A 72,089-nucleotide genomic window follows, 5' to 3' on the forward strand; every position below is an offset into this window, starting at 1 on the left:
ATGTTGGTGGAGGGGGAGTAAAAACTTTACCTTTCTGCGTGGGAACTTCCTATAATGTATGTAGTATGGAAGATATTGTGAACTCTTGGTCGTTATGTTGACAATGAAAGCATACCTCTCCAAATTATTTTCATCTCTGTTTTTGCTTCGAGCTCTGGCACCTCTGCAAAGCCCTGCTTCCCTCTGCGAAGGGCCTATCTTTTACTTTTATGCAAGAGTCAGTAGTATTCCTTCTCATTCCAACCCACTCTTTAGTTGGCAAGCATCATGTGATGGAAAGATCAAAGCATATATGGCCATTCAAATATATTTGATCATGAATTATTATTGTTGACATTACCCTTGAGGTAAAAGGTTGGGAGGCGAAACATTAAGCCCCTATCCTTCTTTGTGTTCGATGAATACTATTTGTTCTAAAAATGTGCTTTGAGTGGTAGCAATCATGGAAGACTAAATGATAGTTGAGTATGTGAATTTTGCGAAATCAGAGCTTTCACATATACTCTTCCTGAAAATAAGATGAATTGTAATTGTTTGATGACTAATAACACGGCTTGTTAGTTTTCAAGAAAGTTTATGATCTATACTTTAACATGCGCATAGTTTTTTACTTGATCATGCAAAGTTCTATGAGTTGAGCTACTGTTATGACATATAATGATGCTAGAAAAGGTGATTGAAATTATCATTGATCAAACTTATGCACCTGCTAGCATTCACACTTCATAAATTATTTCTTTTATTATTTACCTACTCGAGGACGAGCAGCAATTAAGCTTGGGGATGCTGATACGTCTCCAACGAATCTATAATTTATGAAGTATTCATGCTATTATATTATCCATCTTGGATGTTTAATGGGCTTTACTATGCACTTTTACATTACTTTTGGGACTGACTTATTAACCCAGAGCAGAGTGCCAGTTTTGGTTTTTTCCCCTTGTTTCAGTGTTTCGCAGAAAAGGAATATCAAACGGAGTCCAAACGGAATGAAACCTTCGGGAGAGTTATTTTTGGAACAAAAGCAATCTAGAAGACTTGGAGTGTACGTAATGGAAGCAACGAGGAAGGCACGAGGCAGGGGGCGCGCCCACCCCCCTGGGCGGGTCCCCCACCCTCGTGGGCCCCTCGTGCCTCCCCTGACTGACTTCTTTCGCCTATATATATTCATATACCCTAAAACCATCGGGGAATAGAATAGATCGGGAGTTCCGCGGCCGCAAGCCTCTATAGCCACCAAAAACCAATCGGGACCCTGTTCCGGCACCCTGCCGGAGGGGGATCCCTCACCGGTGGCCATCTTCATCATCCTGGCACTCTCCATGACAAGGAGGGAGTAGTTCACCCTCCGGGATGAGGGTATGTACCAGTAGCTATGTGTTTGATTTCTCTCTCTCTCTCTCTCGTGTTCTTGAGGTGGTACGATCTTGATGTATCGTGAGCTTTGCTATTATAGTTGGATCTTATGATGTTTCTCCCCCTCTACTCTGTTGTACTGGATTGAGTTTTCCCTTTGAAGTTATCTTATCGGATTGAGTCTTTAAGGATTTGAGAACACTTGATGTATGTCTTGTCGTGCTTATCTGTTGTGACAATGGGATATCACGTTATCCACTTGATGTATGTTTTGGTGATCAACTTGCGGGTTCCGCCCATGAACCTATGCATAGGGGTTGGCACACGTTTTCGTCTTGACTCTCCGGTAGAAATTTTGGGGCACTCTTTGAAGTACTTTGTGTTGGTTTGAATAGATGAATCTGAGATTGTGTGTTGCATATCGTATAATCATATCCACGGATACTTGAGGTGACATTGGAGTATCTAGGTGACATTAGGGTTTTGGTTGATTTGTGTGTTAAGGTGTTATTCTAGTACGAACTCTATGATAGATCAAACGGAAAGAATAGCTTCATGTTATTTTACTACGGACTCTTGAATAGATCGATCAGAAAGGATAACTTTGAGGTGGTTTCGTACCCTACAATAATCTCTTCGTTTGTTCTCCGCTATTAGTGACTTTGGAGTGACTCTTTGTTGCATGTTGAGGGATAGTTATATGATCCAATTATGTTATTATTGTTGAGAGAACTTGCACTAGTGAAAGTATGAACCCTAGGCCTTGTTTCCTAGCATTGCAATACCGTTTTTGCTCACTTTTATCATTCGTTACCTTGCTGTTTTTATATTTTTAGATGACAAAAACCTATATCTACCATCCATATTGCACATGTATCACCATATGTTCGCCAAACTAGTGCACCTATACAATTTACCATTGTATTGGGTGTATTGGGGACACAAGAGACTCTTTGTTATTTGGTTGCAGGGTTGTTTGAGAGAGACCATCTTCATCCTACACCTCCCACGGATTGATAAACCTTAGGTCATCCACTTGTGGGAAATTTGCTAGTGTCCTACAAACCTCTGCACTTGGAGGCCCAACAACGTCTACAAGAAGAAGGTTGCGTAGTAGACATCAAGGCTGCCCCGGCAAGGGTCTTACCGGGGGAACCTGCTTCGCCCCTCTGCTCTTTGGGTTCTTGGTCTTGGCGTTGTCTTCTTTGTCTTGGGCTTCGGCTTCTCTCCGGCTTCCCTCCTCTGCCCTGCTCAGTGTGGCTGTGGCGCGCGGCTCTGACTGCCCGTGGACAAGTAAAGGGGTCAAAAGAAGAGCCCCTACTTTTGTACACTGACAGGAGCCCCCGGGCCTGGGCCACACATAAGCGCGCCGCGTTGTTGGACCAGGCCCAGAACGGTGCGCGGGCAAGTGGGGCGGATTTTAACCGCAGTAACTGTTTCGTCCGCTGCGCTTCCCCACGACCCGCGTTGAACGCGCGACATGGAGGGGCGTGCGTGACGTGGGGGTCATGCGTGGGGCGGTTTCCGCACGCATGCGTCACATCATGGCAAAGATGCGGCTCGTGCCTTCCCCATAAAAAGAGGGAGGCGTGGAGGCACGGCTCATTTACTGAATGGACTCAGGTCGCGGTCTTCAAGGCACCCATGCCCCACGATCACGGGGCGGGGAATGGTCACCTCACCCATCCTTTCGATCCTGCTTGTTCACCACGCGTCCTCCATGCAGGTGGCAGGCGGTGGAGGCGGGAAACCGGGTCGTCGCTGATTGGGGCAGCGGGTCGGTCCTGATTCCCTGCGCCTCCGATGGCTGGACAGGTCGAGTGGGGCGGCCGAGCCGCGACCCCGCCCCTTTATAAGGAGGGGGGATGTCGTCCCACGTTCTCCCAGCATCCATCTTCTTCCACTTCCGCCCCTTCCTTCCACCCGTCATGGCGAGAGGGGGTGCAAACCCTTCAACGGTGGGGGCGAGGGTCGCCGCTCGACAGCACGTCCCTCCTTCCCGCGAGCCCGCGGCTGCAGAGCCGGCCACGAGAGGAAGGGGGAGGGAGCGAGGCCGAGGTCGCTACGGCGGTCGAGGGAGAGAGGGATGAGGCGGCGTGATGGCCGTGCCTCCGCCAGCGATGCCTCCCGTGATGGAGGGCCACGTCGGGGACCAGCCCCGCGAGTTCTTCATCAGGCTGCGCCGACCACCACGTCGTCGCCTCCGCCTCCCCACCCCATTTGCTCGGGAAATGGAGCTCGATCCGCCCCAGACCCTTAGGCTGCACATGAGGGGCTGCGGGAACGGCGGCACGCGGGTCGACGTCGACTTCCCCGCACCTCACGTCATGTACTTGTGCCACAGATGGAAGACGTTTGCTCGCATCCACAGCCTGACGGCGGGGCTCGTCCTCTACTTCAAGTTAATGGAGGGTGGCCTGCTCTCCGTCAAGGTATTTGGAGATCTTGGAACTCGCCTAAAGTGCTGCATGGAGAGCTCCTCTGACGATGAAGATTCCTCCTCGAGCGGGAGTGACGAGGAGGACAGCGACGACGACAACGAGGGAGTCGAGCGGCAGGATGCCGACCCCGACTCTGATTGACCGTCCCGCCCCTCCCTCGGCCACGCACCCTGCCGAGGGCCTTCCTCGTCAAGCTCTCCATCGGGGCGCTCCCCGTCGTCTCCTTGGGCGGCTGGCGTAGGAGGGTCAGAGAAGGTGAAGAAGGCGGGTGGTAGCCGTCAAATCGTAGTACGCGGGCACTGACGCCTTCGTCGCGTATTGCCGGCCCGCTGCCTCGTCTTCTAGATCCTTTCCCGGCACCAAGATGTTCTCTTGGTGCCTTCTGCTCCTTGTACCTTGCCTAGGCGCTCTTTTTGCCTCCTCCTGTCTTGTTCCACCTTCTGAGGAGAGGGAGAAGAAAGGGATTACGGGCATCTCATCTCTTTTTAGTTTGTAAGCCTGCGGGCACTTGTTAGATTTAAAACTTGTAATCCCCTTGCTCATGTTTTTTATTCCGTATGAACTGTACCTGTATGGGACGTTTTTAATGAAAAAGGGTGCTTGCCGGGTTCTTTGTGCATGAGTGAGGCCCATGCCAAGGAACGAGTCCTTGTTATTTCTAAGATAAACATTGTCGCCCGGCAACAGGCCTTGCCGTCCCCCCACTTCAGTCGACCATTCTCGCGCTCTTGGCGGAGGCAGGGCGAAGTAGAGTTAGGCCCCTCGTGTATTTCCTGGCCACCGCGTCTACGACCCAGTTCTGTCCTAGTGGCTTGGGTACAAGAAGAAGGGGGAGCACGGTGGTTTCGGAGTGAAACGAGGTCTCGTTTGTCCCAGTTCGATACGGAAATTCATAACAGGGGATGAAAGAATTATCTGAATCCGCAGACCCTGGCAACCTTGGCTTGCCGTGGTTGGATCCTTGTGTCTTCAGCCCCCGGTAGTCTTGGCTTGCGGGGGCCGGAGCGCCGGTCCGTTCTCTTTCTCCCAAGCGGCTTAGCAGAAGTGTCCACGTGCCCTGCGAACCAAAGAGGACAGAAAGACGCACACTCGACCTCTAGGCTACGGGTTAGTCGCCGCTAAGCACTATCAACCCTAATCGAGGGAGAGACTCAACCTAGCATGCATGCTATAACTTAGGGCGCCAGCGCTTCATTTATTTATGCTCAAGGTATGCGCCTGGCTTTGTACAGGGGGTTACATGCCTTGCCGGCAAGGCTTGTACAAAAGGTGGTTTGCCGGGAGGCCCGGCAACTATGCCTTATGGGTAAAACTTGCAAAGATGTTCAATGTTCCAGGAATTGCTCACTGGGACAGCATCTTCGATCTCCAGGCGGACTGCGCCGGGCCTGGTGACTCGTATTACCCAATAAGGGCCTTCCCACTTTGGCGTCAACTTGTTCGAATTCTTGGCCGACTAAACGCGCCGAAGAACAAGGTTGCCTTCCTCAAAGCTTTGGGCATGAACCTTGCGGCTATGGTAGCGGCGCAAGGCTTGCTGGTAGCATGCTGCTCTCACAGCCGCCCGAAGATGATCTTCCTCAAGAAGCGTTGCGTCATCTTGCTGCAACTGCTCTTGCTCAAGCTCGTCGTAAGCGAGCACTTGAGGTGACCCGTATATGAGTTCCGTGGGGAGAATTGCTTCTGCCCCATATACTAGCGCAAAGGGTCTTTGGCCGGTGGCTCAATTTGGCGTCATCTTGATCGACCAGAGAACCGCCGACAACTCATCAATCCAGCGCCTTCGGCTCTTATGTAGCCTGTCAAAAGTCTTTGTCCTTAAGCCTCGCAACACTTTAGCATTTGCCCTCTCCGCCTGGCCGTTGCTCCATGGATGTGCCACGGAAGCGAAAAAGACCTTGCTGCCGAGGTCTTGGATGTATTGCATGAAGGTGTGGCTTGTGAACTGCGTGTCGTTGTCGGTGATGACTCTGTTTGGCACACCAAAACGGCAGACTAGCCCTTTGAAGAATTTGACGGCTGACTGTGAAGTAACCTTCCTCACTGCCTCCACCTCCGACCACTTTGTGAACTTGTCGACGGCAACGTACAAGTACTCAAAGCCCCCGACAGCGCGAGGGAAATGGCCCAGTATGTCGAGCCCCCAGACCGAAAACGGCCAGGAAAGAGGAATTGTTTGAAGGGCTTGAGCTGGTTGATGAAGCTTCTTCGAATGGAATAGGGACGCTTCACACTTGGTTACTAGTGCCGTTGCATCCTGGAGGGCAATGGGCTAGAAGAAACCCTGCCGGAACGCCTTGCCGGCAAGGGCCCTCAACCCTATGTGGGAGCCACATACGCCTTCGTGTATCTCTGCCAACAGCTCCAGTCCTTCCTCCTAGGGGATGCACTTCAATTTCACACCATTCGGCCTCTTCCTGTACAGGACGTCATCGATGAACTGATACATAGCAGACCGACGGGCTACTTTCTCCGCTTCTTCCTGCCCCTAAGGGAGCTCCCTTGTTTGGAGGAATCGGACGGTATGTTGTGCCCATGTCGGAGCCTGGGGCTCGACGGCAAGGACCAAAGGCATCTCTTCTGCCATGGGGGCGGCCGTCTCTACGGCCAGGGCTTGGCGCCCTGCCGGAGCCAGCTGCTCCTCGGTAGGCTCAGAATCCGCGACAACACCCTAATGGCGGCCCCGGGGGGCTCGGCGGGAAAGTACTTGCCGGGGCCTGATTTCCTTCGTTTGTTCTGCTCCGTTGATGGTTCGACGGATGGCTGAGTTAACCGAAGCAAAAAGGTACCTAGTTCCACAGGTAGCTTAAATGCAGCGCGCTTTGACAGATAATCGGCGATGTCGTTCTCCGCTCGGGGAACGTGCTTCGCTTGTATACCGTCAAAGCGCTCCTCCAGCTTCCTCACCTCATCTACGTAGGCCTCCATCAACGGGCTCTATTAAACTTTGTTAACTTGTCTAACGACAAGCTATGAATCACCCCTGACGATGAGTTTCTTAACTCCAAGGTCTGCCGCGATCCTGAGATTGGCAAGCAACCCCTCATACTCAGCAGTGTTGTTGGTGGACATCTCCCTGGGAAAGTGCATCTAGATTACATACTTGAGGTGCTCGCCGGTGGGTGCGACAAGCAGCACACCGGCACTGGCGCCTTGAAGCGAGAAAGCCCCATCAAAGTACATAATCCAGTCGCGACTTGCCTCCTTGTCGAGGAGAGCGGTTTCCTGGATTTCCTCGTCGGGCGTTGAGGTCCACTCAGCAATGAATTCCGCCAAGGATCTGCTCTGGATTGTCGAAGTACTTTCAAACTTCAACCCAAAGCTTGACAACTCTAAGGCCCACTCCACAATCCGTCCGGTTGCGTCTGGGTTGTGCAGTATCCGTTGCAACGGGAGGCGGGTGACGACAGTGATCTCGTGGGCTTGGAAGTAATGACGCATCTTCCTCGAGGCCATAAGGAGGCCGAAGAGCAATTTCCGCACACCAAAGTACCTTGAGCTAGCCCCCTGCAAGAGAGAGCTGACAAAGTAAATCGGGTGCTGCATCATCTTCTTCTTCTGCACCTCTTCACTTGACTGCGCGGGCCCTGTCCCGACGGCGTCAGACTCTGCCGGGGGCCTTGCCTTCCCGGCGCCAGGCCCTGTCGGGGAATCTCTGACTTGCCATCCGTCGGTCCTGCCATTGCCGCTGCCTCTTCGTCGACCTCCCTCTACGCCACCAGCGCGACGCTAACCACTTGATTCGTCGCCGCCAGATACAACAGTAAAGGCTCTTGTGGTTTGGGCGCCACCAGCACCGGTCTAGAAGAGAGGTATTTCTTCAGATCCTGTAGTGCTGCTTCGGCCTCCGGGGTCCACTCCATTGGGCCCGCCTTTTTCAAAATCTTGAAAAAGGGAAGGGCGTGCTCGGCAGACTTGGAGATGAATCGGCTCATGGCGGCAACACAGCCGATGAGCCGACGCACATCCTTGATCCGCTTGGGCGCCTCAATCTGCTCAATAGCCTTGATCTTATCTGGGTTTGCCTCGATCCCACGCTGCGACACAAAGAACCCGAGAAGTTTGCCGGACGGAACGCCGAACACACACTTCTCAGGGTTCATCTTGAGGTTGATCTTGCGTAGGTTGGCAAACGTCTCTTCTAAGTCTTGTACAAGAGTTGCCTTGTCCTTTGTTTTGACCACTATGTCATCCATATAAGCTTCCATATTTCTATGTAGCTGGGGCTGAAAACCAATTTGGACCGCCCTTGCGAACGTCGAGCCAGCACTCTTCAACCCGAAAGGCATCCGTAAAAAGCAATACGTACCACATGGGGTGATGAATGTCGTCTTCTCTTCGTCTTCTCTTGTCATCAAGATCTGGTGGTAGCCCGAGTAGGCGTCAAGGAATGATAACAGATCACACCCGGCCGTGGAGTCAACAATCTGGTCGATGCGCGGCCACAGGAAGGGGTCCTTACGACAAGTCTTATTGATATATGTGTTGTCAATACACAGCCTCCACTTCCCGTTTGCCTTGCGCACCACCACTGGATTGGCCAACCACGTCGGATGGAGCACTCCCCTCACCAAGCCTGACGCTTCCAACTTTCTGATCTCTTCCGTGATAAACTCTTGCCATTCCATAGCCTGCTTCCTGACCTTCTGCTTGACGGGCGCGCATGAGGACAGACAGCTAGGTGGTGCTCAATCACCTCCCTGGGAACACCGGGGATGTCGGATGTTTTCCATGCAAACACATCGACGTTCGCCCGCAGGAAGGTGACGAGCGCGCCTTCCTATTTGCTGTCGAGGGTGGAGCTTATCGTGAAAGCCCCTCCCGTGCCATCCTCCCTAACGGACACCTTCTTGGTCTGTGGTGGCGCAGCTCTGGATTTCTTGCTCTTGCCGGTGGAGCTCTCTGGCACGTCCTCGACGGTAGCACAACACTCCGAAGAGGTGCGCTTGCCGGAGTGGGTGCGAGCGGTCTTGCCAGGATTCTTCTTCCCTCCCGGAGCTTCAGCGGCAGGAGCAAGTGCCTTGGCAGCAGCTGCTGCAACTGCTTCCCGGTAGAGTTGGTCGGTGCAAATCAGCGCATCCTTCTTGTCGCTGGGGATGGTGATGATGGTCATCGGCCCGGGCATCTTCAGGGTGTTGTAGGCGTAATGCGACGCCGCCATGAACTTGGCTAGTGCCAGGCGGCCGAGGATCCCGTTGTAGGGCAAGGGGATCTCGGCTACATCGAAGACAATCCTCTCCATCCTGTGGTTCAACTCGCCTCCAAACGTCACAGGCAACGTGACCTTCCCCTTCGGCTGGCTTCTTCCCGGGTTGACCCCTTGAAACGTGCCGGTCTCCTCGAGGTCTCCCTCGGGGATTTGTAGCCTCTTGGTCACAACGGGCGAGATTAAGTTCAGAATGGCCCCGCTGTCAACTAGCATCTTGTTCACCTTGAGGTTGCGAATCGTTGGTGAGACCAACAACGGTAAACACCCGACCGCAGTGGTGCGATTAGGGTGGTCCTCGGCGTCAAAGATGATGGGCGTGCTGGACCACTTCAACGGCTTCTGAGCGTCGAGATCACATCAGTGGAGCCATCGTTCGATTCGCCGGCCCTTCTTTGTTGGGGCGCCGGAGTCTTCATCAGTAGAGTCGGTTTCCACGCCGGCGTCCTCGCCGGGGTACTTCCTTCCCTCTTCATCCTGGGCGCACCTATCAGCCAGAACATAAAGCTCGGCCACATCCTTAACGTTGTTCATCGCCAGCTCTTCGCGCATCTTGCGGTTGCGCACGTTCTGATGGAACGCGCTAATCACGGTGGCGGGATGAACATGGGGGATGTTGTACTGCACCCGGCTGAACCTCTGGATGTACTTGCGCAGGGTTTCCCCTTCCTTCTGGGGAATGATATGCAAATCACTGGCCTGGCCATGAGCTTGGTGGCTGAGGGAGTCCTGGATTAAGGGGTCCTCGGGCGTCCGGCCTGTTATCCATGGGCCGGACAGATGGGCTATGAAGACATGAAGGCCGAAGACTGTACCCGTGTCCGGATTGGACTCTCCTTGGCGTGGAAGGCAAGCTTGGCAGCCAACTATGAAGATTCCTTCTTATGTAACCGACTCTATGTAACCCTAGATCCCCCCGGTGTCTACATAAACCGGAGGGTGTAGTCCGGAAAGGATATACTCATTACCATTGTCATACAGGCTAGGCTTCTAGGGTTTAGCCATTACGATCTCGTGGTAGAACAACTCTTGTAATACTCATATTTATCAAGATCAATCAAGCAGGAAGTAGGGTATTACCTCCATAGAGAGGGCCAGAACCTAGGTAAACATCGTGTCCCCCATCTCCTGTAACCATCGACCTTAGACGCACAGTTCGGGACCCCCTACCCGAGATCCGCCGGTTTTGACACCGGCATTGGTGCTTTCATTGAGAGTTCCACTGTGATGTCGATGAAAGGTTCGATGGCTTGCCTTGTCCTTAAAGACAACAGCACCTCCGAGGGAGTTCTGGCCCCAGGCCAAACCCTCTGGCTGGGCGGCTTTACCATGATCGCCCGTTCGGCCGTTGAGCCGACGATGACCTCTCGGGCCATCGAAAACCCCCTTCGCATCAACTCCGAACACTCCAAGCAGATGGATCCGGCAGAGTTTTCGTCCTTGAATGAGCTCCTAGATCGCATCGCCGCTTTGGGAATCGCCACAGATTACGATCGAATCGGGCCTAAAACCGATTAAGGAGAAATCAAAACTCCACCGGTCACCCACCAGATAGCGGTAGTCGAGGAGCAGGACGGCGAGTCTTCTTCTATATCAAAGACGGACTAAGTTCGGATCGCTGATCAGGGAGAACCGGATACCCACCAGCGAAAGGATGCGACCAGCCCTCCGAACATAGAATCGGACGGCGGTCCTAAACCATCAGAAGATACTCCGGAGCCTAGACTGTTGAGTCTGGAAGGTCTTCAGACTCCGGATAATCGGCCAGGTCAGGGTTCGGATTTAATTCATTGAGAGTTCCGGGCTCCACGCTGGTCTCGGCGGACACCACGCCGCAGCTCGGGCCCTCGTTAGCAAGGCCTTCCGTACTGGGTTTTATTGGCCGACAGCCCGAGCAGACGCGCAGGACCATGTCCAACGCTGCGTCGGATGCCAACTCTTCGCCAACCAAAGCCACATGCCCCCAATTGCCTTACAAACTATCCCCACTACATGGCCTTTCACGGTCTGGGGACTAGATATGGTTGGACCCCTTAAAGGGGGAAGCCATAAGAAAAAATATCTGCTGGTTATGGTGGACAAATTCACTAAGTGGATAGAGGCTAAACCGGTCAAAACGGCTGAGTCCGGCCCGGTGATAGAATTCATATCCGGTGTTGTGCACCGTTATGGTGTCCAACACAGCATCATCACCGACAACGGCTCTAATTTCATAGCCGACGAGGTAAAAACCTGGTGTACTAATCTTGGCATTAAACTCGATTACGCCTCCGTCTACCACCCGCAAACCAACGGTCAAGTCGAACGAGCCAATGGTCTTATTATGAGCAGCATCAAGCCCAGACTAGTGCGGTCTTTGAGAGAATCAGACATGCACTGGGTTGAGGAGCTCGACTCCGTACTCCGGGGGCTGCGGACCACGCCCAACCGTACTACCGGATACACACCTTTCTTCATGGTGTATGGCATGGAGGTTGTATTGCCCTGCGATATTATCCACGACTCACCTCGAGTGCGTATGTACGAAGAGAGAGAAGCCGAGCTTGATCGGCAGGACAACCTAGATGCCCTGGAAGAGGAGCGCGATGTCGCAAAAGCCCGTTCAGCATTTTACCAACAGCAGGCTCGAAGATATCAAAGCAGAGAAGTACGGGCCAAGACCTACAACATTGGCGAACTCGTTCTACGCCTGCCGGAGAAGAAAAAGGACAAACTCAAGCCCATATGGGAGGGTCCCTTCATAATTGACAAAGTTCTCACCGGAGGGGTGTACCATCTTCGCGATGCATCAGACAATCGCCTCGAACCGAACCCCTGGAACGCGACCAGACTCCGAAGATTCTATGCCTAGCGCCGAACTCCTTGTTCATCTACTTCTCCCATGTACTTTCCATTATTTTTTCTCTCTTTTCTGATTACTTTTTTTCTTTCTCGCTTTAAAGCTTTCGTACGGCTAGACCGCACACCCCTGACGCATACATCTTTAAATATGTACGTCCATTATACCTGGGGGCTTCTTGGACAGAAGCTTTTTATTATTATTCCTTGAGTATCAAGCTCTTCACATATGAGTTTTTCCATATGTACCTTTTCTTCGCCACTATATGCATCGATATGACTTAAGTTTTGGCCAAGCTGGGTTGCCTGGCTCCTGTGCTTATGCCCTACGTTCCCATTAGTTCGGCTAGGTCATAAAGGGAGCACCTCTGCGATTGTTACTGCCGGGTCATCCGGATGTGTACCTCAGACTGGGTGAAGCCGAAAGCTAGCGTTCTTAAGGGAATATTCGGTCAGTGAATTAAAGATGTTTTTTGCACTCACTCCATTGTGAACCCCCAGAAGCTATACACACTGTGATTTTCACATCACAATTCGGACATGTACACTAATGCATGCACACCCAGGGAAAGGAACCCTTAACGGAACTATTCTCTCTAGAAGATGTTTCTTACAATCTCAATGTAATATAACATAGCTAGCCGGATACAACTTGTCTGTTCAAGCAACTATGACCCCTACGCCTAGTTTCCGTGCATACCCCGGTCTATTCGGCCGTGCGGGTATTCAGGAACACTCTGCACCTTCGGGTCCGGAGGTCGAAGTGAAAAGGTCTGCCATGACAAATGCTATACAATTCAGCTAGAGTCACATATATCAAGGAAAGTACATGGTCACTTGGACTGAAACACTTCCTCCTCTACACCGTCCAAAAGGCGGTCTAACTTACAATCCTCTCGGGAATATTTGGCAGCCACCTCTACTTGGTCATATACTAAACTAATGGGAATTTCTTCCCCATTCGACCCTCGCGGTCCGACACGGGCCATGTGATTAGGATCCAGCTTGGTATATCGCATCTTCACCACGGCCCAGGCCTCTCGCGCACCCTCTTGGCATGCCGATATCTTCCATAGTCGGATACGCCGCCGCGCTCCATTGAACAGCTCTACAAGCTCCTCCATACTTCCTGGAGGGGAGGCAGATGGCCATTGGGCCTTGGCAACACTCCGCATCGCCAGCCGAGCCTGTTCGTGCACTTGCGACAGCCCTTTGCAGCAGATCACTTGATGATCCGGACACCTCCTCTTCAGGACGGCCCATCAATATACCTGCAATCATAACTATATCAGTTCCATTTATCTCCGAACTACTTTAAAAATAGTTCAGACACATACTGAATATGCCGCCCCGCAGCTTCTTGTTCTCCTTCACGGAGTCGGCAAGCTGGGCTCGCACATCTTTTAATTCTTCACCCAATGTAGTGTTGGAATCCTGTAGCTTGTTTTCCTCCCCTCTGACTCGGGTCAGCACACGCTCGCCTACGGCGTGTAGCCTTTTCGCCTCTTTTTCTCCCTCTTGGGCGATCTTCAACTTTCTCTTCAAGTTGATCGGGCGGTCCTATTATGCGATCAGCAACAGTATTAGTACAGTTGGTATACAATTATTGTTCCTCGATGGAGGGGAATGTTACCAGAAGACGCCTTCTTGAAGTTTTCCAGTTCGGCGGTAGCAGCATTTAGCTGCGCCCGACACTGCTCCAGCTCTTGGGCTAGCAGGCCATTCTTCTCTGTAAGGACCTAATTACACAACGATCCTTAAATCAGTTGTACCAACTGCTTTCAGTCTCGGGGGCTAAGGGCATATGGTTATCCTTTTCGGACAAAGAAAAACTTACCTGCACATCTGTCAAATGTTGCTTTGTGGCTTTTCTAAGCCCATCTCGAGCAGCTCAGATGTATGCGTCAGCCGAGCTGAGGGCATTGAATGCCTCTCCCGAGAACTTGGGGTCTCGTAAGGCAGCCCTGCAGCGCCAATGATTCATGGCACTCTCTACTTCCGAGTTGGTAATGGACATGTCTTCCGAACCCTCGGTCGAAGGACAGTCCGGTGTTCTCCCCATAGCGGCCCCCACCTCTCCGGTGGGATCTAAATTCCGGTTGCTGGGAGTGCGACCGGCCGAATCCTCGGACATAGTCCGGCGAACCTTTTTCCTGATACAGGACCAACATAACAATCACGGTTGGGTACGACTGCCAAAGCATTCCTTCGAATCCATACCTCTTTGACGAAGGACTGGCCTTGTCTTCGCTGACCTTCCTTTCCGAGGCCTTGGTCGGCGCGAGAGTCGCTCTTCTTGGAGTCATCCCCGGCGTAGCATGACGTGCCGAACGCCTCCCCTTTGAAGCATGAGACAGTGCGGTGGGTGAGGCAGTGCGAGGAAACTCTTTCGAGGGGGATTTCTCCTGATTACTTACGTGGGAAGCTGGAAGAAGACCAGGATAGTCGGTGATGATGGCCACTTCTGTGTCATCATAGCTCGCCTGGTAAAACACCCCTTCTGCGAGTACCACGAATATATCAGGGTCCTCTTCGAACCCAGGATCAAGCTCCCGGTTGTGGTTCTCCGGCTGTGGGGCAGGGCTATTAAGCCCTCGGTTACCTTCCGCCAGTGCTGTTTCAAATAGACGGATTGGTAATTCGTTGAAGATGGCTAAGAGAGCGGAGTGAATAAAAGCAAAGGGGTTGGGACATACCCAGCTAGGAGGGTTGTACATGGAGTACCCGTCTCTGCGATTGATGCGGAGAAATTCTTCTTCCTCCCCTTTAAACAGCTCGGCCAGTATCTTGGCTAGAGCGGCGGGTTGTGCGGACCTTTCCGACCACAACGGGAGGCATCACCCTCCCCATTGTAGTGCCACATTGCGATCCCTCTGCATTGAAGTGGCAGAACAGCTCACACTATGGAGGTCGCCATTACCTCTACTATTGTAAAACCAGACTGGGCAAGCATCCTTATCTTGCCCAGGAGCTGACGAACCTCCACACTGTCCTCCTCTTCAAGACTTCGGGGACGCCAGCTGTGACATTTCTTCAACGGAACGCTTGCCAATTCTGGGAGACCCTTGAGAACTGTGTCGGGAAGAGCGACGTCTTCTATATAGAACCATTCAGAAGGCCATTCTTCAGATGCCTTCCTTGCTGTGCCAGACGGGTATCCGGTATCGGTGACGCACCATACTTCGGCTCCGCTCACTTCAAATATTGACCCCTAGTGGTTGCGCGGGACAAGACAGAACAAACTTTCTCCACAGTTTGAAATGGGCGTCAATGCCCAGGAACAGTTCGCACACAAGGACGTAGCCCGCAATATGCAGAATGGAGGCTAGAGTAAAGTTGTGCAGCTGAAGGCCATAGTATTCCAGAAGCCCCCGGAGGAACAGATGGATTGGAAACCCAATGCCCCTTAGCAGATAAGGGACGAAACAAACTCGCTCCCCCCGGATGGATTGGGAAAATCCTCCGCCTGGGTCTCACCGTTAAGGGAAGCTTGCCCTGCTCGAACAGGGACCAAATCTGCAGGGGGGAGGAATCCCAGCGTTTGCAGCTTCTTTAATTGGCTGTAGGCCACTGAGCACCTCTCCCACTCGCCTGTCTCTGAGTCGAAGGAGGAACTAGGAATGGTAGCCATGTTGGAATGGCTTCTCCTAGTAGTCTTTGGGGATTTTTCTCTGCGAGATATTGAATGGATCTAAGATCCGATCTCTTTAAATAGGCGCTCTTCCTGGCCTAAACGGGGTGTTATTTTCAAAAATACCATGACCCCCCGCATTCGCTCGACACGTGGAAGACGAGGTTATTAAACGCGCAGAAGCCGAGGGGGATGCTGAATCTACGGCCGAATACACTTCTTGGAAATCATTAAAGGAGGAACCCGCCTTGCAATGCCAAAGACAATTTGTGTGCCGAACACCTCGCTATTGAAGACTGGTTCGGGGGCTACTGAGGGAGTCCTAGATTAAGGGGTCCTCGGGCGTCTGGCCTGTTATCCATGGGCCGGACTGATGGGCTGTGAAGACATGAAGGCCGAAGACTGTACCCGTGTCCGGATTGGACTCTCCTTGGCATGGAAGGCAAGCTTGGCGACCAACTATGAAGATTCCTTATTACGTAACCGACTCTATGTAACCCTAGATCCCCCCGGTGTGTATATAAACCGGAGGGTGTAGTCCGGAAAGGATATACTCATTACGATAGTCATACAGGCTAGGCTTCTAGGGTTTAGCCATTACGATCTTGTGGTAGATCAACTCTTGTAATACTCATATACATCAAGATCAATCAAGCAGGAAGTAGGGTATTACCTCCATAGAGAGGGCCCGAACCTGGGTAAACATCATGTCCCCCGTCTCCTGTAACCATCGACCTTAGACGCACAGTTCAGGACCCCCTACCCGAGATCCGCCGGTTTTGATACCGACATTGGCCTCCGGTGAAGGCACCAACGAACTCATGGCACAGATCCGACCAAGAAGAAATGGAATCCGCCGGCAAGTGCATCAACCAAGACATGACGTTGGGCTTCAGTGCCAACGGGAAGTAATTGGCAAGCACCTTGTCGTCGCGAGCTCCGGCAGCTTGCATCGCGATGGTGTAGATGCTGAGGAACTCTGACGGAAGGGTCTTGCCATTGTACTTCTCGCCGACGTCGGGCTTGAACGTGCGGTGGGACGGCCACTGGAACTGCCGGAACTCACGGGTAAAGGCTGGGCAACCCACCTCGTAAGGTAGGCCGCCGGAGCCCCCTGGTGCTGGGTGGTCCATAGCGGGTCCCGCCCGCTTATCTAACTGGTGGTGTGTATCCCGCCGGCGCTCGATAGTGGTTCGAGCATCTTCATGGGCTCGTTCTTGAAGAACTTGGCGCTGGTCGCGGTGCATCCGTCGGTCGGACGACGCTATGGAAATGTTATCACATGCGTCGTCATGACGGATCGACACCGGCGGCAGCTGGCGCGGGGGAGGAGAGTGTACTGTGGCTGCAGCTCCCGCGGTCCTCCCATCGCTGACATGGTGGCTCGACGGAGCGCCGACCTGAGGGCCCCGCCAGTTGCGGATCATCTTTATTGGCGACGGCGACGAGGCTCCGGATGGTGGCTCTCCACTCATCGAGCTTCTCCGCAGCAGGAGGGTAGTCGAGGAGCAGTTGCGCACGCGCCAAAGCTTCTGCTGGTGTGGGTGGTGGCGACAGCTGCGTGGACCGTGGCGCGCTTCGACTTCTAACCACGTTAGAAGGAGCTCTATCACAGCCCAGCGGATGCGTGCCATTTTCGCCAGCACTTCGGCGGCCATGCTGGACTCCTTCGTCCCGCGGACAATGCACAGGGCTCTTCCCACGGTGGTGTCCAGGGTCACCGGCGTGGTGATGCTGCTCGTCGCGCACATCATGGGAAGAGCGTGCTGTGGGCGCTGGGGTGGGCGTCTTGGAGGTCGTTGCGCGGCTTGTAGGGGGCACAGCGACGCCCCTGGAGGGCCCCGCATCGCCTGCGGGGGGCCAGCCCCGTCTTTGGATCTGGCAGCGTGCGGCTCATCGTCTGGCGCACGAACGATGCCGCTCGCCAGGCTCTCACTGCCGGGGCGATGCTGGTGCTCGCGGGCCGTGGCTCGGGTTCTGTCCGCGACCGGTCCGCTGCTCGCCCGTACTGGCGGGGGCCGCTCGGCCCCCGACGAGCCGATCGCCGTGATCGTCTTCTTCTTGGGAGCCATGGCGACGAAGAACTACTAGGCTAACCGCTAGACCAGATTCTCACAACAGCCCTGGCGCGCCAAAGATGTCGGGGAAACAACACCTATGGGATCACTGGAATCCCTTTTATGGTTGGCGGGCGCGAGGTTGTGGAAAGAGCAGGTCTGACAGGAAGCACACGGATCGTTTACCCAGGTTCGGGCCGCGAGGATGCGTAATACCCTAGTCCTGCTTTGGTGGATGTATTGAGTGTTCTTGTGTTCTTGAGCTAGCTACGGGGTGTAACATGCCCAAAAGAGCCGAATCCTTCTCCAGTATGCCCCGGGCCTTCTTTTATAGTCGAAACGGGCTGCCACAGTGGCATACAGGAGGTGGAAAGGTCTATAGTGCGCAAGCTTATCGCCTGGCATTAGGGGACAAAACGCATTAGATGCGCTACTAGGTGTCCATTAGCTTTATGGGGGACGGGAACGAGGCCCATCCCGTCCGTCACCGCTCCGTCTCGCTTCGACACGCGCCCAAGCCAGCGATGCGTATGGTGCCATGTAGGCAGGCAGGCTGCTGAGGTGGCGCGGTGGCAGGGTCTTCACAAAGATCTGCATGGCACCACGCAGGTGCTTGCTGAGTCGGTCTGGAAGCCGCGTGTTGCCACGCAGGTGCCTGCCCAGCTGGTTGGGCTGGCAGCTGCATGCAAATGGCGGCGGAGCCTTGGCTGGTGCGGGCCTGGCAGTGGCCCTGCTGGCGCCCTCGGCAAGGGTCTTGTCGTGGCGTCGCAGTTATCCCCGGCAAGGCGCTTGCCGGGGGTCTTGTGGATCTCCTCGGATAGGATCCCGCTGAGGGTCGCCGTCTTCTGGTCCTCATCTGATCTTGTGTGTTTATGATCTTGACAAAGATCTGCATGCCACCACGGGGGTGCTTCCCGAGCTCTGGTTCCAACGTAGTCGTTGGCGGCGTTTGGAACTCTTGGGCTCGAGGGTGGCTCGCTCTGCTGGTGTTGGGCGAATTGCCCCGGCAAGGCTCTTGCCGGGGCTGCTGAGGCTGCCTCGGCAAGGGTCTTACCGAGGGAACCTCCTTCGCCCCTCTACTCTTTGGGTTCTTGGTCTGGCGTTGTCTTGTTTGTCTTGGGCTTCGGCTTCTCTCCGGCTTCCCTCCTCTGCCCTGCTATGTGTGGTTGTGGCGCGCGGCTCTGACTGCCCGTGCACAAGTAAAGGGGTCAAAAGAAGAGCCCCTACTTTTGTACACCGATAATAATTCTTTCATACATGTCACTCTTGATTCATTGCATATCCCGGTACACTGCCGGAGGCATTCACATAGAGTCATATTTTGTTCTAAGTATTGAGTTGTAATACTTGAGTTGTAAGTAAATAAAAGTGTGATGATCATCATTATTAGAGCATTGTCCCAAGTGTGGATAGGATGATGGAGACTATGATTCCCCCACAAGTCGGGATGAGACTCCGGACGAAAAAGAGAAAAAAAAGAGGCCATAAAAAATGGCCCAAATAAAAAAAATGAGAGAAAAAGAGAGAAGGGCCGGGACAATGTTACTATCCTTTTACCACGCTTGTGCTTCAAAGTAGCACCATGATCTTCATTGATAGAGAGTCTCTTATGTTGTGACTTTCATATGCTAGTGGGAATTTTACATTATAGAACTTGGCTTGTATATTCCAATGATGGCCTTCCCCAAATTGACCTAGGTCTTTGTGAGCAAGCAAGTTGGATGGACACCCACTTAGTTTCTTTTGTTGAGCTTTCATACACTTATAGCTCTAGTGCATCCGTTGCATGGCAATCCCTGCTCACTCACATTGATATCTATTAATGGGCATCTCCATAGCCCGTTGATACGCCTAGTTGATGTGAGACAATCTTCTCCTTTTTTGTCTTCTCCACAACCACCATTCTATTCCACCTATAGTGCTATATCCATGGCTCACGCTCATGTATTGTGTGAAGATTGAAAAGTTTGAGAACATCAAAAGTATGAAACAATTGCTTGGCTTGTCATCGGGGTTGTGCATGATTAAATACTTTGTGTGATGAAGATAGAGCATAGCCAGACTATATGATTTTGTTGGGATAACTTTCTTTGGCCATGTTAATTTGAGAAGACATGATTGCTTTATTAGTATGCTTGAAGTATTATTATTTTCATGTGAATATTAAACTTTTATCTTGAATCTTTCGGATCTGAACATTCATGCCACAATAGAGAAAATTACATTAAGGAATATGCTAGGTAGCATTCCACATCAAAAATTCTGTTTTTATCATTTACCTACTCGAGGACGAGCAGGAAATAAGCTTGGGGATGCTTGATACTTCTCCAATGTATCTATAATTTTTGATTGTTCCATGCTATTATATATTCTATTTTGGATGTTTAATGGGCTTATTTATACACTTTTATATTATTTTTGGGACTAACCTATTAACCGGAGGCCCGGCCCAAATTGCTGTTTTTTGCCTCTTTCAGTGTTTCGCAGAAAAAGAATATCAAACGGAGTCCAAACGGAATGAAACCTTCGGGAACGTGATTTTTGGAACAAACCTGATCTAGAGGACTTGGAGTGGACGTCATGCAACCGACGAGCAGTCCATGAGGCAGGGGACGCGCCTACCCTCCCTGGGCGCGCCCTCCACCCTCGTAGGCCCCTCGTGGCTCCACTGACCTACTTCTTCCTCCAATATATACCTACGTACCCCAAAACCATCGAAGAGCACCACGAAAACCTAATTCCACCGCCGCAACCTTCTGTACCCGTGAGATCCCATCTTGCGGCCTTTTCCGGCGTCCTGCCGGAGGGGGCGTCGATCACGGAGGGCTTCTACATCAACACCATAGCCTCTCTGATGATGTGTGAGTAGTTTACCTCAGACCTTCGGGTCCATAGTTATTAGCTAGATGGCTTCTTCTCTCTCTTTGGATCTCAATACAAAGTTGTCCTCGATTCTCTTGGAGATCTATTCGATGTAATCTTCTTTTGCGGTGTGTTTGTCAAGATCCGATGAATTGTGGGTTTATGATCAAGATTATCTATGAACAATATTTGAATTTTTTCTGAATTCTTTTATGTATGATTGGTTGTATTTGCAAGTCTCTTCGAATTATCAGTTTGGTTTGGCCTACTAGATTGATCTTTCTTGCAATGGGAGAAGTGCTTAGCTTTGGGTTCAATCTTGCGGTGCTCGATCCCAGTGACAGTAGGGGAAACGACACATATTGTATTGTTGCCATCGAGGATAAAAAGATGGGGTTTATATCATATTGCATGAGTTTATACCTCTACATCATGTCGTCTTGCTTAAAGCGTTACTCCGTTCTTATGAACTTAATACTTTAGATGCATGCTGGATAGCGGTCGATGTGTGGAGTAATTGTAGTCGATGCAGGCAGGAGTCGGTCTACTTGTCACGGACGTGATGCCTATATACATGATCATAACTAGGTATTCTCATAACTATGCTCAATTCTATCAATTGCTCGACAGTAATTTGTTTACCCACCGTAATACTTATGCTATCTTGAGAGAAGCCACTAGTCAAACCTATGGCCCCCGGGTCTATCTTCCATCATATTAATCTCCCAACAACTAGCGATTTCTGGCGCCGTTTATTTTTCTTTCTTTATTTTTAGTCTTTATCATAAAAATACCAAAAATATTATCTTATCATCTCTATCAGATCTCACTTTTGCAAGTGGCCATGAAGGGATTGACAACCCCTTTAGCGCGTTGGTTGCAAGGTTCTTATTTGTTTGTGTAGGTGCGTGGGACTTGAGTGTGGCCTCCTACTGGATTGATACCTTGGTTCTCAAAAACTGAGGGAAATACTTACGCTACTTTACTGCATCACCCTTTCCTCTTCAAGGGAAAACCAACGCAGTGCTAAAGAGGTAGCACGCACCAGGGAGCTGCTGGCGAGGGGCTGCTGGAAAACTACCCCCAGGAGGGATTATAAGTTTTAGTATTGTTCGTTTTCAATTTTATGCATTGTACCTAGTAGTTAAGTATCATCACGTATATGTGATGATATTATATATATTTTGTGCTGAACTAATGAACAATTAATATATATATATATATATATATATATTATGAATTCCATAATCTATTTGTTTTTGTATACTAATTTGAATCTAGCTGTTATCATCCACATATACAGAATGGAAAGCGTATATACACACATTGAAACAGAACATATAAGAATGGAAAACATAGTACACACATTGAAATAGAGCAATAAACAGAGCAATACTATGATTGTTGTGAATACATAGCTATCCACGTCGAAACGACTCAACAAAATAAAACGCGTCCATGAGACCATGACTAGCAGCCCTTGCCTACGGTAGCTCTTGGCTTTGCCTGAACTCGTGCAGGTGTTCGTCCAAGCGGTCGACACGCTCACGGTACATCTGGAGCGCAATCTCGAGCTCCAAGTGGGCTATTTCATCGGAGATCACCAGCCCGAGTATGCGACGTCCATGTTCCTCTACCACGCCTAGGTGGACACCTGGGCCAAGGAGGCGGTCGAGCCTACCGACCAGCGCGTTGGCATCGAGCAGGCCGCGGACAAGGCGAACGGCGCAACCCATGGGAGCGGCGCGGCGGGCGTCCGGTGCAAGTACGGCGCAGCCGGCCTCTGGTGCAAGTACGGCACAGAGGGCATCTGCCCACTCCTGGCAAGGAATGGGGGTACTGATAGGACGTGTACCCAGTTGCGACGCCCTGTCGACAGCAGGCAAGCGCCAATGGATCAGCTCTTGTTGTGCGGCGCGCCGCGCCTCTCGCTCTGCGGCACTCCAACAGTCTCGTCGTGCGGCGAGCCGCAGCCTATCAGCGCAGATGCGCCTAGCTTGCTCTACGGCGCGCCATCGATCATCTTGTGCGGCGAGCTGCAGCCTCTCGGCGCTGACATGCCTATCTTGATCTGCGGCGCTGAAGCGCCATGCGCCAAGGGTCTGCTCAACCCTGGCGATGACGCGCATCACGACATCATCCATCGTGTTGCCGGGGAGCGCCTCGGCCTCGACGGGCCGTGGCGCCTGCTCGTTTTCCTCGTCGACGAGGTTGATGGTAGAGGCGGCGCTTTGGTGGGTTGGCATGCTTGGAAAAGGTGGATGTGCTACACGCTGCGCTTGTTGCCTCCGTGCATCGTGCGCTGCCTAGGTTTATGCGCAATATCGCTGGGTGGCGTGAAACTGGTGAGGAAATGGCGGGAAACGATGGCATGTTCATAAAATGCCATCAATTAGTGGAAACTTAGCATAGAAGGAACATCGAGCTAGCACAAGAAGTAGATGATGATCAGATGATCGTTTATCCTAGTTAATTATGCATGTAATAGTTTACTTTGGTGTGTGAAAATGGCATGTGTGTACTAGCCACCTATCTAATTGGATGTTTGCCGTGTATTACACACATTTTTTTATGTGAAACGTTTCTATTCTCTTGGCTCAACACAAACAGTTTATCGGAATGAACAGTATGCCCTCCATTGCACACACCTTGATCTGGTTGAACTGTTTCTGTTGCGTTGCCTAATCAAAAATGGTTCATCCGAGTGAATTGTATGTCGTATATCACACACACCTTGATCTGGCTGACCGTTTCTTTTGTGTTTCCTAATCACAAATAGTTCATCCGAATGAACTATATGCCGTATATCGCACACGCCTTCATCTGGCAGCCCGTTTCTTTTTTCTACCACATCGCAAATAGTTAATTGAACTAAACCGTATGCCCCTCATCGCACATGCAACTAAAATCTTAACCGTGTTCGATGTATCCTCCATCGCAAATGTTTTGCATGTTTTTTGACGGGTTTTTTACATCACCATTTGCGCTTAATGCATCGCACACAGTTTCATCAAAGGGTCTCTGATCGTAGTGTCGCGTTAGCAGCATCCTGCAGTAGCGGTACTCACTGCAGACTGACACATGCATTGTTGAGTCATGTATGCTTGTCCCTGTAAGTTTGTGCCACCTTGGGTTTACGACTAGTCATGTTGTTCCGGGTTCTCTGTCATATGGATGCTAGCGACACTATCATATACGTAAGCCAAAAGGCGCAAACGGTCCCGACCTAGGTAAGGCTACAGCCATGGGAATACCGTGTGTGAGGACGCAAAGTGATATGATGTGTTACATGCTAGATCGGTGTGACTTAGGATCGAGGTCCCGACATAGGGTTTAGCCAGAGACATCGACAACGACCTTGTAGGGTGTCGGGACGGTCTGGATGGCCGCCACACGGCGGATCCGCAGCATGGACGCAGAGACGGCGTCCAGCGCGCTCGTTAAACAGGGAGGACGATGGAGGGGGCAAGTTGGGCTGCGCTGCATTGTTGTGCGGCTGGGCCAAGTGCACAGTGCAGCCTTTCCCCTCGTTTTTAACTATTTCTAATTTAGTAGCTCCTGTTTCTATTTAGTTTTGGCTATCAAATGAATTTTGTTGAAAATAATATCTCGCACATAAATATTGGTTCATATAATGGAGCTGCAGGTTTCAAATCATTTTGAAAAGGATAAATATTTGTTTATTTTTAAAAGGTTAATTTAAATGTCGTTTGCTCCTGCTTTAAGTATCTTAGAGGCATATAAAAATTCCCAATAATGTTGGTTGATGTTTGTTAATTAGCTAGTGAATATTTACAACCTTTTGAACATTTTAAATTCACTGTTTTAAGAAATTATAATTTGACTTGTTATAAGAATTCGAATTTAAATTTAGTTTGAAACAAGTAAGGTTTAGCAAAATTTTAATTATGATGACCTGGCATCATTAACAGGGGTTTACTATAGCTTAACTGTTGGGGTGCCACAAATCTCCTCCACTACAAGAAATCTCGTCCCGAGATTTAACAGGTGGAGTAAGGGGGGAAAGTTATGGTTATGAAATTCTAACGGATCCTCTCGTTGTTGGTTGTTCTTCTTGAAGAAGTTGTTCCCTTTCGTTGATGTCTTCATTTCTCTACATCAATGCATCATGATGAAGTTGTCGTTCTTCCTTCCGGATTTTCATCGTACTTACGGAAAAGATAAGGGGGTGGGGGAACTCGGGAAGCACGGAGCTCGACACATCTTAGGTACCTAGGGGCTATCTCAGTGAATGAGGCATAGAGGCATCTCTCGAGGTGAAAGCCAGGAAAGTAAGAAGGTGCGGTAAGAAGTTACAAGTGGATAGGCAATCGTTCGTTGCCTGGAATAGAGTGTGAAAGGGATCCAGAGCAACGGGAATACTATTGCATCAGATACAAAAATAGATCTGTAGGAAGGTGGCTCATGAATTACCTACGAAGCCATGTGTGGGGAATAACACTGGAAGCAGGGTGTACATGAGAGTCAGGTTTCAATCCTGTGGAACTGTGGGTTATGGGCCCACCATGTGGGTTAAAAGTAGGAAGGGCGCCGACATCTTGCAAGATCATGATAGCAAGGCATATCAGAGGATAGCTTGTCATCTGTGTTGGCAACAACGTCGGTACCAAGGGCGGGGGACGAAAAGAACCATTTTCATGCTCATTGAAACAAGGCGGACCAATAGGCAAAGTTCTCGTCCACCGACGGTTACCGGAATGTCTTCAACAGTAGTAATAGGGTCTTACTAACAGAGTGGTACACCGAGGTTCTTACATAAGCAGGGGATTATTACTCTTAGATCATATAAATCACAAGAAAGGTTAAACAAAACAATGGAAAGGGAAATATGTTTATACCCAAGTATTTGGAGTATATCCTACCCAAGGAAGAGTAAAGCATGATATACCTGTCAGGGTGGCAAATATGTAACCCTTTAGATGAAAGGGGCAAGGAGAATCATGATGTTTACCCATACAATTATGTTTGGATAATTGATCAGGCACTACTGCAGGATGCTGCTAACGCGACACTACGATCAGAGACCCTTCGACGAAACTGTGTGCGATGCAATAATCGCAAACGGTGGTGTAAAATAGCCATTCAAAAAGGTGCAAACCGTTTGCGATGGCGGGCACATCAAACACGGTTCAGATTTTAGTTGCGTGTGTGATGCCGAGCATACGGTTGATCCATACGAACTCTTTGCGATTAGACAAAACAACGGAAACGGGCAGCCATATCAATGTGTGTGCGATATAAGGCATATAGTTCGCTCCGATGAACTGTTTGCGATGATCGAGGTGAACACAAACGATTCGGCGTAACAAGATGTGTGTGATACCCGGCAAACAGTCGGTAATCAGAATTGTGTGCGATCATTATAGACAGCCCATATGGACTTCTTTGGTGAATTGTGTGCTTGTCAGGGCACACAGTTCAACAAACCAACCTGTGGGCGATAATGTAGAAGATCTCTGTCGAATACTTATTACTAACCGTCTGCGATGAGATTGACAGGATAGACAGAGATAACAAATTAATAACAGCGAACGGAAATAGAGATATGTACATTCTGCTAAATTTAGTCCTTCTTGTTGTTGTTGTTGTTGTTGTTGTTGTTGGATGGCCCCGCGACATCGTCTTGGCGAGGATGCTTCTTGCCGCTGACGGTTGGCTTTTCATCACCGCCGCTGTCGTCATCGTCGTTGCTGTCATTGTCCTCCTCCTCCTTGTTCGACCATTCCTCCTCATCATCGTCGTCGTCCTCTTTTCCGTCCTGCGACGGCTCCTCATTCGTCTGGTTGTCATCTGACGACTCCGGAGGTGGCGTCCCTTCCATGATCCAGATATAATCGAGGTCTGGGCTCGACGCCGGACTCATGGAAGACGAGCGGGATGATTGCGATGTTGACCTATCATCAGGCACCAGACTGCTGACCGAACTGTCGTCCTCGTTGTCGCTCGACATGGCTGCAGAGTGTGTGCCAGTGTGTAGCGCGGCCTGCCGGGGATGATGAAGATGGTGGGCACTTAAGCATGGTATGCAGAGAAGAGGAAATGCCAATTAAAGCGGGGGTTGACGTATTATCTAACCGCTGATATAATCAACTGCAATTATTTGTACCCAGTGGCTCCAAATTCCCGGGTTTGCGTAGGACTCCTATTGGCTGGTTTATTTTTTCAGGACAAAAAGAAGGAATGAGTTTTGGGATTATGCACCGGTACCGGTACGAACGGAGTAGGACAGTTGGCAAGAAATACACTGAGCTCTTCTTATTGATAAATCTAGTAATAATCAAACTACAAAGGAAAAGAAAAAAGACAAAGGAAAATATCTGCACCAATCTTCGTGTAACATCAATGGCATAGGACCTAGATGTGCATTACTTAGAGCACATCTATGTGCTTTAGCAATACTGTCAAACAAAACCCCTAATCATCATTACAAACAGCACATAGAACATGGCTAATGCGACAACCAGAACTACACATGCTAGTTCTTCTTGTCTCTTGCTTTCATCTGTTGCCTGTGATTGATTCTTTCTTGCTTCATCGTACTGATTGTGCATTCCAGATCAGCCAGTTTCTTCTTCAGCTTTACGTTATCTTCTGCGAGCTTGGTGATAACACTCCGAGCCCTGACATGCCATTCTTCATCCAGCCAGTTAACAAAGGCACAAGCCTCATATCCCTACCAATGTTAAATAGTATTCAGGATGAGCGGTGGCATTAACTGAAGTAAAATGATGAACTTAGCACTAACCTCTTCGGGGCAACTGAGAAACCGCCTGCCAATGTCGAATCCCTCCGTGCATACACGTCGAGTGGGAGTGTGCCCGTGCACACAACTCAGCTTTTTGTACTTCTCGGTGGCGCAAAACTCAGAGTCGAACTCGCGTTGCGGGAGTCTGGAGTCATGCTCCGGATCCGGCGGTAGATCGCTTTCCTGGGGGGGAGGGGGTGTCATTCAGGGCGGATTCAGCAAGGAGCTATACTTTGGACATGCTAAAAAGATCGGGATAGATTGGAACCTGACAAGACGATTCGGATCCATAGTACACCTGCCTTCTGATGACCTTAGGCAAGTGCTCGGCGGCGATACGAGCAGGAGCAGCCACACCGAAACCATCAGCACCACTCGTCTGCATTCCCCCAATGTCAGCGCCACACGAGGGAATTTGGAGGCTATGTAGGGATTTGGGGAAATGGTGAAACTGCGGGGATAAGCTAACGGTCGGGAACTACTTATGGCACTATATGTTGTATACGGCACACTGTTTATACATGTCGTTTGTGTTAGGTATTACAACATCACACGATTTCCGCACCAAACCATGTGAGAAGACAGCGTAGGTTAGACACGGTTGCCGTTACATAACCGTATGTGATGTACTACCCTGTCCATATAATTGAGTTACAGTGATACTGTGTAAACAGCCGCTCTGTGGATACCCGTAAAAAAACAGCCGCTCTAAGAGGTCAATCCTCGGTCGATGGGCGGTGGCAGCGTCATAGGAGGTCAATCCTTGCTCTGCTGCGAGAGATAGGAGGAGCTCAACCATTGAGGTCGGCGGCGGCGTGATTCGAGCACATCCATCATGGTCGATGGCGGGATAGTGGAGGTCGAACTTCAGGCGGCAGCTGCACTAAGCGTTGCTCCTCGACCCTGCTATCTCAGCGTGCCGCCGCATCACACTTCTCTGTCTACTGGGTGGAGGTCGCCGCGCGGCTAATTAATTAACGTATTCTTTTCGTGAGTGGCTTAATTAAGGTATTCTTTTCGTGAGTGGCTTAATTAAGGTATTCAATTCCTAAGGTGTCGGTGTACAAAAGTAGGGGTCCTATTTTGTACCCCTTTACTTGTGCACGGGCAGTTAGAGCCGCGCCTACGGCCACACTTAGCGGGGCAGAGGAACAAAGCAAAGTCGCAAGACTACCAGAGCTGCGCTCAAAACCAGAAACATGAAGAGTAGAAGGGCGAGGTGAACTCCCCCGGCAAGACCCTTGCCGGGGGTGCCCTCACGGCCCCGGCAAGAGGCTTGCCGGGGCAACTTGCCCGGCACCAAACAAGACCACCACCCTTGAGCCTAAGAGTTCCAACGCCATCAACCACATTGGAACCAAGGCTCGGGAGGTGCCTCCGTGGTGGCATGCAGATCTTTGTGAAGGGAAAGGGCCTACAAGGCCTAGATGAGAACCAGAAGACAAGACCACAGTGAGACTCCTTGCCGAGGATGCCCACGAGGCCCCGGCAAGGCTCCTTGCTGAGGACACCCACGAGGCCCCAGCAAGGCTCCTTGCAGAGGACACCCACGAGGCCCGGCAACGCTCCTGCCGAAGATACCCACTAGGCCCCGGCAAGACTCCTTTCCGAGCACGCCCACGAGGCCCCGGCAAGACTCCTTGCCGAGGGCGCCCGCGCGGCCCCAGCAAGACTTTTGCCGAGGGCACCCGCAAGACCCCGGCAAGACTATAAGTGCATCTAGTGCCCCTTAGTGATTTTGGTGTATTGAAGACTTATAGGTTAAGGGACTAATGTGTTTATGAGTGTACACAGGTCTATAAGTCTATGAGGAGTTTGATATTTACAGAGAAAGTCGACCCCTAAAAATGAAGTTCTTCGACTGAAGACTTTGGATTTCTGAAAACTTTGAAAGTGAAGAAATTGGTGTGACCTTGAAGACTTGGTGTTCATTTGAGGAACATGAAGCGTGAATACTTTTATTTTCGTAGTTTCATTTTCACTTTCTTGAGTCATAGGATACACCGTACTTATAAAGGGGGTCGAGGAAATACTAAGGAAAATTTTCCATGTGATGCTCAACTCAAAATCCTACACCTACCAATCCCTTCGAGTGAAGCCATTGGAATCTCATACAGTTCAGTCAATTGCTTCAGTGACAGAGACGAAGTTCTTCAGGTCGCCGAGGAATTTGTTTTGACTGAGGAGTTAGGAATTCGCCAGTGCGGATTGCCTACACAATGAGGAACATGATAGCCCTGAGGAATTTGATACTCAAATTTCCGACCATTGCTGTGCTACGCGCCAGCTGTCCCAAAATATCTTATCCACCTAACGGTCATATCATTGAAGGGCATTTATGTCTTATCATGTCGGGGCTGCTCCCTAGGCTATAAATAGCCGCCCCCTACAACCACTAGCTGGTTGGCTGCTCCGAGAGAAACTGACACTTGTCATTTGAGAGCATCCCATCCTCCGAGGACTTTGAGCGAAAATCATCGAGGGAGGAAAAACCCAAACCCAAACACCTACAAACCCAAAGTCATTGAGCATCACTGAAGAGATTGATCCTGCGTGGATCCGATGCTTGTTACCTTTGAAGACTGTGCTTCTTCCAGACGGTTAGGCGTCATGGTCTAGAGCATCCAAGAGGAATTGTGGATTGCCGAGTGACCGAGTTTGTGAAGGTTCGGAAGTCACCTGAAGACTTACCACGAGTGATTGGGCGAGGTCTGTGTGACCTTAGCTCAAGGAGAATACGGTGAGGACTGTGTGTCCAGGACTGTGTGTCCTCAAGTTTAAATACCTAGCCGCTCGAACTAGATGTACAACTGAGACAGCAGTTGGAACTGGTCTACCAAATCATTGTCTTCACCAAGCCTACTGGTTCTATTTCCTCAACTCTTTCATTTCCTCATTACTGTGTTGTGTGATAGTCATATCTGCGTTTGAAGACTTTGACTGAAGACTTTCTCAATTTCCTCAGTTCAATTTCTTCAGTCTATTTGTCTTCATCCTGTGTTATCCTGTGATTACGCTATATGTACTCTGTGCTTGTCTTCATTTCATCATGATGACCATGCTTGTGTTCTGTTATGTTTACTTTTGAGTACTTATTCCGCTGCTAGTATTTCTTCGCTAAGGAATTTCCTCACCGGCAAATTCCACAGTGAAGAATTCATAAAAATCGCCAATTCACCCCCCCTCTAGTCGATATAACACACTTTCAATTGGTATCAGAGCAAGGTACTCCCTTGTTCTGTGTGATTTTGGTTTAACCGCCTGGAGTTTTAGTTATGTCGACCGCAGGTATGATCAAGGTCTCTGCTGGGTGTCCTACCTTCGATGGGACGGACTACCCCTACTGGAAGAATATGATGCGAATGCATCTTGAGACAATTGATAACGATCTCTGGTATGTTGTGGAAAATGGTGTTCCCTCAGTCACACCTTCTCTGAATGCTGCTGATGTGAAGAGATTCAAGCAACTCGACTCTCAAGCGAAGAATATCATATGTGGTCATCTGAGCAAAGGACAGTATGGAAGAGTGAGTGCTTTGGAAACTGCTAAGCTTATCTGGGATAGGCTGTCCAAAGTAAATGAAGGAGTCTCAACTCAGCGTGACTCTCGAGTTGATGTTCTTCGCAATCTCTTCAACCACTTCAAAAGACTCGACAATGAAAATGTTCAACAAACATTCGATCGCCTCACTAACATCTCAAATGAGCTTCAAGCGCTTGGTGCCACTGACATCACCGACCATGAGGTGGTGAAAAAATTGTTGAGATCGCTTGATTCCTCATTTGATACTCTGGCATAGATGATACAAGAACGTGCTGATTACAAGTCACTTGATCCCGCTGATATCCTCGAGAGGCTAAATACTCATGAGTTCTAGCTTGCTGAAAAGAGAGATCTCTATGGTTCGAGCTATGGCAGATCACGTGCACTGAAGGCCAAGGCTGTTTCTGAGTCTGAAGATGAAGACTCTGGCAGCAGCCTTGGTGATCCTGAAGAACCGAGCCATGAACTAGCACTGCTCGTGAAGAAATTCCAGAAGTTCTCAAGACGTGGTCGCTTTGGAAGACCCTCAAGAAGCAATGATTCCTCGTCCAGTGACTACAAGAAAAGGCTTTGTCACAAATGCAAGAAACCTGGACACTACATTCAAGATTGTCCTCAGTGGGAAAAGGAATCAAAGAAGAAGAAATACAAGGATTATAGTTCTGATGATGCGAAGAAAAAGAAGAAATCCTCAAAGTCTTCATCATCAAAATCCTCAAAGTCTTCATCTCCCAAGAAGAGCAGCTCCAAGAAGGCTCGGGCATTCATTGGCAAGGAAATGGACTCTGAGGCTGAATCTGAAGAAAATGAGGAAGAGGAGGCATCTGAGGAGTCTGAATCCACTGTGGCGAGCCTAACTCTCGCTACTGCATTTGTCAGCAAGTCTATCTTCAACTCTGAAGAAAATGACCTCACCAACAAGGCTGATGAAGGCAATGATGACTACGCTCCCACCTATTGCTTCATGGCAAAGGGTGCCGAGGTACTCAAATATACCTTCTCTGAATCAAGTGAGAATGAATCTGATGAAAACCTCAAGCCCAGCTATTCTAAACTTGCTAAGATTGTTGTGAAACAACAAAGGGCTTTTGAAAAGGTTCAAAACATGCTAGACAAGAGTGATGATATGTTGGGTGAAGAAATGGATCGCACTAAAACCTTGACTGAAAATCTTCAGAGACTTCAGACTAGGTTTGACAACCTTCAAGGTCATCATAACACTCTCTTATCTGATCATGAGAAGCTTTCTTATGAATTTCTTCAAAGAAAGCAAGATCTTGAAAAGCTAAGAGTGAGTTATGAAGATCTTCATGTGGGGACACCGACTCGTAAGTCGTGATCACCGAATGCACGTGTACAGTGATCCCAGAGATCAATGCTCACTGAACACACAGAAACTGAGTAGCAAGAGTCTTACATCCATACATACCGTCTTACACAAAATATGACCATTGTGGTCAAGTCTTACATGGATAAAGCCATAAGGGTTGAGTACCAAATAAACTTAAGCAGCGGAAATCTTCATCGATAAGTAGGACCCATGCCATCTGCCTTAACCCTACAGGCATTCTGACTGGGAAACGTCCTAGTTCGCATGTTCGTCTCCAAAGAACTCTTCTTCGAACTCCTGTTCTTCCATGCCTGGCCAATTAAATAACCAGTGGCAAGCCAATGAGTACTTTGAATGTACTCGCAAGGAACCCATGTTTTGGCTCAAGATACAACAATGCATGACATAGGTAAGTTTTGCAGAAAGCTAATTTTGTTGTGCTCTGACATGTTCAATAACTGGTAAATCAAGCATCGTGTGAATTCAAGTAACCATTGGGTCTGGTTATAGGTATTAACATAAATGGAGTGGGCACCAACCCAACTCAATCATGTCAAGTCCTTTGACTTGACCCAAGTAGTTCTTCCCACTTATCCAAACACACTCACCAGGTTTCGTAAACAAGTGGACGTAGCCCAAGAGCGGTTATCCAACTGTCCTTGACCGTGGACACGGCTATTCGAATAGTTTTACACTCTGCAGAGGTTGCATACTTTACCCACAAGATCCGAGGAACTTCCGTGTCATCCACGACCCGCGGTACCTCAAGTACCCGGGGTAAGCACCCGATCACTATCTTTCCCTAGACGACACTAACATGGAGTCCACTCGATTGGTAGTAACCCCCGTGCCCAACATTTCACATCTTAAAATTGTGGAGCCTCGCTCCCATATTAATCACATACCACTGGCACGGGGTACCAACGGTGCGCCCGGTGCCCCATAAAAATGTTCTTGGCCGCCCTACCTGGCACGACCCCATCCCGAGAGAGCACACCAACAACTCTCCCGTCACTAGTAATGCGGGCTCCAAGCTAGTATCGGCCTAGGTAATCAATAATGCCCTTTACCATATAAGGGTAGTGTGGTTGCGCATGTAAGGTTGGAATAACGGTCGCAACTTAAACCAATCCGTTTTTGAAACCACACTCACATATCCTTCTCCGGTACACCACTTCTTTGTCAAGTGGTTACCTAGCTCAACATCTCCCTCGGGCATTAGTGGCACCCGCGGGGTTTTCAAAAGTCTTTGGGAGCATCCTTGCCTCCATCACCCTGCATATACCCGTCCCATTTGCGTAGCATCTACTTTAGCATCCTATCTTCTCCCACCGGCATAACCCTCATAAGGAGGTAGGGTAATGCACCATGCAAGTATCAACGAGGAAGTAACAGAGGCAACCCATCAAAGTGGTTACCATCACATCATGATTCCGATGCAACAATAGTAATGTGATATATGACATGCATAAAAAGGGTTTCATGGACATGGTCAAAGGGCTGCTTGCCTTGGTTGGCTTGGTCTTCAAAGTCTTCAGGCCCTTCTCCTTCTTCTCCTCCAACTACTTCGTCAAACACGGGATCTAATCGTCGCAAGAAAACAACGGAAAAATAAGACAATAATAAAACAGAAAAACCAAAGTGCTCAGAAAAATGTCAACTCATTTTTGTTAAATACTAGGGCTAAAACTAAGGAGGGGAAAATTCTTAGTTTTGGATTTGGAGCTACAGGGACAAAGCAATGGTTTTTAAACAAGGATTTAATTGCTCAAATTTGAATTTGAATTTGAGCAGTACAGAAAAGTTGGTTGGGCATGTATGAAAACTACACCATTAAATAGGTGGGATTTTTACAAGATTTTTGGAACTGGAATTATTGCATTTGGATTAATATTTAATCCTGTGGAATTTTTGGAAAAGGGTCAGAAAAAGAAAAAGAGAAAGGGCACTGTGCCCGCCGGGCCAGAACAGCTGCAGTGCAGCAGGCCCAGAGGGGAAAAAGGCCCAGCAGAGCCGGCGCGCGCGCGCGCCAGGTGTTCAAACCTGACGGGCGGGGCCCAGGCGTCAGCGAGAGAGAGAGACGATGGAGGGGAGAGGCCGACGGGCGGGGCCCGCCTGTCATCCCTAACCCCGAGTCCAGATGGCCGGCGAGCTCACCGGTGACGATGCAGGGCACGGCGAGGTCGGGCGAGGGCACGGCTGGGCTCAGCGTTGTGTCGCCGTTCGGGTGGAGGTGGAGTTGGTCACCGGAGCAGCCTGGTTCGCCGGCGACGAGGTCACGCGGCGGAGGTGCTTCGGGCGTCGATGGTTCCAGCCGTTCCCGGCTGCAAAAGGAGTGGGGAAGAGAGGGGAAATTGTCAGTGACGCCGTGCGGTTCCAGATCGAGATAAAATGTGGGCGGAGGAGGCCTGTACCGCGTGGACGCCGACGAGCCGAGGCGGTGGAGCTCGAGCTCGATCTCGAGCTCGAGCTCGGGTGGCTCTGGAGACAAATGGATGGATCGGGAGGTTGATTGGGAGTGTGGGAGAGCGACAGGAAGCGAGAGAGAGGCTCGGGGTCGCCTTATATAGGCTGGCCGAGGTCCATCGTAGGCGCGGCCTACGGGTGCCCGCGGGATCGGCTCGGGTGGCCGTTAGAGAGGGAATGGAGGGCTCGGGGGTGTTCGTGGGAGTGGTCTAGGGTGCCAGGGAGAGAGAGGAGGAGCGAGACGAGCTGCGGGTGGGCCACAGGGGCGGCGCAAGCATTGGCCGAGCGGGGCGACGTTCTGGCGCGAGCTGCAGGAGAGAGAGGAGGGCGTGGGAGCAAGTGGGCGGCCTGCTGGCGTGGAGCGGACGTCGAGGGGCATCGACTGGCGCGCGGGGGAGGCTCGAGGTGGCCGGGAGACGCGGCGTCAACGGTCGGGTGCCCTGTCAGGCGCTCCAGAGCGTGACTTTGGTGGCATCCGCGGCTTTCCCGCGTCTGCGCGCGTCCACTTGCGTCTTGCAGCTGAAGGAGGCATGGGCAAAAGCTGGGGAGAGCCTTGGGTGCTCTGAAAAGCTGAGGGGAGCGAAGGAGGCTGAGAGAGAGGGAGGAATCCACTGTCCAGAGAAGAAAAATTGGGGTTCTCCCCCCTTCATCATTGCTTCCTCGGGCAGCAAGCACACAAGTGCTAGAGGGGGACTAGGAGGGGTCGTGGTAGAAAGTTGAGCCTACGAATATTAGTGGAAGAGGCCAAAAATGGGATTTTGGTAAAGTGGCAGAAGGTGTTTGATGCAGGTTTGGGCAAGTAGATGATTTCCATTTGCCATGAGACTCCACAGGGTGAAATTTCACATATAATTAGGGCCTTCCACCAATTTGGAGCTTATTTGGGCAAAGTTGCCAATGCAACTTTTGTAAACCCTAAAAATTAGCAGAAATGAACTTGTGTAGATCTAGTTGAGCAATTCACTTCTCCCTGATGCACCACTTGGTGTAGAGGCCTCATTTGGTCATGTGAACATGATCACAAAAGTTGGGGCCAAGGAGAGAAAGTTCGTAGTACAAAGTTGTTCAAATTTGATTCTGGTCAGAGAGGGTTTTGGGGCATTTTGGTGAACCAAACTGACCTTAGTTGAGATGAGGCTTTGCAACGTGATCACAATATGCATTTGTGACTTGCTGGATTTTCCTTGGATTTTTATGAAAATATTTCCTGTACAAATATTTCAAATCTTTGAAATGGGCAGAAATGGTTTTGGGAGGTTTTGTCCAATATTTGGAACATGACCATGTGTTGCAACTCTTATATATGGAAAATATATGTCCACAGAGTTTCCCTGATTTTTTTCATATATTTTTGAAACAATAAAATAATTTTTACCTATTAAAGACCATTTCTGGCCTTAAGAAAAAGCTTTTAAATAAAATAGGAAAATAAATTTTAAAATTATATTTTTGTGGTTTATGGGAATCCTATATCTAATAGGTTTCAAATATACTTTTGGAAATATTTTTCATACCCCAAATCAAGTACTTGTAGTGCAAACCTCAATTCAGGGGTTTTTGGAAAACTAATTTTTGAAAATACTATTTGGCCAAATTATTTTTGTAATAAAATACTATACCATTCCATACACATGGCATGATCATTGGGCAGAAGTTTGGGGCAAGGAGATGAAGTATATAGGGTGGAGTTGTGTTGACTTTAAAGAGCACTTAAAAATCACAGAGAAAACCAACTCCAAATAAAAAGCCAAATAATGCAAAAGTTTTTGTTGGTCCAAATTTCATGCTTTAATAATGCAAATGACATGTTACAAAATGCAGGGTGTGACACTTCAAAAGGAGCGCGATTCATTACTTGCTCAACAAATCAGCGCTGCTCAGGGAGAATTTATTCCTCCATGTTTGAAATGCATTGAACGTGAATATGCTAATTCTTCACCTGAATGTTCAAATGCTTCTAATGTTACAAATTCTTAACCTGTCTCTGCTATCACTAATTCCTCATCTAAGGACATTGCTAGTATCACTGACGATGCAGGGCTGAAGCAATTGTACATGATAGGCATGTACAAAAGCCTCAAAGGGCATCAGACTCTTTGTGATGTGCTTAAAAAGCAGATCCTCAACAGGGACCCTAGGAAAGAGGGTATTGCCTTTGAGAGGAAACTCAATGCTGATGGTACATATTGTAAGCCTAAGTAGTACCCCAAAACCTCATGGGTTGCTGCAAAGGGACCTCCTGTTGATCCATCTAATCTATCTGGCTTTACATGTGAATCTTCTCATTCTTCTGATGAGTCATTTGACTCCAACTATAAATTGTTCAAAAATCATAATGGTGAAGTATTTGCTAGATATGTTGGCACTAACTACATGAACGGTTCTCCTATGAAGAAAATCTGGGTTCCCAAAAGGTGCCTTGAAAGTCTTCAGGTGAATATCCTCATGACACCACCTATGAAGAATAGGAACCCCAGATCAAATTCTTCATATGGACCAAGTTCTTCATATGGATCCAAGTCCTCATACGGACCAAATTCCTCACGTGGATCAAATTCCTCAAAAGGATCAAAGTCCTCATATGAATATCATCGTGCTAACAACTCTATTTTGCAGGGAAGAGCCAAGGGCTATGAATATGAGCATTATTCTTCTAACCATTATGTTCATAAGTCCTCGAAGAATTTCTCTGCTTATTCATATGCTTATCCTAACTCCTCTTGTGTGAAACGAAATGGATTGGCTTCTATGCCACCTTTCTCATATGGAGCTCACAGAGTGATGAACTCTTTGCCACCCCTTCAGATGTGGGTGGTGAAGAAAAAGAACTAATCTCTTCTGCAGGGTCAGGTCTCCAGACGTGCGTAAACGTCTGAAGAATTTGCTGGAGACCTGAAAACTGCCTGAAAGGACGCATGCTAATCATGAAGAAATGAACTTTCATTTCTCACGTCCTCATACTTCTTTATCTGTTCTATTACTTGATGAAATTGATCTGATGAATTGTGATGTCATATTCTTCACTGATGAAGTATATGAAGTTCGTAAGCTGCACTAATTCATCTGCAGGATGATCAACCCAAAGCCACTGAGTGGGTCCTCGATAGTGGATGTACAAATCACATGACTGGTGACAAGAATCTATTCATGGATGCTCCCCTATCACCATCGCATCTGAAGCATATCATCTTCGCTGACAAAGGCAAAAGTCAGGTATTGGGTCTAGGTAAGGTTGCGATCACAAAGGATCGACACATGGACAAAGTCATGCTTGTCGAGTCCTTGGGATACAACCTCATGTCTGTCTCAATGCTTTGTGATCTTGATATGGTTGTTGTCTTTGGAAAGTATCATTGTGTTGTGGTTATGGAAGCTGACAATTCCAAAGTCTTCGAAGGCTTTAGGAGAGGAGACTTGTATATTGTTGATTTCTCTACAGGACCGCAACCAGCCGTGTGCCTACTTGCAAAAGCTTCAGAAGGCTGGCTATGGCATCGACGACTTGGTCATGCAGGCATGAGGAATTTGCACACGCTTGCGAAGAAGAAGCATGTTGGCATTGAGAATGTCAAATTCCTCAAGGATCACTTATGCGGAGCCTGTGAAGCTGGGAAGATGACAAAAGGCTAAGCATCCAGTGAAGACTATCATGACTACTACTCGTCCATTTGAATTGCTTCACATGGACCTCTTTGGTCCTAATCATTACTCAGCGGTCACAAATGATGCATCTCTCTATGGCTTTGTTATTGTTGATGATTACTCTCGATACACATGGGTACACATTGTTACTTACAAACATGAAGTGCAGGAAGTCTTCAAACGATTTTCCTCGAGGGCTTCAACCAACTTTGGTGTGAACATCAAGCACATCAGAAGTGACAATGGAACTGAGTTCAAGAATTCTGGTCTTGATGACTATCTTGATGAACTTGGTATTACTCATGAATTATCTGCTCCTTATACTCCTCAACAGAATGGCGTCGTGGAGCGCAAGAACAGAACTCTTGTTGCGATGGCTCGCACTATGCTTGATGAGTACAAGACGCCTCGTCACTTCTAGATTGAGGCAATTTATACTGCGTGCCACATCACCAAAATGGTATATCTTCACAAATTCTTCAAGAAGACTGCCTATGAACTCCTCACTGAAAAGAAACCCAATGTGAGTTATTTCAAAGTCTTCGGTGCTAAATGCTGGATTAGAGATCCTCATCACAATGCTAAATTTGCACCGAAAGCACATGAAGGTTTTATGCTTGGTTACGAAAAGGACTCGCACACCTACAGAGTCTTCAACAACGTTCTTCACAAGGTTGTTGAAACTGTAGATGTGCGGTTCGATGAAACTAATGGCTCGCAAAGAGAGCGCCTACCTTCTGTGATAGATGAACCAGCACCTGAGGAATCTATCAAGTTCAAGGCTACTGAGGATGTCATTCCTACTGAAGAATCTGCTGAAGAATTCATTCCAGAACATGAAGAACATCGAGCTAATGCACCTGAACAACATACTGAAGAAAATGGTGCTGAAGAAAATGCTGATCGAATTCCTCGACGACAACCAGCTCATCCTTGCGTTGCAAAAGAAGTGCAAGTTGAAAAGATCATTGATGACATTGAAGCACCAGGTCCTCTGACATGCTCAAAAGCTTCACATTTATCTAACTTTTGTGGGAACTATGCTTTTGTCTCTATCACAGAGCCCACTAAGGTAGATGAAGCATTTCTGGAGCCTGAGTGGATTCAGGCCATGCAAGAAAAATTACATCAGTACAAGCTCAACAACGTCAGGGAACTGGTCAAACGTCCAGATCCTCGCAAGCACAATATCATTGGCACAAAGTGGATGTACCTCAACAAGCAAGATCAAGATGGCCTTGTGGTGAGGAATAAGGCACGGCTTGTAGCTCAAGGCTACACACAGGTTGAAGGAATTGATTTCGATGAAACTTTTGCACCTGTTGCTAGACTTGAGGCTATTCGCATATTACTTGCTTATGCTAACCATAATGATATCACTTTATATCAAATGGATGTGAAAAGTGCATTCCTCAATGGTAAGCTTGAGGAAGAAGTATATGTTGCTCAACCCCCAAGTTTTGAAGATCCAAAGAATCCTGACAAAGTCTTCAGACTCAATAAGGCCCTCTATGGCCTCAAGCAGGCCCCCTCGGGCGTGGTATGATACTTTGAAGGAATTCCTCATGAAGAAAGGCTTCAAACCCGGTTCACTCGACCCTACTCTTTTCACTAAATCTTATGATGGTGAACTGTTTGTGTGCCAAATACATGTTGATGATATTATCTTTGGCTGTACTGACCAACGTTATAGTGATGAATTTGCCTATATGATGAGTGAAGAATATCAAATGTCCATGATGGGAGAATTGAAATTCTTCTTAGGTCTTCAAATTCATCAATAGCGCAATGGCATATTCATATCTCAGGAGAAATACCTCAAGGATGTACTGAGGAAATTCGGCATGCAAGATTGCAAAGGCGTCAAAATTCCTATGCCCACAAATGGCCATCTGTGCACTGGTGAAAATGGTATTGACTTCGATCATAAGGTATACCGCTCCATGATTGGTTCTTTATTGTACTTGTTTGCATCTAGGCCAGATATAATGCTTAGTGTTTGCATGTGTGCCCGATTTCAAGCTACACCGAAGGAATCACACCATAAGGCTGTGAAGCATATTCTTCGATATCTAGCTCACACACCAACACTTGGATTATGGTACCCCAAGGGCTCGGCTTTTGATCTCATTGGATATTCTGACTCTGACTATGCTGGTGATCGTGTGGACCGCAAGTCAATATCTGGTACATGTCATTTCCTCGGACGATCTTTGGTCTGTTGGTCCTCGAAGAAACAGAACTACGTATCTATGTCTACTGCTGAAGCTGAGTACATTTCTGCTGGTTCTTGTTGTGCTCAATTGCTATGGATGAAGCAAACTCTCAAGGACTACGGCGTCAACGTGAAGAATGTGCCTCTCTTCTGTGACAATGAGAGTGCCATCAAGATTGCTCACAACCCAGTTCAGCACTCGAAGACAAAGAACATTCAGATTCGTCATCATTTTCTTCGTGATCATGTGTTGAAGGGCGACATTTCTATTGAGCATGTGAAGACTGAAGAACAACTAGCCGATATCTTCACAAAGCCCTTGGATGAGAAGAGATTTAGCAAGTTGCGGGGTGAGCTAAATATCTTAGAATCTTCTAATGTTCTTTGAAAAGGACACTCATCCTAACACTTATGGAAAATTGATGACTTAGATGTGCCACACATGAAGAAACGTTTTTCTTCAATCAATGAAGAATAACACTCTATGTGTGAAGAAATTAACGAAGAATTTGATTCTCAGAACCCTACGACAATTGTACGCGGTGTCTGAAATCATCATTCTTATACGGTGGGTCACGCCACTACCAAAGTTGAAAATCTTCAATTTGAGTTTTTCCTCAAATTCCTCAGCTGTTCAAATTCTTCAACTTTGCATTGTCTTCACTGTTTCCGTCGTTTTTCTTCATTGGCTATATATATATATGAGTTTATGTCCTCTACAGCATTCACTTATTGCTATTTCTTCAAGTTGGTTTTTCTGCTAAGTGAATGTGATCGGACCCTTCCCCCTCTATGCTAAACTCAACCCATTCTATTCACAAATTCTTCATGTGCGTTCTATTTAAAACTCGTTCAAAATCTTCACTGTGTCCTTGTCAGCTGAAGAATTTGCGAACGGAACGTTAAAACTTATCTTATCCAAAATTTTCGGTTTTGCCGCTCAAACCATTCTGCATCCCACAAAATAGTTATCTATTCACCCACGATCTAACATGATCTCCACTTCTCAGTACGTGGGTGACACATGTCAAGCAAATGAGAAGGGTCAGGGGCACGTTCGTCCAAATTCTTCGGGCGAACAGTTTTTCACCGTGGCTATAAATACCCCCTTCCTCACTTCCTTTACTCCGCTCGACCTCTCTCTCGCTCGAGCTTCTCAAACCCTAGCGCCGCCGCTACTTCATCGTCGCCGGTGAGGAAGAGCTTCACTGCCTCGACCTCGTCGCCGTCGTACTCGCGCCGGCCGCGGAAATCTTCACTCCGCCGCCGCCGTAGCTGTCTTCCTCCGCCGAGTTAGGGCGTGGAAGATCTGCACAGACGAACTTCACTTCTCCACCTCCCAGTTCGTCGTGTTCTTCGTCCAGGGTAATTAAAAGTTACTTTTACTGCCCTGTTTGATTCAACTGATTTCTACAGAATCTTCAATGGTGTTCTTATCTTCAAATCCTCACACAGAAAACACCTCACATGTCATCTGTTCTTTATTCGTTTCTCTAAGCAATGATTTTTCTTCAAGATTCCTCAATTGTGTGGATCTTCGATCTATACAACTCTGGAACCTAAGACAAAGAACGCTTAGTAAAATTCTTGAAGACTCGTCTGGTCAAATTCCTCAAACTTGTTCTTTTTAAGCCTTCTGAGAACGCATATGACCTCTCCAAATTCCTCGCAACTATACTCGGTTCATAGGTACTCATGTCCGCTACTAAATCACTAGGTTCTCATCAACTTAACTCATTTGCAGCGTTCCTCGAAGAAAAGTTGCATACTTCTTCAGAGAATTCAATTGTTCAAATTCCTCAACTAAAGAAAATGGCTGATGGAAAGAAGCCACAGAAAGGAGGAAGGAGGCCTGAAATCAACACTGCCTTTGAGAGCCCTGATGACATATACAAAGACTATTGCACTCCTGATGAGGCGAAGTTTGGTAAGGAGGACAAGAATCAGTGCAAGGTGCGCATACAGAGGATAGAGAGGATATGGGCAAGAGAGTGGAGGGAGTACAGATATGTTACTCCCAAATACATGAAGAAATTCGCACTCAATCTTCCATGCACAAGACCTCCGTTGGCACCTGGCCAAGAAGCGGATCCCACCAGCCTCAAGTGCGGTGAGGATTATCCTGATGAATGGGCCAAGCGCGAGGCCAATTTGGCTAGACAAGCCAGAGAAGCAGTGAGGAAATTCAATGAAGACTCTGCTGCTGCCGCTGTGGCCTCTGTCAAGCCGAAGAAATCCATGGCAAAGAAGCCTGCGCACAAGTCAAGTGCTTCACCTTCAATGCCCTCAAGGACAAGTTCCTCAGCAATGCCCTCACGGCCAGAATCCTCAAAGCCCTCACGGCCAATTCCTCATGCTGGTCCTGCTCCTCCCAAGTCCTCAGCTCCTCCTCCAAAGTCCTCAGCTGCTCCGACCAAGTCCTCAGCACCTGTGCATCTTGCCATGTGCCAAAGGACGACAGGCATCTCTATTGCCTCAGGAGCTTCTGCTAGTTCCTCAGTTGCACCAAATTCTTCAACAGGACCCTCTCTGCTGAAGACAAAGACCACCGTTGGACGAGGCTCTCGCCCAAGTCCTCACAAGAAGCAGGTCGCCTTCCAAGTGCCGTCTGATGAAGACGAAGCTGATGATGAAGAACTTGCTGAAATCATCAAAGATAGGCAAGTCAGGGCTGCTAGAGCCAAGGGCACAAATGTTCCTCTGCTTTTGGATCCAAAGTTGATCCTCGACTACATTGATCTCTGGCATAAGGACACAAATACTCCTATGCCTGACTTCAAGCTGACTCCTAGCCAAAGTCATATGCTGACTGCCTTCATCCAAGAAGAAAAATATAAATATGAGAAGGCCAGGCAGATCAAGAAAGCGCAGTACAGGAAGGAGAAATTCTTGAAGAACAACGTTGTCTCTATGACAACTGATGATCTTGTGAAAATACAGTCTGAAATCAAAGTCCTCAGCGATGATTTCAATGCTTACTATGCTGATTGGCAAGGAGCCAAGGTCAGGTTTGTTAAACTGACTGAGAAGTTCACCTCCAACGTTGCAGCCCCATCACAACAAGCAATTGCTCAGGCTGAAGCATCTGCTCAGCCAACTGAAGAACATGCCAGCACCGCTGATGACTTTCAGGCTGCTGAAGAAAATGTGAGTTCCAGGGCTGATGACTACATTCCAGCCACTGATGAAATTGCCAGGGCATCCTCTAGTGGTGCGCCTGAAGAAAATGAAGAGGTCAGGGCAACTGCATCAGTTGTGCCTGAAGAAAATCAACCACATTCCTCTGCTCCTCCTGCGCCTACTCCAACTCCAGTCCTTCCATCTGCATCATATGTGAAGAAGACCAAGGCTACAGAGTGTGCAGCAGTGAAGAAAAGGAAGGCATCAGCTTCATCAGATTCTTCAGCTCCGAAGAAGATGAAGTCTATGACCAGCTCATTTGCAAACCCTATTGATGTTGTTCCTATCTGAACCATGCCATCAAAGGAAATCGTCCCTTTTGATGAAGAATATGTGATCCCTAGCGGATCTGATGAAGAAAATCCTTCTGCTGCTACGTCAGAGCAGATGGATGAAGAAATTGAAGTGGATGAAATCCCTTCAACTCCAGTTGTTTCCTCGCCTATGCCTCAGTTTACTGCTGAAGAGGCCGGCGTTGAAGAAATGGAAGATGAAGATGTGGACATTGGCTGTACCACACCCGTGCTCAATGATGACTTTTGGGAAAGTCAGGACCCCAACTCTCCACTCTTCACACCATTGCAACAAATTCCTCAGTCCCCAGCAACCACAGTTCAAATGGGATCTGATGAACCTCATGCCACACTGTCTGTCCATGAAGAAATTCCAGCCGCTAGTGCTGAAGAAAATGAAAATGAAGAATTAAAGACCCAGGCTATCACTAGAGTAGTAGCTAAAATTCCTCAGCATGAAGAACCTGAGATTGCGATTCCTGAGGTCATAATGCAATTGACTGGTACTCCTCAGCCCAAACCAAAGGATCCATTCTCAAAGAAGCAGAAATTCAAGGCTGATGATTTCTTCGGCGAGCACGTGTTCTTCACTGAGTACAATCCCTATGATTCCGCTCGTCTTAGAAGGAAGCGCTTCTGGACCGCCAGCTAGGCCAACTTCTATTCTTCACTGCTTTTCAATAAGGACAAAGTCTTCGATCACGAGCATATTCCTCATGTGGACATGGAATCACTGCCATGCTTCACACCTGTCCTCTGCGTGCTTCATGACATAGGCCTCCTAAACTTTTGCACAGACATAGTTGATTGCAATGAAGAACTCATTCTTCAATTCTACGCAACTTTGCACATCACAGGAGATGCTGACAATGTGAACTCCTGGGTTTTGGACTGGATGACTGAAAACACTCACTATAAGGCACCGGCCACTGAATTACTTCACGCCTTGCCCATCAGTCCTCCACCTGAAGGAGATCGTTGCATGTACCAAGAGCCTGAGCTTACAGATCACTATATGCAAGAGCTGATGAAGCCATTGAAGCCTGGTCAAGCCTCAAGGACAAAATTCCTCATGAAGGAATTGCAATATGTACCAAGGACAGTCTATCGCATTCTGACGAAGACTATGAGTCCAATCAAAGGCCATGACTCATCTGATGAGGAAATTGTCGGCATCATGAAGAATCTGGTCTTCAACATCATTCATGGCATTCCTGTCAACTATCACGATTTCTTCATGAGGACTCTGGCAAATGTTGCACTTTCAACGTTTGATCTAAAGCCTTATGCACCATGGATCATGAGATTCCTCAGGACAAGGTCTTCACTCAACTACAAAGCTGATTTTCAGAATCACCTCAGCTACTTGCCCCTGATTGAAGTCCTCAAGCGGACCTATTCCTCAGCTGATGAAAAGGGCAAGGCACCAGCTGTTATTGATGAAGGCATTCATCCATTGGATGGTCAATTTCGCAAGGCTGCATCTTATTCCACCAATGATGACTCTGCCACTCATGATTCTGCTGCCCATGCCTCCAAGACAAATCCTCAAGCTACTGCTCCTCGTGTGATGACTGACCGTGAGCTTCTACTAAGTCTTCACCAGAAGGTGGATCGAAACCATAAATGGGTTAAGCGTCAGTTTGGTTCAATTCTTCACAACACGACTGCTACACATAATGCAGTGAAGAAAAACCATTACTACCTCCATGAAGTCTTCGATCGCACCTAGGCTATTCTGTCACATGTATATGGTGAAGAAGAACTGAAGAACATGGGTCTCAAGGAAGACTTTGACTGGTCTGCACCTCCACCGAAGAAATACAAGAAGGTCAAGGTTCCTTCCTTAGTGGCCAGCTCCTATTCTTCATCGCGCGACACCGATGAACATGAAGACTTGGACGACACTGCGGCAGGCCTACATCAACAAACGACCCCAACAACGCTGGCGCTCCTTCATCAACTTGATATTCTTCAGGGCGTTAGTCCTCATTTTAGATCCTTTTGGTCATTCGATGACAAAGGGAGAGAAATTTGAGTTAGTCTTCAAGCGGGTCTATCTTATATGGGCGTTTTTTCTCTAAGTTGCAACTCTCGTTCTTTTGAAGACTTTGCTGGATCGAGTTGTAAACTTAAACTCTATGGTGGCCTGATACTTTTGCTGTGGTTTTCTGCATGCTTATTCCTCATTAATGTCTATGCACGCATGCTGAATTACATCAGTCACCATATTTCATCATGCATTTCAAATTCTTCATATATTATGTCAAATGCGTGTATGAATTACAAGATATAGGAGGAGATCTCCATGATTCTACTCTTCAAGTGTGCATTGCTTCAAAAGCAAATTCCTCACTATGCACATCTTTAGGGGGAGTTCCTCTATATCTTGCAATGAAATTCCTCAATTTCAGTATTTACACTTCATATGTTTTTCCCCGTTGAAAACTTAACCTATATTGTCATCAATCACCAAAAAGGGGGAGATTGTAAGTGCATCTAGTGCCCCTTAGTGATATTTGGTGTATTGAAGACTTATAGGTTAAGGATCTAATGTGTTTATGAGTGTACACAGATCTATAAGTCTATGAGGTGTTTGATATTTACCGAGAAAGTCGAACCCTAAAAATGAAGTTCTTCGACTGAAGACTTTCTGAAGACTTTGAAAGTGAAGAAATTGGTGTGACCTTGAAGACTTGGTGTTCATTCGAGGAACATGAAGCGTGAAGACTTTTGTTTTTATAGTTTCATTTTCACTTTCTTGAGTCATAGGAAACATCGTAATGATAAAGGGGGTCGAGGAAATACTAAGGAAAAAATTCCATGTGATGCTCAACTCAAAATCCTACACCTACCAATCCCTTCAAGTGAAGCCATTGGAAATCTCATAAAGTTCAGTCAATTTCTTCAGTGACAGAGATGAAGTTCTTATGGTCGCTGAGGAATTTGTTCTGACTGAGGAGTTAGGAATTCGCCAGTGCGGATTGCCTACACAGTGAGGAACATGATAGCCCTGAGGAATTTGATACTCAAATTTCCGACCGTGGCTGTGCTACGCGCCAGCTGTCCCAAAATATCTTATCCACCTAATGGTCATATCATTGAAGGGCATTTATGTCTTATCATGTCGGGCTGCTCCCTAGGCTATAAATAGCCGCCCCCTACAACCACTAGCTGGTCTGCTGCTCCGAGAGGAACTGACACTTTTCATTTGAGAGCATCCCATCCTCCGAGGACTTTGAGCGAAAATCATCGAGTAAGGAAAAACCCAAACCCAAACACCTACAAACCCAAAGTGATTCAGCATCACTGAAGAGATCGATCCTGCGTGGATCCGATGCTTGTTACCTTTGAAGATTGTGCTTCTTCCAGACGGTTAGGCGTCATGGTCTGGAGCATCCACGAGGAATTGTGGATTGCCGAGTGACCAAGTTTGTGAAGGTTCGGAAGTCACCTGAAGACCTACCACGAGTGATTGGGCGAGGTCTGTGTGACCTTAGCTCAAGGAGAATACGGTGAGGACTGTGTGTCCGGGACCGTGTGTCCTCAAGTTTAAATACCTAGCCGCTCCAACCAGATGTACAACTAAGACAGCAGTTGGAACTGGTCTACCAAATCATTGTCTTCACCAAGCCTACTGGTTCTATTTCCTCAACTCGTTCATTTCCTCATTACTGTGTTGTGTGATAGTCATATCTGCGTTTGAAGACTTTGACTGAAGACTTTCTCAATTTCCTCAGTTCAATTTCTTCAGTCTGTTTGTCTTCATCCTGTGTTATCCTGTGATTACGCTTTCTGTACTCTGTGCTTGTCTTCATTTCATCATGATGACCATGCTTGTGTTCTGTTATGTTTACTTTTGAGTACTTATTCCGCTGCTAGTATTTCTTTGCTAAGGAATTTCCTCACCGGCAAATTCCTCAGTGAAGAATTCATAAAAATCGCCTATTCACCCCCCCTCTAGTCGATATAACACACTTTCAAAGACCCTTGCCGGGAATATCGGAAGGACCGCGGCAAGTCCTTGCCGCCCCGTCGCCGCCCCAGCTCAGCAACCGACCCACCAACTAAGCAAGTACCTACGTGGCAATACGTGGCTCCTAATCCAACTAGTCAAGCACCTGCGTGGTGGATGCAGATCTTCGTGAAGACCCTGCCACCGCACCAGCTCAGGAGCCTGCCAGCCTACATGACGCTGCATGCCTCGTTGGCCTAGACGCGTGTCGGAGCAAGGCGAAGCGATCACGGACGGGACGGGCCTCACTGCCATCCCCGATAAAGCAAGAGGACACCTAAGTAGCACATTTAATGCGTTTTGTCCTGTGATGTCAGGCGATAAGCTCGGCTACTGTACAACTTTACACCTCCTGTGTGCCATTGTGGCAGCCCCTTCGACTATAAAAGGAGGCCCGCGGCGTACTGGGAGAGGATTCAGACTTTTTGGACCTTGCACGCTTTGTAGCTAGTCCAAGAACACCAAATGAACACAAACCAGCAGTAGTAGGGTATTACGCATCACTTGCGGCCCGAACCTGGATAAATTCCCCGTGTTGGTCTCTTAAACCCGCTCTTTGCACAGCCCCGCGCCCGCTGACCGTAGAAGGGATTCCCCGTGATCCCATAGGTGTTGTTTCCACCGACATCTTTGGCGCGCCAGGTAGGGGGCGGCGCAGGCTGTGAAATCCGGTTTCGGAGCCAACCTATCGACTCCCTCGTCACGGTGACCCGAGAAGAGGAGGCGGCGTCGATCAGTCGCATTCAGGTGTTGTCCGCGGCGGCAACGGCCATCTGCGTGGCCGCAAAAAGCTAAGTCGTGCAAAAGATCTCACTCTTGGTATGGAAAGCCTGCACGCGATGGGACCCTCCGCTATTGGCAACGCCCTTGTTCTGTTTCGAGTCCGCTCAACAGTTCGAGCGTCCAGATCGAGAACGGCAGGGTGGCCTATCCGCTATTGGTAACGCCCTTGTTCTGTTTCGAGTCCACTCAACAGCTCAAGCGGCCGCGCTGAGAGCGGTAAGGTGGTTTGCCCGGCAGCAAGCACACCCGACAGGCCGCTAAGGATCCGTCCTCAAAGCGCTGCGGCTTGGGTTTACGCGCCGACAAGCCCGTCCAACTAAGCGTAGGGCATACATACCAAGAAAGATCGAACAGGAAAATGGCATTCATCTTTTCAAAGTACTACAGAGTTATATTACATCAATTGTTGTTGTGGCTCTAACTTAAGATAAAATTGTCTTGGCCATGAACTCGCAACAGCAATGAGAAACGGGGTGCCTAGTCCCGGCGCTGGCCCTCCACCCTCTGGACTCCGTCGACGTAGTCGGTGATGGGCTTGATACGCTCCTTGAGCGCCGCAAGGTCCGCCTCCTCCGGCAAGCTCTCCACACGTCGGCGAAGTTGACGGTGGGGTTCCAAAACGCCACCTTGGTGAGCTCCTTGGTCAGGGTGCCCCGGCAGAGCCTCCGGGACTCGTTGGCCAGATAAGTTGCCCGATTGGAGTGGAGCTGATCCAGGGCGTCGAGGATGCGCTCGAAGAACAAGGTCAGCCTGGCGCCGGGGCTCATGTTCCTGTCCTCGGAGAGCCTGACGTCCAGCATGTGCATGACGGCTAGCTGGGCGGTGAGCTTCCCCGCGTCGTCGACGAGGTGGTCGATCCAGAGGTTCACGCCCTTCGCGTAATCCTCATACTCGGCGGTGCCCCCCCCCCCGCAGCCTTTTCTCCTCCTCCAGGTCCTTGGGCAGGGTCTCCTCCCGGGCCCTGACCTCCGAAAGCGTCCCCTCAAGGCCACCCAGCTTCAGGTCGTTGATGGAGTCGTTGGCCTTGGAGAGTAGCTCGGCCTTGCCGAGGACTGCGGCCTGCGCCTCCAACAAAGTGCTGTTCACAGTGTCCTTCTCCTTCGTCAGCTCCAGGACCTTCTTCTTCAGCCCCTCCCGCCCCACGCACGACCCCCATGTCACGCATTCAACGCGGGTCATGGGGAAGCGCAACTGGCGAGGGGAGTTACTGCATTTAAACTCGGCCCGCGTGCCTGCGCACCGTTTTGGGCCTAGCCCAACAACGCGTCGCGCTTATGTGTGGCCCAGGCCCGGGGGCTCCTATCGGTGTACAAAAGTAGGGGCCCTATTTTGTACCCCTTTACTTGTGCACGGGCAGTTAGAGCCGCGCCTACGGCCACACTTAGCGGGGTAGAGGAAGGAAGCAAAGTCGCAAGACTATCAGAGCTGCACTCAAAACCAGAAACATGAAGAGCAGAAGGGCGAGGTGAACTCCCCCGGCAAGGCCCTTGCCGGGGGTGCCCTCATGGCCCCGGCAAGAGGCTTGCCGGGGCAACTTGCCCGACACCAAACAAGACCACCACCCTTGAGCCTAAGAGTTCCGACGCCATCAACCACATTGGAACCAAGGCTCGGCAGGCGTCTCCATGGTGGCATGCAGATCTTTGTGAAGACAAAGGGCCTAAAAGGCCTAGATGAGAACCAGAAGTCAAGACAATAGTGAGACTCTTTGCCGAGGATGCCCACGAGGCCCCGGCAAGGCTCCTTGCTGAGGACGCCCATGAGGCCCCGGCAAGGCTCCTGCCGAAGATACCCACGAGGCCCCGGCAAGACTCCTTGTCGAGGGCGCCCACGAGGCCCCGACAAGACTCCTTGCTGAGGGCGCCCACGCGGCCCCGGCAAGACTCTTCCGAGGTCACCCGCAAGACCCCAGCAAGACCCTTGCCGGGAATATCAGCAGGACCGCGGCAAGGCCTTGCCGCCCCATCGCCGCCCTAGCTCAGGAACCGACCCACCAACTAAGCAAGTACCTACGTGGCAATACGTGGCTCCTAATCCAACTAGTGAAGCACCTGCGTGGTGGATGCAGATCTTCGTGAAGACCCTGCCACCGCACCAGCTCAGTAGCCTGCCTGCCTACATGGCGCTACATGCCTCGTTGGCCTGGACGCGTGTCAGAGCAAGGCGAAGCGGCGACGGACGGGACGGGCCTCACTGCCATCCCCGATAAAGCAAGAGGACACCTAAGTAGCGCATTTAATGCATTTTGTCCTGTGATGTCAGGCGATAAGCTCGGCTACTGTACAACTTTACACCTCCTGTGTGCCACTGTGGCAGCCCCTTCGACTATGAAAGGAGGCCCGCGGTGTACTGGGAGAGGATTCAGACTTTTTGGACCCTGCACACTTTGTAGCTAGTCCAAGAACACCAGATGAACACAAACCAGCAGGAGTAGGGTATTACGCATCACTTGCGGCCTGAACCTGGATAAATTCCCCGTGTTGGTCTCTTAAACCCGCTCTTTGCATAGCCCCGTGCCCGCCGACCGTAGAAGGGATTCCCCGTGATCCCATAGGTGTCGTTTCCACCGACATAAGGGTAGTGTTCTACTAGTACTCTGCATGTAAATTGACTAGCCATTAATTTTTGTCATTGCATGTCTGGATAACAACATGGAGCGCCCTCAGTAAGTATGAAAATAAAACCTTGTGATTTATGCACGCATCTTTGGGCAGCTGTTAATCCGTGTATTAATGTTGTTGTTTTGTTTTTAATTACCATTCGTGTGGTGCACATGGAACGATCTCGATGGATGAAGAATCAAAACACCGCAGATTTTATCAATGGCGTGACAGAGTTCATGAATTTGGCTGAAAGTACAAAGTGGGGAATTGGTGATGCGGATTACATCCTGTGTCCATGTACTGATTGTGCCAATACAGAGTCACATGAAGTTGCAGATGTCCAGTTGCACTTAGTCTCTAGGGGATTCATGGATGTATATACACGGTGGACCAGACACGGTGAAGAGGAGGTCATGGATACTCAGGGCAGCGAGATGCCAAACCCCGATCAGTGTCACATGGATGTTGAATCTAACATCGGGGCAGAGGCGTCAAACTACCAATGGAACACTGGAAATCCGAAACGCCCACTGGAAAACCAAGACGTCGATGTAGATGACAACGATCTTGATATGCCAGATTTTGCTGCTATGATTGCAGATTTCGAGGGCCCAAAAAAGGATATGATTGGGTACAAGGATCTGCCAACCATTGATGCAGACTCCAAGAAAGAATTGTATCCAGTTTGCAAAAAGAAATATTCCAAGTTGGGTGCCACCCTGGCGCTTCTCAGATTTAAAGCAGCAAACGGTCTATCCAACAAGGGCTTCACAGAGATGTTAGGACTTTTCAAAGAAATTCTTCCAGAAGATAATGTGCTCCCTAGAAGCACGAATGAAGCGAAGAAAATTGTTTGACCATTGGAACTTGAAGTACAGAAGATACACGCTTGTGTGAATGATTGTATAGTGTACCATGGTGAGTACAAAGATTTGCGTGCATGTCCGACATGCAAGCATGCACGATACAAGCGCAGGAGAACAAAGGACAAGTACAAATTGGACGACGAGATCAAGACAGGAATCCCATTCAAGGTTGTTTGGTACTTGCCTTTAATTCCAAGGTTGAGGCATTCGTTCGCAAACCCTAGAGAGGCAAAGAGGTTGTAGTGGCATCATGATGAGCGAATTGCGGATAAGTTTATGAGGCACCCGAAAGATGGGGCTCAGTGGGAATTAATCGACAACAAGTCTGTAGACTTTGCCAAGGATCCTAGAACTATAAGGCTCGGTGAGTGTACTGACGGGATGAATCCTTTTGGAGATATGAGCACCAATCTCAGCACATGGCCGGTGCTTTTGTGCATATGTAACCTAGCTCCTTGGTTGTGTATGAAGAAAACATACATTATGATGTCAATGATTATCCAAGGCCTGAAGCAACCTTGAAATGACATCGACATTTACTTTCAGCTACCGGTAGAAGAACTGCTGACAGTGTGGATAGATGTGCCTGCTGTAAAATGTTATGATGCTTACAAAAAGGAGATTTTCGATCTACATGCGATGCTGGTGCACACCATTCTAGATATTCCGGTATTAGGCAACACATCGGGGCAGAAAACAAAGGGAGATGTAGGGTGTGTCACATGCATGGATAGGACAGCTAGCAGAAGACTTCCCAACTCGCACAAAACCGTGTATTTGCGTCATCGTAGGTTCTTACGGAAAACTCACCCATACCGAAAGATGAAAGCTGAATTTGATGGTACGGAAGAGGAAGGTGTGGGCCCAAGACCCTATGAAGGGGAGGTAGTCCACAACATGGCTAAAAAATTAATGTTGTGCTTGGCAAGAACCACCCTTTGATGGTGCAACAAACACCCAAGGGTCAAGTGTTTAAGAAGAAATCAGTGTTCTCGAAATTACCTTACTGGGAGATTCTACATGTACGTCACTCCATCGATGTCATGCACATAGAGAAGAACGTATGTGAAAGCATCCTTGGTACTCTGCTCAAGATTAAAGGTAAAAGAAAGGATGGTGATGGTTCACGGCTCGATATGCTTGCTGATCAATCAAAACGCAAGAGTGAAGCAGAAGATGATGACAAATTCATCAAAGCTCGCCAGAGTTACAATTTCAGTACAAAAGAAGCAACACAGTTCTTCACCTATTTGTTGTCAGTTAAGACACCCTCTTCCTACTGCGCAAACATCAGAAGTCTCGTGGATGTGAGCTCAGGTAAAATGAAGTTGGGACACATCAAGTCACATGATTGCCATGTAATGTTGACACAAATCCTCCCGGTGGCCATCCGGAATCTGATGGACAAAGATATAAGAAACACACCCATTGACCTATGTGATTTCTTCAACCAACTATGGCAGAAAGTTGTAGATCCTGAAGAGTTGGATCATATGCAAGATGATATTGCAAGAATATTGTCCAACCTAGAGAAGTTTTTTCCACCGTCATTCTTTGATGTCATGGTCCATCTCACTGTGCACCTTGTCGACGAGATAAAGTATTGTGGTCCTGTGTTTCTTCGTAACATGTATCCCTTCGAGCAGTTCATGGGAATACTGAAGCGCTTTTGTCGGATCCGAAACCATCCAGAGGCAAGAATCCTACAAGGTTATACCATGGAGGAAGTGGTTGAGTTTTGCACCGAATACATGAAACAAAGACCTATAGGTTTGCCCCTCTCTCGCCATGAGGGAAGGCTGAAAGGTAAGTTGGTCCTTGCTGGCACACAAATGGCTGCACCCGGAGAATTAGTAGAGAAAGCCCATTTGACGGTACTGCTCAACAGCCCAGTTCTCAGCGCTTATGCCGAAGAACACTTGGCGGAGATACGCCAAAGCTTCTTACCAATGGTGCCTTCATCAGATGTGGAGATGAAGGAGCACACTAAGAACTACGCCGAATGGCTGAAGAATCGTTTGGCACAAGGATCCATCGATGACATTGCTACGTGGTTTGCACAAAAGCCATCACCTACGGTGTTGACATACCAAGCATATGACATAAATGGATACACGTTCTACACTAAGGAACGTGATTAGAAGACCTCATATCAGAACAACTCTGTTCGGATAGAATGCATGCCTCTAAATGAAGCTAATAAAAGGGTATAGTATGAAACCATCAAAGAGATTTGGGAGCTTGACTATGTGAAAGTTAAGGTGGCATTATTCAGATGCGCATGGATCCCTCTTGGGTGGTAAGGATTGATGAGTACAGGAAGACCTGTGTTAACAGGACAGCGATGGCATATCACGCGGACCCATTCATTCTTGCTAGCAATGCTACCCAGATTTTCTTTATGGAAGACCCCTTGCATAAGAACTGCCATGTAGGATGCATGGGAAGAGAAGGGTACAGGGTGTCGACGATGTTGCCGATGAGGATGAGTACGATGAATTTTATGAGTTGCCAGCCAAGGGATCACACATCGGTGTAACAGAGAAGCGTAAAATCATCAGAAAACCCAAGTTCATTTGGGGTCAATGTAATTATCCTAGTTCCCCCATGTACATGGGAATTAAGCCATAAGACTAGTCTTTAAGCCTACCCTGCAACTTAATTCGTTCAATTTAGAACTGTCGCATGTACTGAATTTGTGAGTTATGCCCGGTTTTCTGTTGATGTAAGAACCGTTAATATGTTGACCTCGATATGCTATCAGCTCAAGCAATGAATATGAACTGTTTTTTGTTATTATTATTATTACTATATCAAAGAGGTAGCACACTCAATTGATCTCACTACAGTATGTGTGAACAAAAATATGCAATCTGGTTTGCGAATAGCACACGGTTCGTTGATGAAAGTCGTGTGCCGACCAAACCCGCCCATGATCTGAGTCGTGCTTTCTGATTGGCCAGAACCCAAACCCCACGGATCATACGTCTGCATCGTTGGATACTCCTAGATTGTCGGAGTAAATGGCCACGGGTAGCCTAACCGGCTCCCCCTGGCTCTTCAAAAAATTACCAGGCCATTCGAGCCTTCAAGCATACAAAGCGTAGGATCGGCTTCCCCCGGCCGAGGGCCGACTCCTAGAAGGCGACCCAGCCTCAGAAACCTTCTCCAAGAAAGATACGAGACAGCCGACTCCAGGGAGCCGGCCCTGAGAGGACCGACTCCCAGAAGCCGGCCATGAAGAAAGCCGGCTCCCAGAAGCCGGCCAAGACTGCACCCACTAAGACTGTACCCACATAGCGGCGATAGGATTGGGTGTGGCCGCCGTACAGCCCATTACCCCCGAATCTCGGAACAAGCATGGCCACAGGGCTCCGTACAGGCCAGCCATCCCCCGTCCGGCGCGGCACTGTAGCCATGTTGGCCTCGATGTCACCCACGATAGGCGCCAGTACGGCCCGTGGGCGGCGGGACCCTTTGCCAGAGAGACATCCGAAGGAAGCCTGGCCTCCCCTAGTCGGCCAGGGATGTGGCCAGCTTCCAATAGCCGACGACCTCCCTCCCTCGAAGCATGCGCCTCATTAAGGGGACAAGACGAGGTAAGGCTATAGTGAGAGCATGCAAGGCGGCGACACTATAGCCACGCTTACCTCGACGAAGCCCTCGTCATCAGAGGCGAGGCAACAGTAACCAGCCGCCGACAAAGCCCCCAAGTGGTGGGGCCGGCAGCCAGCGGGACCCACCAGTCGGCGGGCCCCAATGACCGGCGGAGAAGCCGGCGAGCCTAGACACTGACGGCGGGGACCCGCGCCTAGCCGGATTACCATTGTACCCCTCGGGGGTAGGCCTATATAAACCCCCAGGGCACCCATGCAAAGGGTTGATCACATAGAATTCCACACACCACCTAGAGAGAAAAGGAGAGCTAGCCTTGCCCTTCCTCTTCCTCTATCCAAACAGCTCAAGGAGCGCTTGTAGCTACTTGTATTGATCTAGTGATCATGCGGAGACCCCGCAGAGCAGGACTAGGGGTGTTATCTCCACGGAGAGCCCCGAACCTGGGTAAGATCCGCCGGCGTGCATATCTTCGCCTCATCCCGTTTCCAGGCACCGGCGATGTTTTACTGGCTCCCACAATGATAAGCTATCCGTTGGCATATGTCGCACCTACCACCCGACATTTGGCGCCCACCGTGGGGCCAGGTGCACCGTCGTCCGGAGACCTATTCTGGACGGGAACCCTTTTTCTCCCCCGCGAGCGCAGCCAGCCTGCTACACCAGACGACACTTGCCCCGACGCGCTGCAGGGCGTCGACGACGCCTGCGCGGCAAGCTGCCTCGCCGATCTTGGCAAGACTCGCATCTCCGACGAGCCCGTGTCCGACGCGGGCACGGACTACCCCGAGAGCCGCCTCGTCAGCCTCCTCGACCAGCTTCACGTCTCCAGCGAGCTTGCTGTAGACTTGGAGTCGGTCGGCTCCACCGACCCGATGCTTGTCGACTCCGACATGGTATCGTTCGACGCCTACCCCTCCGACATGGTAGTCTTCGACGACACTCTCCCTCGAGCTGACAGCGGCAGCACCGCTGTCACTAAGGTACTGGTCATCAACCACGTCGCCGACTCGGGTGAGAACGCCCACGACGCCCTACAAGCGGCGATGCATGACTTGTCCGTCCCCATCCCGGCCGATGCCGACGCCGAGACCCTGGAGGCATGCCACCTCGCCCTCATCGCGGAGGGCCAGAAGATAGCCTCCATGAGACGCCTCACCGAGGCCCACCAGCGCGTAGTCGACTGCGCCGCTTTTGGTACGCCGCCTCACGACGGCCCGAGCCGAGCCGGCCTCGTCAAGAAGCGCGGCGCGGCCATCGGCAGCATGCTGGGGGCAGACCGTCCCGTGTACGCCACACCGCTCGAAAATCTGAGAGTCGCTCAGGCGGCCGCAGAAGAGCTGAACGGGCTGGGGGCTGATGAGCTCCCCTACATGACAAGGCGCATCCAGCAGCTGATCGATGCGGCCGCAGAACGGCATGAAGCCGGCGCCCGCGCTGAGAGTCCTCCCCCACGCCGAGAGCACGCCGCGACATCCCGGTCGCCGACTACGAGCGGTGCCCGCGCAAGGAAAGACAACGAGCCGGCTGCTAGCCGCAGCCGGACTCGAATCACCATCGAGCGCGACACCGAAGGCCGCCCTCGAGCAGTTGAGCGCCAAGGCAATCTTCCTCCTCCCCCGCCTCGTGGAGAGAGATGTCCCACCCCGCCGCCTGTCACGCATCCGACTCTCGGTGGCCGACTAGGCCGCTGCGAGGGAGTCGGCGAGAACGACGCCCGCCACCGGATCGACCGCCTAGCTCGATCCCTGGTGCTAGAAGAAGAAGACGATGTCGGCCCGCCATGCATTGCCCCCCGCATCCGCGATGAGCCCTTCCCCAAAAGTTTCTCGCTACCCAGAGACACGCCCAAGTACAACGGCTCTGTGAAGCCAGAAGATTGGCTCATCGACTACTCTACCGCCGTCAGTATAGCGAACGGCAACAGGCGCGTAGCCGTGAAGTACGTCCCTCTCATGCTGCAAGGCACGGCACGCACCTGCCTCAACAGCCTCAGGCCCTACAGCGTCAACAGCTGGCTGGACTTCAGGGAAGTCTTCGTCCGCAACTTCACCAGCACGTACAAGCGGCCTCCCAAGCCCCGCCAGCTCTCCTTATGCGTCCAAGGGCCCAGTGAATCGACCCGCGACTACCTCATGCGGTGGGCCGAGCTCCGCAACTCTTGCGAGGGGGTGCACGAGGTTCAAGCCATCAAATAGTTCACCGCCGGGTGCCGAGAGGGCACCCTCCTCAAGCACTGACTCCTCTGCGATGAGCCGGCTACCCTCGACGAGCTGCTGGTCATTGCAGACAAGTACGCCACAGCCGACTCCTCGATGAAGACCGAGCTCCGAGTGGACGCCTCTGGGAAGGTGCTCGCTCCGACTCATAAGACGCCGGCTGGCGACTCCAATCGGCGCCCCTACCAGAACGACCACAAGCGCAAGGCCCCTATGCCGCCTTCCACCAGTCGGCAGGTGGCGACGGTCGAAGACGAGCAGCCCCAAGAGTGGCCCGCCCCCAAGAAGAAGGGTGGCAGGCCGGCCTTCTCCTACGAGCAGACTCTCGATGCCCCCTGCAAGTTCCACAGCAGCGCGAAGCCATCCAACCACACAACCCGAAAGTGCCACTGGCTCACCCGGATCTCCAAGGCAAGGGGCTGGTGCCGCCTCCGCCTCCCGGCCCGCCGCCTCCAGCCCCCCAGCAGTCGGCTGCTCGACTAGCAGTCGGAGCCATTCAAGATGAGTTCCCTGATGAGCACGCCGCCTACATCGTCTTCACGAGCCAGGTTGAAGACAAGCGCAGCCGGCGCCGACAGCACTAAGAGGTCAACGCAGTCGCCTCGAGCAGCCCCGAGTTCATGCATTGGTCAGAAAGGACTATCAACTGGAGCCGGGCCGATCACCCAGAGGTGATGCCGTCCCCTGGCTCCTACGCATTGGTGTTGGATGTCACCCTCGCAACAGAGAGGCGGGCTGCCCGATTCTCCCGCGTTCTGATTGATGGCGGAAGCAGTATCAACATACTGTACCATGACACCATGGAGAAGTTGAACCTCAAGGCGAAGCAGCTCATGCCAAGCCGGGCCGTTTTCCATGGCATCGTACCCGGCCTGTCCTGTTCCCCGATCGGCAAGATCAAGATGGATGTTCTCTTCGGAGACAAGGATCACTTTTGCCGAGAAGCAATCTGGTTCGAGGTACTGGATCTGGAAAGCCCTTACCAAGCCTTGCTTGGCCGACCTGCTCTGGCCAAGTTCATGGCTGTGCCCCACTACGCCTACTGAAGATGAAGATGCCGAGCTCGAAGGGGATCATCACTGTAGCCGGCGACTACAAGAAGTTCATGGAGTGCGCTGCAGCCAGTAGCCGGCTGGCCGGGTCCCTCGTAGTGGCAGAAGAGAAGAAGATGCTGGAGCGATTTGTGGCCATGGCCGGCAAACAGCCGGCCTTGTCCCCCAACCCCAAGGAATATGATGCGCAGAGCTCCTTCCAACCGGCCAAGGAGACGAAGAAAATACCTCTGGACCCGGAGAACCCGGTAAGGTTTGCAGTCATTGGTGCAAACCTGGACAGTAAATAGGAAGGCGAGCTCGTCGACTTCCTCCATGAGAATCGAGACATCTTTGCATGGTCCCCAAAGGACATGCCGGGTGTTCCGAAGGATTTCGCCAAGCACAATTTACACGTCCGAGCCGACGCAAAGCCGGTCAAGCAGCCTCTCCGCCGACTGTCAGAAGAGAAGAGAAGAATCGTAGGAGAAGAGATAGCCCGACTCCTTACCGCCGGCTTTATTATGGAAGTGTTTTTCCCAGAGTGGCTTGCCAATCCAGTCTTGGTGTTGAAGAAGAACAACAAATGGCGTATGTGTATAGACTACACTAGCCTCAACAAGGCCTGCCCCAAAGATCCGTTTGCTCTGCCACGGATTGATCAAGTAATAGACTCCACAGCCGGATACGAGCTGTTGAGTTTCTTGGATGCCTACTCAGGATACCACCAGATTAAGTTGGACCCAGCAGACCGCCTGAAGACCGCCTTCGTCACACCATTCGGAGCTTTCTGTTACCTGACTATGACATTCAGCTTGAGGAATGCCGGTGCCACTTTTCAGCGTTGCATGCAGAAATGCCTCCTCAAGCAACTCGGCAGAAATGCCCACGTCTACGTAGACGATATTGTGGTGAAGACAGAAAAGTGCGACACCCTGCTGGAAGACCTCAAAGAAACATTTGCCAACTTACGCCGATTCCAGATCAAGTTCAACCCCGAGAAATGTGTGTTCGGAGTACCAGCCGGCCAGCTTCTGGGCTTTCTGGTCTCCGAACGCGGCATTGAGTGCAACCCTGTGAAGATCAAGGCCATTGAGAGAATGGAGATTCCCACCAAGTTGCGAGACGTACAGAAGTTCACTGGGTGCCTAGCCTCCCTAAACCGCTTTATCAGCCGGCTAGGAGAGAAGGCTCTCCCCCTGTACCGACTCATGAAGAAATCCACTCATTTCGAGTGGAATGACCAAGCAGACCAAGCCTTCCATGAGTTGAAGAAGATGCCGACCACTCCACCTCTCCTGGCGGCGCCGACTGAGAAAGAGCCCATGCTCCTCTACATTGCCGCAACTAGCCGAGTGGTCAGTACAGTCGTCGTGGTCCAGCGCCCAGAAGAAGGCCGAGCCCAGCTAGTCCAGAGGCCGGTATATTATCTAAGCGAAGTACTATCCAGCTCAAAGCAAAACTACCAACACTACCAGAGACCGGTATATTCGCCGCCAAGAAGCTGAAGCCCTACTTTCAAGAGCATCCCATCACGGTCGTATGCACCGCCCCGCTTGACGAGATCATAGGCAGCCGGGATGCATCCAACCGGGTGGCTAAATGGGCCATTGCGCTGGCACCTTACACAATCTTCTACCAGCCCCGCACCGCCATCAAGTCCCAAGCATTGGCCGACTTCCTCGTCGACTGGGCCGAGACACAGTACCTACCGCCGGCTCCCGACTCTACTCATTGGCGGATGCACTTCGATGGGTCCAAGATGCGCACCGGCTTGGGAGCCGGCATCGTCCTCACCTCTCACAAAGGCGACAAGCTCTGATACACGCTGCAAATCCACTTTGCCGCCTCCAACAACGTGGCTGAATACGAGGCGCTCATACACGGGCTCCGGCTAGCCAAAGAGCTCGGCATACGCCGGATCCTGTGTTATGGCGACTCAGACTTGGTGGTCTAGCAGTCATCTGGCGACTGGGACGCCATGGATGCAAACATGATGGCGAGCTATCGATTCCTCGTCCAGCAGATCAGTGGGTACTTCGAAGGGTGCGAGTTCCTTCACGTGCCACGGGCCGACAACAACCAAGCAGATGCCCTGGCACGGATCGGCTCCACCCGACAGGCTATACCAACCGGTGTCTCTCTCCAGCGCCTCCTCAAACCATCTATCAAGCCATCTCCAGAATCGGACTCTATCTTCTTAACGCCCGCCCCCGATGCAGCCGGATCCGACTGGAGGAACCCAACAGGCGGCTCGGGGACTTCAACAAGCGGCCCGGGGACTGCCGTAGCCGCACCCAGCTCGGGGACTTCAGAACCCGGCCCGGGGACTCCAGCAAACGGCCCGGGGACTACAGCGGCACAAGAAGCGGTGGTCAACTCCAACCCTCCACCACCCAACCCACCCACCCGAGTCACAGTGGCCGTACTAACAGTAGAAGAAGTCACAGCTCCATCATGGGCCCAGCCCATTGTCAACTTCCTAGTCAACAGAGAGCTGCCGACTAATGAGATCTCGGCAAGACTAGTGCAACGCCGAGCCGGAGCATATGCAATAATAAACAGAGAACTTGTCAAGCGCAGCGTCACTGGGGTCTTCCAGCGCTGCGTCGAGCCAGAAAAGGGTGAAGCAATCCTCAAGGATATCCACCAAGGCGAATGCGGCCACCATGCAGCCTCAAGATCACTTGTGGCCAAAGCCTTCCGCCACGGTTTCTTCTGGCCGACTACTTTGGAAGATGCCAAAGTGATAGTCAAGTGCTGCAAAGGATGCCAAGTCTTCAGTTCCAAGCAACACCTGCCGGCTTCCGCACTCAAGACCATCCCCCTCACCTGGCCCTTTGCCGTCTGGGGGCTAGACATGGCGGGCCCATTCAAGAGAGCCCGTGGCGGCTTGACACATCCGCTTGTCGCCGTGGACAAATTTACCAAGTGGATCGAAGCGAAGCCGATCAAGAAGCTGAATGGGTCGATTGCCGTGACATTCATTGCCGGCATCACTACTCGGTATGGCGTGCCGCACAGCATCATCACCGACAACGACACAAACTTTGCCAAAGGAGCCCTGGCACGTTTCTACGCGACACAAGGCATCCGACTGGACTTAGCGTCCGTTGCCCACCCGTAGTCAAACAGCCAGGTCGAGTGAGCAAACGGCCTCATCCTCTCCGGCATCAAGCCCCGCCTGGTCATACCACTGGAGCGCTCGGCCGGCTGCTGGCTCGACGAGCTGCCGGCTGTCCTCTGGAGTCTGCGTACTACAACAAACAAGTCAACCGGCTTCACTCCATTCTTCCTTGTATATGGTGCCGAGGCTGTCATCCCGACTGACATCGAGTTCGACTAGCCTTGGGTCACCATGTACACGGAGGCGGAGGCCAAGGAAGCGCGAGAAGACGGCGTCGACCTGCTGGAAGAAGCCCGGCTGTTAGCACTCAGCCGGTCCGCCATCTACCAGTAGGGTTTGCGCCGTTACCTCAACCCGAAGGTCAAGCCAAGATCCTTCCAAGAGGGCGACCTTGTGCTTCGGCTGATCCAACGAACAGCCGGCCAGCACAAGCTCTCGGCCCCTTGGGAAGGCCCTTTCGTCATCAGCAAGGCACTAGGCAACGACTCCTACTACTTGATCGACGCACAAAAACCAAGAGCACGCAAGAGGGATGATTCCGGCAAGGAGTCGGAGCGACCATGGAACGCAAACCTCCTGAGAAGATTTTACAGTTGAAAGCAGTCTGTATCATGCTATCGTTTTTATTAAATATGAGACAAACGGGCCCCCCGAGGCACACTCGGGAACTGCCCTCCTTTATCTATGAATGACGAGTGTCATACTCATGAATGTATTATTACATTTGATTTTTTGTCCGGCACCGGGTTCGACTAGTCGGCCCGGGGACTGGCCGCCTTAAGTTATATTAAAAGTTCTACCTAAAGTCAGACAAGTAGTGTGCCAGCACCCGAGCCCTCTCTTGTCGAAAGTCGCAACTCGAAGAACCGACTGTCTGGCTGGCAAGAGCCAAAGGCAGAAAGGATGCCCACACGAAAAACGGCTAAGGACCAACGAACTTATATAACGCAAAGACGGCCTCCAACCACGCCTACCGGCTGTCAAAATAGCCGGCTGGCCGCCCTCCCAATGACTTCGCTATAATCCAACAAAGCTAGAGTACTTCCCCTCCCAAGTACTTCCCCAGCCACAGATTGCAGAGCAGCTGTCCGGCTGGGAAGGAGGCAACCAAGGCAGGGCGGCAAAGGAAACAGCCGAAGGATGAAAAGCAGAGAACAAGGGAAAACCAAATGCATGCATAATTATATTTACACATAATGCCCCCAATAGGCCGGCAGTCAATATAGTTCGAATACACCCCCAGTGGGTGGAATTGTGCGAACTTAACAAAATACTGTTCCAAGAATGGTGAAACAGGAAAGTAGAGGCAGCAGACTAGACTAAGGGCCCAGCAGGGGAGCCTGGCTGGTCGGTGGAGACGGCGCCGCCGGCTGGAGGAGTGGCCGGCTGGCGGGTCTCGGCTTGATCATCGCCGGCTGCAGGCGGTGCACCCGCGCGTGCCTTGTTGCTGGAGGCACGGTCAAGCTGAGGCTGACCGGCCGCTCCACCATATGGCGCGGCGTCTGCACCCTCCTCCTCCTCCTCCTCCTCGCCCTCATCGCTGGAGTCGATCTCCTCCGCCGAGTCCTCGCCGTCTGCCGGGTTCAGCCCGAACCACTCCTCCGGCTGGGCAACGCCGTTGTCGTCCACCTCAGGAGCGAAGGCGCTGGGGTCGGTGTAGTCGGCAATCGCCGAAGCCCACTGGATGATAGCCGGCCGCGCCGGCTCCAGCTCCGTGTCGGCCTCCTGCCACCAGGTGGCTAGCTGGTCCAGACTCAGCTCGGGATACCAGGCCTTGGCGAACTCCAGCGCCCGCCTGGCACCAGACCGAGCCGCATAAGCCTTCCAGGCCTCGAAGCGGCCGACCGCCACCTCCAGCCAGTCGGCAGTCCGACTGGGGGTGCGGGGAATCACCTCACCAGGCCAGGGAGCGGCCAACACCTGCGCCCCAACATGCTGAAGCCGGCAGAGCATGCGATGAGCCGGCTGGAGGCGGGCCTGAATCGCCAAGAGCTGCTCCTCCAGCGACCGGCGAGCGTTCGGCGCGATCTCGGCGCCAGCCTGCCTTCGTGCCTCGCGGTGGGCCTCGACGACCTAGTTGGCGGCAGTAGAGTAGCCAGGGAAGTACTCTGCGCAAGAAAGAAAGGGAAGGAAGAGAAAATTACCAAGTCAGAAAACGAGCCAAACGGCAAGCGGCAAGCAAGGACGAAGAAGTCGGCCTACCGTCAACCTAGTCTTCGATCTGGCCATAGCCGTTGATCAGCGATTGCCTCGCTTCGGCCCAGCTGGCCGCGTCTATCTCATACTCGGCTTGGAGGGCGGCCTCGCTGTCCTGCACCACCTTCAGGGCCGCCTTGTGGCTCTTCTCCTGGTCGACCAACCTCTTGGCCAGGCGGTCACGCTCCTGTGCCAAGGCGTCAAACTCGGCCTCCTTAACACGGAGGGCGGCCTGAGCCCCGCCCAGCTGCTCCCTCAGACTGGCGTTGGCCGCTACAGGGATGGCAGAAAAGAAAGAAGCAATAAGGAAGAAGTCGTCAAGGAAGATCCGACCCGACTGCTCAGCAGTCGGCCCGAATCTCGGGGACTACCCCCAGTGGGTGCGCTGACGCGCCCCCACGTAAGATAAAAGACGAAGCACTTACCCCGGCTCTCAGATAGGTCAGCATTCTTCTAGGTCAGCTCCCGAGCCTGGGAGTTGAAGGCAGCCGTGCAGAGGTTGTGGTAGTCCTGCAAGTCAGGCAGAGGAGCGAATGAGAACAAGATAGCAAAACAAAGCCCGCTAAGAAGTTCCAAACCGACTGCTCAGCAGTCGACTCGGAACTCGGGGACTACACCCAGTGGGTGCGCTGATGCGCCCCCATGGAAGAAACCAAGATCAAAAAAAGCAAAAATGGGAAGACTAACCCGAATGGCCGCCCGCGTCGCAAGGAACTCGTCATTGTATTTCCTCAGCGTCGCAGCCTGGGCCTGAAGCCGGTTACGGACGTCCTGCGCTGCCACGTTCACCACAGCCGTCCCTCCAACCGGCGTCCACCCCGAGCTGGCGCTGGCCGCCTCCACGTCCTCGGCCGACGAGCTAGAACCCGCGGCCTTCTGCGGGTCCGATGCGGCCTTCCCCGTGCGCAGGCGCGATGGCGACTGGACCACCAGGTCCTTCCTCGCGGCCGGCTCGCCCCCAGCCGATTGCGCAGGCGGCATGTTAGGCCGGCCGCCTTGAGCCGCCCCAGTCGGCGGGGCCGGTGCCGCCTCACTCTCCGGGACGACGACGTCGTCCTCCCTCTCCAATCCTGGCTGGTCGCCGCCGGCTTCCTCTGGCGGGGGCTTTGGGACCTCGGGCGCCACGACACACAGAGGGGTGACGAGCAAGGCCCCCTCCGCTGTTGCCAAGGCCGCAGCCTCCGCTTGGGCCTTGGCCGCTGCGTCGGCACGCGCCTTCGCCGCCTCCTCCTCCTGTGCCGCCTTGGCGGCAGTCGCCCTAAACTCCTCCGCCTCCCGCGCGTTTCGCTCCGTCGCTGCCTGAAGCTCGGCGCGGGGGTCCATGCGGCGGGTGCTCCCGGATCCTCCCGGCGATCCAACGACGGAGGCGGCAGCAACCCGCTCGAGCGAAAGCGGAGCCCTGATTTTTTGAGAAAGGGCAAGGATTCAGAAATCACCAAGAAAAGAAGAAGGAATGTACAAAGGAATATACACTTACGCCGACACCATCTGCGGCTGCTTCACCACCTTGCGGAAGCGGGCCGCCTTCACGGCCGCCTCATCCCGCCTGGTCGCCGCCGCCCCGCCCTTGGGCTTCTTCAGCTGGCTCCCGAACAAGCCCGACGCGGCACGGCGCTTCTGCCCGCCGCCCCGAGCAGGCGGCGCGGCGGAAGAACCCGCGCCGTGGCCGGACGTCGGCTGGCGGCGTGGGACGATTTCCGCCTCGTCGTCATCCGGCCAGTCGTCAAAACTGGCTCCAAGCCCAGTGCCGCCTGCTTCGCCGCCACCCGCCTCGGTGTTGTCATCCATGGCGGCCGCCCCCAAGTCGTGGTCCTCCAGATCATGCTCCGCCCGGTTGGGGAGGAATCGGCGCTCCGCCTCCGACCCAGCTGCAGGTCGAAGGAGAGGGCTCTGCCAAGGCGTGCCGACTGGTCCCAGACGGCCAGAAGGAACTCGGCGACAAAACTAAGAAAAGAAAAGGAAAAAGAGAACATACCGTGGGCGGAGGATGTGCACGGGAATATGGCTCCTTCTCAAACCGCCACTCTGCGGAGAGCTTGCAGTTCACAAGGTAATTCACCATATGGGCCACCTCGTCGTGCGGCATGTCCTTGGTGCACATCCGACTCGGATCGAGCTGGCCGCTCATCTGACAGATCAGGTGAGGGCGGCTCTGAAGCGGAAGCACCCGGCGCGCGACGAAGGCGGCCATCAAGTCGGACCCAGTCAGGCCCTCCGACTGGATCATCACCCGCAGTCAGGCGACGGCCGCGGCTCCAGCCGGCGTCAGCGTCACGGCCCGATAGGACCATTGGGGCCGCCTCCCAGCCGGCGGGCCGGCTACGTAAGCCGGCAAGTTGACGTAGTCGCCTTGTGGGGCGACGTTCTTCACGTAGAAATATGACTTCTGCCAGCACTTCACCGACTGGATTAACGTGATGACGGGGAAGGGGTTGTCGGCCGCCGGCCTCCGCATCGCGATGAAGGCGCCGCTCTGGGCCGACACGCCCTACATGCGGGTGCCCAGCTTAGATTGAAAGAACTCCCCCCAGAGCTCGAGGGTGGGGAGAACGCCAAGAAAGCCTTCGCACAAGGTGACGAAGGCTGACAGCAGCACCACCGTGTTTGGGGTGAGGTGGTGCGGCTGGAGTTGATAGAAGTCGAGGAAGGAGCGGAAGAAAGCGCTCGCCGGCAAGCCGATGCCGCGCAGGAAATGTGAGCGGAAGACTACCCGCTCGCCTTCCTCCGGCTCCGGCGTGATCTCCTTCGCAGGCGCGAGACGGACCCACACCTGGTCCGCGCCGGGCAACCGCCGCGTCTTGCAGAGGAACTCGATGTGGTCCATATGGACGTTGGAGCCGTCCCAGTCCCCGCCGTACTGCATGGTGGCGAGAGGCTGCCAAGAAAGAGTGCGACAGCGGAGAAAGCATGGCCTCGCGGCGGCAAAGCTGCGGGGCGGAGTGAAGATTGGTGGGACGGCGCGGTGGCGAGTCGCTGCTGTGAGGGAAAGCATGAGGAAGAAGATGGCGGAAAGGAGAGGAGCGTGCAAGCGTCTGCCGCTTCCCCTCCTCCCCCTACTTATAGCCTCGTGCGGCGAAGCCGAGGAGGCGAGGCGTGGGGAGGAACATGGGATTAACTGCACCCACTCCCCCACATCCCGCGATTATTACGCCCTAAACGACGTGTGAAAACCGCCGCCGGAAGACGTGCGGACAGTTTTGGGCCGTAAAGAATCCGCGCGTGGGCCTAGGTGTAGGAGTGGTGGGCCCTCGGCCTGTGGCGACGTCTTGTCGCGCTCGTGGGTTGGCAGGCTCTTTTCAGCCAAGGGACGCCACGTGGTTCGCAGGCGGCGAGCGGCTGGCCCACAGCCCGGCACACGCGCCAACAGACTCCCGCCCTTCGACTTTAAAAATTTCGCCAAGACGGCGCGCCCAACCGAAGCCGGCTCCCAGCTGCTGGCTCGTCAAGATAAGAAGCTGACCGAGCTTCTCGACCTCCTCCCAGCCTCGAAGCCCAACCAGCTTCGGGGACTACTGTCGGAGTAAATGGCCATGGGTAGCCTAACCGACTACCCCTGGCTCTTCGAAAAATTACCAGGCCATTCGAGCCTTCAAGCATACAAAGCGTAGGATGGCCTTCCCCCGGCCGAGGGCTGACTCCCAGAAGGTGACCTAGCCTCAGAAACCTTCTCCAAGAAAGATACGAGACAGCCGACTCCAGGGAGCCGGCCCTGAGAGGACCCACTCCCAGAAGCCGGCCATGAAGAAAGCCGGCTCCCCGAAGCCGGCCAAGACTGCATCCACTAAGACTGTACCCACATAGCGGCGATAGGATGGGGTGTGGCCGCCGTACAGCCCACTACCCCCGAATCCCGGAACAGGCATGGCCACAGGGCGCCGTACGGGCCGGCCATCCCTCGTCCGGTGCGGCACTGTAGCCATGTTGGCCTCGATGTCACCCACGACAGGCGCCAGTACGGCCTGTGGGCGGCGCGCCCCTTTGCCAGAGAGACATCCGAAGGCAGCCTGGCCTCCCCTAGTCGGCCAGGGATGTGGCCGGCTTCCAATAGCCGGCTACCTCCCTCCCTCGAAGCATGCGCCTCATTAAGGGGACAAGACGAGGTAAGGCTACAGTGAGAGCTCGCAAGGCGGCGACACTGTAGCCACGCTTACCTCGACGAAGCCCTCGTCATCAGAGGCAAGGCAACAGTAACCAGCCGCCGACAAAGCCCCCAAGCGGTGGGGCCGGCCTGCCGGCCAAGTGGCCGGCAGCCGGTGGGACCCACCAGTCGGCGGTACCCAATGACCGGCGGAGAAGCCGGCGAGCCTATAGACTGACGGTGGGGACCCGCGCACAGCCGGATTACCATTGTACCCCTGGGGGGTAGGCCTATATAAACCCCCCAGGGCACCCATGCAAAGGGTTGATCTCATAGAATTCCACACACCACCTAGAGAGAAAAGGAGAGCTAGCCTTGCCCTTCCTCTTCCTCTATCCAAACAGCTCAAGGAGCGCTTGTAGCTACTTGTATTGATCTAGTGATCATGCGGAGACCCCGTAGAGCGGGACTAGGGGTGTTATCTCCACGGAGAGCCCCGAACCTGGGTAAGATCCGCCGGCGTGCATTTCTTCGCCTCATCCCGTTTCAAGGCACCGGCGATGTTTTACTGGCTCCCACAATGATAAGCCATCCGTTGGCATATGTCGCACCTACCACCCGACATAGATCGAACGACGATCGTCATCCCTTTCGACAACACATGCAGTTCCGATTGTAATTTTTTTATGCACAAAATGCATGTTAATCTCAAAAAATGTCTTAAATATAGCTAATGATACTTGAAATGCGCCAGAAAATCGAACCCATGGTATAATGATGATTGCGTACCGTGGAAATTTTTATGAGGTTGTCGGAGTAATGGGCCACGGGTAGCCTAACCCGAGTCCCAGAACCTTTCAAGATATCGGGGCCGGCTGCGCCCCTCAGGACATCAAGATGAAGCGCCGCCTTATGATGGCCGGCTGGCCCAAGCGGCCGGAGGCCAGAGGGCGGCTAAGCTCCAGAAGGCGGCATCAAGAGGGCCGGCTCCTTGCAGGCGGCCTCCAGAGAGGCCAGCTCCTAACAGTCGGCCCACGGCGCCCTCAAAGACTACGCCCTCATTAAGAAGACAAGACCGGGTGTGGCTACAGTGTAGTCCATCACCCCCATGTCTAGGGTGGGGCGCGGCCACAGTACCCCGTACAGGCGGAGATCTCCGCACGGCGCGGCACTGTTGCCACTCCCCCCTTGACGTCACTCCTGTCAGGCGGAGCCCTGCTCCCACGACGGCCTGTCGGTACAGCCTACAGGCGGCGGGCCCTACCAGGCAGCGAGAGCCCGGAGGATGGCGGCTGCCTAACTAGTCGGACCTGAGGGAGGCCGGCTTCTAGCAGGCGGCCCGTTCCACCCTCGAGGCCCACGCGCCATTAACCAGATGAGACTTGGAGTGGCTACAGTGATCTCCCACCAGGCGGCGCGGCTGTAGCCATGCTCCCTTGACCAAGCATGCGTCATTAGCACTGCGGCAACAGTGATCAGCCGCCGACCAGACCCGCAAGCGGCGGAGGCGGCTTGTCGGCTCCGTACCAGAACAGTCGGCGGGGCCCACCAGGCGGCGGAGAAGCCGGCGACCAGAGCCACTGACAGCCGGGTCCTACACCCGGCCAGATTACCATTGTACCCCTGGGGGGTAGGCCTATATAAACCCCCAAGGCACCCATGCAAAGGGTTCCCAACCTGTTAGAACTAGACTCGTACCTAGAGGAAGAGGAGAGCGTGCCTGCCTTCTTCTACCTCTAGCATACAGCTCGAGGAGCACCATTGTACTAACACTTGCCTTAGTGATCATGCGGAGACCCCGCAGAGTAGGACTAGGGGTGTTGTCTCCTAGGAGAGCCCTGAACCTGGGTAAAGTGCGCCGGCGTTCGTGTCTATGCCTCATCCCACTTCTAGGCACCGGCGACGTTCTACTCGCTCCCACCATGATAAGCCATCCTTTGGCATATGTCGCACCCAACCCCCGACATTTGGTGCCCACCATGGGGCGAGGTGCACCGTCTCCCGGAGACCTGTTCTGGACGGGAACCTTGTTCCTTCCTGGCGAGCGCAGCCAGCCCGGCACGCCAGACGGCGTTTGCGCCCAGACACTGCACGGCGCGAAGGTCGCCTGTGCGGCGAGCTGCCTCGCCGATCTTGTTAGCGAGATTCTCCTCTCCGACGAGCCCACGTCTGATGGGGGCACAGAAGGTCCCGAGAACCGCCTCGTCAACCTCCTTGATCAGCTCCACGTCGCCAGCGAGCCTGCTGTGGACTTGGAGTCGGTTGGCTCCACCGACCCGATGCTTGTCGACTCCGACACGGCGTCGCTTGACGCGTTCCCCAACAACGTGGTGGTCTACGACGAACCGCTTCCTCGCGCGGACAGCGGTGGCAGCACCATCACGGAGGTGCTCATCATCAGCCACGGCGAGCACTCTGGCGGAGGTGGCCAGGATCCGTTGTGGGCGGCGATGCAAGACCTGACTGCGCCCATCCCGGAAGACGCCGACGCCGAGACGCTGGAGGCACGCCGTGTCCAGCTCGTCGAAAGCGCCAACCGGCTCGCTAGCATGAGACGCCTTTCGGAGGCCTACCAGTGTGAGATGGACCGAGCCGTCGGCGGCATGCCGGCTCATGGTGGGCCTAGCCACATTGGCCTGCTCCGGCAGCGTGGCGCGACCATCGCTAGCATGTTCGGGACAGATCGCCCCGTCTACACCACGCCCGCAGAGAACATACGAGCTGCCCAGGGGGCAGCAGACGAGCTAGACAAGCTCGACGGTGAAGAGCGTTGCCACATGACGAAGCGCATCCAGCAGCTCCTTGACGCGGCTGCTGAGCAGCAAGAGGCCGGGTGCCGCACTGAAGCGCCCAACCGGCAAAACGACGACAGGCCTCCTCGTCGAGACCAAGGCGCGACATCCCAGACGCCGACTGGTGGCATCCGCGGTAGAAGAGACAAGGAGCCGGCTGCCAGCCGCAGCCGGACTCGAATCACCATCGAGTACGACCAAGACGGCCGCCCAAGAGCATTGGAACGACGGGACGAGTGTCCTCCTCCTCCCCCTCGCAGGGAGAGGCGCGCCTCCCCGCCGCCTGTTGATCACCCGACACTCGGCGACTGCCTTCGCCGCCGAGAAGGAGTCGGAGAGAACGATGCCCGCCACTGGATTGACCGCCTCAACCGACCCCTGGTGCTAGAAGAAGAAGACGAGCTGGGTCCGCCATGTTTCGGCCCCCGCATCTGAGATGAGCCCTTCCCCAAAGGGTTCACGCTCCCGAGAGATACGCCCAAGTACACCGGCTCTATGAAGCCGGAAGACTGGCTGGTCAACTACTCCACAGCCGTCAGCATCGCAAACGGCAACAAGCGCGTAGCCGTGAAGTACGTCCCGCTCATGCTCCAGGGCACAGCCCGGACATGGCTGAACAGCCTGAAGCCCCGCAGCATCAACAGCCGGGTTTATTTCACCGAAGCCTTCACCTGCACGTACAAGCGGCAGCCCAAGCCTCGCCAGCTCTCCCTGTGCGTCCAAGGCCCCAACGAGTCGACTCGCGACTACCTCACGCGCTGGGCCGAGCTACATAACTCTTGCGAGGGCGTGCACGAGGTGCAGGCCATCGAGTACTTCACTGCCGGGTGCCGAGAAGGTACCCTCCTCAAGGACCGGCTTCTCTGCAACGGCCGGCGACCCTCGATGAACTGCTGATCATAGCAGACAAGGACGCCACGGCCGACTCCTCCGTGAA

The sequence above is a fragment of the Aegilops tauschii genome, chromosome 7, assembly GCF_002575655.3.
Source record: "Aegilops tauschii subsp. strangulata cultivar AL8/78 chromosome 7, Aet v6.0, whole genome shotgun sequence".
NCBI classification, from domain to species: Eukaryota; Viridiplantae; Streptophyta; class Magnoliopsida; order Poales; family Poaceae; genus Aegilops; species Aegilops tauschii.